General features: G+C 41.7%; 6 protein-coding genes across 8 annotated transcripts; 2 read left to right on the top strand and 4 right to left on the bottom strand.

The window, feature by feature from the left end:
• Window positions 1-3336: 3336 nt before the first annotated feature.
• maco1b (macoilin 1b) lies at window positions 3337-17658 on the bottom strand. Of its 2 annotated transcripts, XM_040136697.1 has the most exons (11): window positions 17244-17658; window positions 15691-15832; window positions 13735-13861; window positions 12326-12449; window positions 11342-11520; window positions 9908-10469; window positions 7978-8136; window positions 7348-7530; window positions 7095-7215; window positions 5875-6049; window positions 3337-5739 (listed from the first exon to the last, which is right to left on the bottom strand). In XM_040136697.1, the coding sequence occupies exons 1-11, from the start codon at window positions 17321-17323 to the stop codon at window positions 5537-5539; spliced, it is 2055 nt and encodes a 684-aa protein (XP_039992631.1). In that variant the 5' UTR covers window positions 17324-17658; the 3' UTR covers window positions 3337-5536. The 2 variants fall into 2 exon arrangements, with proteins under 2 accessions (XP_039992631.1, XP_039992632.1); XM_040136698.1 differs by lacking the exons at window positions 3337-5739; window positions 5875-6049 and adding an exon at window positions 6057-6514.
• A 727-nt stretch (window positions 17659-18385) lies between these two features.
• Window positions 18386-22085, top strand: rhd (Rh blood group, D antigen). The gene is made up of 10 exons (XM_040136699.1): window positions 18386-18873; window positions 19242-19422; window positions 19660-19810; window positions 19961-20108; window positions 20254-20426; window positions 20613-20750; window positions 20832-20959; window positions 21066-21145; window positions 21423-21496; window positions 21654-22085. Exons 1-10 carry the CDS (start codon window positions 18723-18725, stop codon window positions 21678-21680), a joined length of 1251 nt encoding a protein of 416 aa, XP_039992633.1. The 5' UTR covers window positions 18386-18722; the 3' UTR covers window positions 21681-22085.
• An 87-nt stretch (window positions 22086-22172) lies between these two features.
• On the bottom strand, window positions 22173-25329 carry tmem50a (transmembrane protein 50A). The gene is made up of 7 exons (XM_040136700.1): window positions 25201-25329; window positions 24537-24642; window positions 24179-24291; window positions 23459-23526; window positions 23087-23179; window positions 22738-22798; window positions 22173-22650 (listed from the first exon to the last, which is right to left on the bottom strand). Exons 1-7 carry the CDS (start codon window positions 25326-25328, stop codon window positions 22605-22607), a joined length of 615 nt encoding a protein of 204 aa, XP_039992634.1. The 5' UTR covers window position 25329; the 3' UTR covers window positions 22173-22604.
• A 799-nt stretch (window positions 25330-26128) lies between these two features.
• On the bottom strand, window positions 26129-28323 carry mgst3b (microsomal glutathione S-transferase 3b). Its single transcript, XM_040137537.1, has 4 exons — window positions 28082-28323; window positions 27728-27850; window positions 27356-27428; window positions 26129-26651 (listed from the first exon to the last, which is right to left on the bottom strand). Exons 1-4 carry the CDS (start codon window positions 28205-28207, stop codon window positions 26551-26553), a joined length of 423 nt encoding a protein of 140 aa, XP_039993471.1. The 5' UTR covers window positions 28208-28323; the 3' UTR covers window positions 26129-26550.
• A 1249-nt stretch (window positions 28324-29572) lies between these two features.
• rsrp1 (arginine/serine-rich protein 1) lies at window positions 29573-32902 on the top strand. 2 transcript variants are annotated; one of them, XM_040138183.1, is made up of 5 exons: window positions 29573-29812; window positions 30324-30895; window positions 31022-31167; window positions 32518-32595; window positions 32738-32902. In XM_040138183.1, the coding sequence occupies exons 2-5, from the start codon at window positions 30346-30348 to the stop codon at window positions 32894-32896; spliced, it is 933 nt and encodes a 310-aa protein (XP_039994117.1). In that variant the 5' UTR covers window positions 29573-29812; window positions 30324-30345; the 3' UTR covers window positions 32897-32902. The 2 variants fall into 2 exon arrangements, with proteins under 2 accessions (XP_039994117.1, XP_039994116.1); XM_040138182.1 differs by having other exon boundaries at window positions 29575-29812; window positions 31022-31200.
• A 4340-nt stretch (window positions 32903-37242) lies between these two features.
• syf2 (SYF2 pre-mRNA-splicing factor) lies at window positions 37243-43418 on the bottom strand. Its single transcript, XM_040138117.1, has 7 exons — window positions 43347-43418; window positions 42896-42994; window positions 42455-42580; window positions 42052-42169; window positions 40767-40857; window positions 40089-40187; window positions 37243-38819 (listed from the first exon to the last, which is right to left on the bottom strand). The coding sequence occupies exons 1-7, from the start codon at window positions 43362-43364 to the stop codon at window positions 38654-38656; spliced, it is 717 nt and encodes a 238-aa protein (XP_039994051.1). The 5' UTR covers window positions 43365-43418; the 3' UTR covers window positions 37243-38653.
• Window positions 43419-70038: the final 26620 nt, after the last annotated feature.

The raw sequence follows: 70038 nt of genomic DNA on the forward strand, positions 1-70038 counted from the left end.
TGGAAGTCATACTCTATACACTGTCTCGGCCATGTCCATTCAATGCCTATTTCAAATCAGATGCTCTCTGTGACACAGGACATACACATTGTTTTCTGAACAAGCGTATCCATTGCTGTATGTGACTCCAGCCCCATTATTCTGCCCTAGTACCTCTGATGGCCAATATCACTCAAGAGAGCAGCTGCCTTGGGGTGGGGGTGGAGGGGTTCGTTGTAAGGGCTCTTTCTTGGAAAAGAAACAGTGTATCGCACTGTATCAGTGGGTCATTGTTCAGAACTGAAAGCCACAGAGTCCCTGCCGGACATCTGGGGGAGAGGGGTCTCCCGGTGAAATAAAAAGAAATGAAGTTAGGGAGATCCAGACTGTAGAGAACGATGCCTCATTTCACAGTCCTGGAGACGAAACCCCCGCTGGCCAGCCAAGAGCAATTCATATCGTATTGACCTCTTTTGTGCACGATTAAAAACAGATGTTTCATGGCCTAAAGGACATATTCTGACAGCTGAAATTTCTATAGGCTCAAAGTAACCCGCTAGTATTGTCCCACTTTCTGCAGAGTGTTGAGGCTTTTTAGATGACGTAAGAAAAAAAGTATAGATATGTTTAGTAAGATAGATCAACTAATTGTGAAGCACCATCATACCCACAAATAATATTTGTGTATGCTTGGTTCAAATCTCAATACCTTATGAGTACCAACCATCGTATGTGCAGAGCACATAGCATGTTTAGTCCGATTTGGTAATTCTTCGATAACATCCTGGTTTATATCAGAATGTTTTTAGGCAAAGTTCTTTTGTTGCTTGGGTGTTGGTGCTGGACCTTTTGTATTGTGCTGGCTCCATTTTTTAAGCATTTTAAATAGACACCAAGCCCAACTTTCTCCATTGCGTTTCACTGAGCTTACATCATCAAACTGTAGATGAAACCACTCAGGAGAATGGCTTTCAAAAAAATCTTGCAGTACCAGATTTCACAGGAGATGGCAAGCTCAGAGATAAGAGTGCAACAGGCTGATACCTCCCCAAGGACATATTAGGCAACACCCCCACTGTCTTCAACATGGAGCTCAGGTAGCGATACTTAAAGTACTGGCTGTACTCTGCACAAAAAATAGATCCAAGGGAGGATTATCGTCACATCAGTGTAGTGCTGGAAACTAAACAATTCCTCTATACTCAGGCAGGTGCATTCCTTTGAAATCACTGTTTCTTTGTTGGCAGCTACAACCATGCCTCACTGGAAGGCTTGAGACAAAAGAATTCACACTCTGCTAGTAAACCTGCCACTTATTGAAGCACGCAGGACTTAGCTTGACTTTTAAAGGCCGCACCAGGGGAAATAGTTACAGTAGGTGTGTTTGGGAAGGAAAAAAAAAAACGAGGAGTATCTGCGGGTGGGGAGAGAAGGGCGCTCCAACTGCACATAAAGGGGGGGGCACGTGCGCAGGTTGCCCGGAATTCAACAGAGATGATTCTGCACTCTGAAGGGGAGTATAAAAGACAAAATACGTGTGATTTATTTATGCATGACGACAAACACAAGTAAGCAGCCGCATAGTGTCAATCGTGGGAGAATATTTATACGCACGTCTACTCACCTGTGCCGCAAATTCATTATATCTTTAATGATCATCTGAGAAATCTAATTCAGTTTTGGTCCGTTTCACTGTCTTGCTTGTCTTCCAGAGGGACAGGTACAGAGGCAGGGGGACAGAAAGCGTATTTCCACCAAGAAAATTGCTAATGGACTTGCTGTTGATCAAGAGAAACAGGAGAGCTATACTTGGAATTTCTCATGCAAGACTTCTTCTCTTCAAACAGCTGGATTTACTGTAGATTTGTGAGACCTAATGGCATCGTGAGTACAGCTGTCAGATGTCAACTGCTAGAAAAGACCTATTATAGTCTGTTAATTCCTCTTGCTTGACTCTGCCAAATAGCGTGGTGCCAAATTGGAATTGGGAGAGCAATAAAATACTGAGGATTGACAAAAAACAAATTATGCCTAACCTAGGCACCGGTTAATGCAGAGAATATGAGCGAGGAGCTGTACCCACATTTGTCTCGCCGCACAGGTTAATCAAGTGTATTTGGGGGAGCTTGGCATGTGACCGAACGCTGAGCAGAGGGCTTCTTTCATGCATTGAAATTGTGTCCTTGGCTGGAGGTTTCTTTATCTCCCTCCCAAATTTTCCAAGTGCATGAACAGAATTATCACTCAAATCAAAATGTGTGGAAACCCGTGATTTGCTCGCTTTTGCGGATCCATCACTGAAATCTTAGGGCCAAGAGGTCAGCAGAGCAGAGACAACCCCCCCCCCGTGGTGATAAAGTCTGACTTTGAAATGCAGACAAAGAGGGAGTGTAGAAAAATGTATGTAAATGCTCCAGCATTTCCTCTCTGACATTATTGAAATGGTGCCCACTTCTAACTTCATTTACCTACCAGCCCAATGCTGCTAGAGTTACCACGTTTTTGAAGAGCTGTGATTAGAGGCCGGCACGAACAAATTATCATTAAGTTCCTTTTGTCCGTGCTGAATGGGATTTCATGGTCTTGATAAGAGGAAATTGGTGGTTCTTGACAGAGTTAGTAACCACAGTCTTTGTGGACAGAGATAATCTCCTTTGACCTACATTCTGCGGGTGGACACTGCCTCCTTGTGGCAATGAGAAGATAGGACAGCTTGTCAGTCTCCGATATCAGATTTTGGCAAAATGAATGATCTTATGAACTGTTTTTAAGATTTTTTGGGGTTAACATCAGATCATGTGTAATAATATAACCCACATTTAATTTATTGTTTTACTTCAACTATACTAATGTAGCAAAAAGTCTTTTGTTAGAGCTAAGTCACTCAATTAAAAAGGAAATATTGAGAACATTTTCCAGCCAAACAATGATATTAGAACAAACAAAATGAAACTGAATGGACTAAGAGTGTTTGGTCTGCCAAATGTTAATTATGGTTCAGGGACGCTCCAACATTTTAGTATTGCACTTCCGTAAAGTTTAGGGACTCACAATAGATTATAAACAAAAGGTCAAAATTGAAGCAACAGAGGCTGAGATATCCCAACTTTTAGTCTCTAGTATGGGTTAAGCTACAAAAAATACTGGATACTACTACTACTCCCATAATGCCACTTAATAGCATCTTTTATTAGATCCCCTAAAGGCAAAGTTTAGAAAGCGAATAAACTGAACTTGATGTATAAAATTGGTGAAGTGCCCTTTTCACACAAAAAAAAAACCTCGTCGTCATAGCCGACAAGTTGTTTTGAAATATCTAGACATATGGTCCGAGTAACGGCAACAAGCAGAGAAAAGTCAATTTGCAAGAAAAAAAAAAAAGTTTATTCCTTGCAGACCTCACAGAGCGAGAGCGCAGCCAAGGTCAGACCTGGGGAGAAACAGAGCAGTGACTGTGGGCAAAGAAAACAAAAAAAACCAAACAAAAACACTTCTCTATACTTTCAACAATCAGTTGACCAAACAACTGACTAAACGGTAATTTTCACAACCCCCCCCCAGGAGCCAATGTCAGCAATCTGAGCGCAAAAAGCTTCTCCATATAAAGTAGGTGAAATCCACACGCACAACAAGGATCATTTCAGATGATGGCGAAACCACATCAGACTCGAGCAACTTTCTCCCTGCAGGAAAATAACAATAATAACCAGAAACAGGAGTAAGGAAAACTGCTTTAAAACAGCCACTTGCCCAACAGTTGCAAATACTGTAACATTCACAAAAAGAAATTTGACTTTCTAGTCCCTTATTTTTTCTACAGTCTACTACAAGCAGGTGACCACTTTCTCTACCCGCTTAACAGAAACTTCCATTAAGTGATATTTAACTGGATATTTGACAAAAATGTCAGCCAATGCATTTGCAGTACATTCTTGAACATATTACTAGAGAAACAAGCATTCCAGTCTTGGCACACAAACTGAAGTGGAAGATGAATTAAATTAAATTATTTAGCTTCTATATTCAAGTTGGCATTTCCAAAGCTTTGTGTACATTGCACAGCCCATCTTTACAGTTTTCCCTTTCAAACAGCATGTATTTTCCACAGTAAAACTTTTAATTGGAACTCAAAAAAGGAAAGAGGGGGCAATAGCTAAACTGGAGGATTTGGGGTTTAACAGCAGCATGGATGAGCTTCTGTGTACGGACATGTGAAGACCTGTGTACAGTAGACTCTGTGGTGGCTAACATCATGTCAACATACTGACAAAAGGAAAAATGGGAGAACAATGAATAGTCTTGGATTTGGCCTTGTCCGCCGTATCTGTTAAATGTGACTTGTATAATAAGGGACAAAGCTGCCCTTGAGTGCACAAGATGGATCGGCTTCCCCACCAGTATGGAAATCAGTTGGGAGCCTGTAAACCAAATCAGTGGCCAAAGGCAACTTTGTCCCTCATGACTGGGCACGGTCCACTTCTTAACCATTTCAGCTTAGCCAGATGCTTCACAACTAATTTAGAAGGGCTGGGCCATTTCTCATTATTACACTCACTCTATGTCCTCAACCCAAGGCACTGTGATCATGACATCTGATGAAAGACTATGCAGAGTACTGAGAAGCTGTACACTTACATACACAGTCTTCTCTCACAGCACTCCTTCAACTCAAAAACAAAAAAAACCAAAAACTTTCAGAAAACAGAGCGAGGGAAACCAAACAGCTGTTTTCACCGATGCTGAACATATTGAGCCGCTCGGGTTCATTTCGTTTCAAGGTCTATGTTTGTTTCCAACACAAGATCTCCTCCAGCTTGATGAAATCAATGCTTGAATCTTAAAGTCTGAACAAATAGAACCACACAATACACTTTAAAAACTGTTTACCACCAAATCAAAAAAGCAGCCGAGGGCAGGGTCAATTTGGTGTCTGATTGTGAATTAAAAGAATAAATTACGTAACAGGGGTGAGTCTGTGCCAACTTTGCACTACATTCCTCTGGTTGTACAGATGTTCCCATACTACTTGGGGGGAAAAAAGAATCTGTCAAAGAAACTGTTGGATACAAGTCAGGCTGTATCATGAAGGAGAACTGTTTTCCAATTTTAGGAGGGGGAAAAAAAAAAAAAAAATTAAAAAATAAAATAAAGCAGCTATTCCCCAGGACCAAAGAGCAGGTAACTGGTTGCAGTGGAGGTGCGAATGGGAGAGCAACACCCTTGAGATGAAGATACATACCCAATTCTGTGAGGTTTCACTAGACAGTTAAGAGAAAAAAAAACAAAAACAAAAAAAACAAAACAAAACTGGGACTTCCTAGTTGACATGTGATGTCCTTTTTAAGTTTTTTTTTTTTGTCTTTTGTCTTAACTACAACAAACACAGTCACACAATACAACATCCTTCTGACCTGGCGAGGAGAGAACAAAAAAACCCAAGAAAAAAAAACGTTCTCAGCCGCAGACATGCCAAACAAATTGGAAGGTGGTGGGCCTGCAGGTAAAATAAAAATGATGGGAGTATGGATGGAGGGGAGGGAGGGGCGGGACGAAGCGTTCACTTTTTGAGTGGCTGGTAAACGGAGGCATTGGGGTCTAGGCCGGAGGGACTGGTGTCCATGAACTTGGAGGAGTAGTGGGGGGCCACAGGGGTCATGCTGCTGGTGTCGGCTGTGTAGGAGATGCTGGGCATGACGGCCATCACTTCGGCTATCTTCTGCTTCAGGTCTTTGATCTCCTGGTCCTTCTGCAGGATTTGACCTGAAAGCAGACAGTAACAAGTCAGTCCAAAAACAGGTTCTGATATCTTGATTCAAACCCCAAACTTATTTTTATGCGTTCTCACACTCTGTGTATCGTGTGTGAATACATCATTTGTTTGTCAATCAGGCTGACCTTGTGCAATCTCCAGCTGTCTCTTGGCGTCTCCCAGTGCAGAGAAGAGGTCCAGTTTGATCCTAGTCTCTGCACTCAGGCTGTTCTCCAGGTGCTGGGTCTTGTCCTGCATGGCTGACAGCGCTGACATCAGCACCTCTGTGTCTTTTTCATTCTCCTTATATTTATGAAGCTCCTGAAAGACAGAAGAGAAGAGATACAGTCAGGGTGAAGTCAGGAGGTTAGGTTAAGAGGACAAACCAAAAGAACGAGTCACCTAACTACTTGGGTGCATTTTTCGAGATGTGCCCTCAGGAGTGCTGGAATGGTAAGCTGCCTGTAGCTTACACAGATCGCGTACAACTTTATTTCGCGGTTCCACAAAGCTTTTCGTCTACTGATCAGCATCCGCAGTATTTCCAAACAGGGCTTTGTAGATTGCTCCAAGTGCAACTCACTCTCTCTGTGGCCGAGTTGGGTTGTGAACTCTCTGCCATCATTACCACACGGATGTTGTGGAATTATTCGCCCTTTTCGGTTTGACCCACATTTCTCTTTCAATCAATGAAACCGATGTGTGACTCCTGTCCGTCACACAGTGCATTCAGTTCACCATCCGGGGCCCACGCCAGAACTCGCAAGGCAGACGTCTGCGATAGTGCTGCTCAAACAATCAAATATTAATTCTCACAATCAAATGTCTGTTTTCTGTTTTGTTTTTTACAATTCAATTATATAATCAAATTTAGAATATTCATTAACAGTCCTACTTTCTTATATATGAGCACTGTTGTTTTGTGATACTAAAAAGTAAAATAGGTAATTTAAATAAATAAGTGAAATATTCTCTACTATGTGATGAAAAAGTGAAATATTCACCATTTCCACCCTGTGTTCACTTGACTTGTACAGCCAGTCATTAGATAGTTCTGGGAAATTGACTAGGACAGAGCTTCAAAAGCTATTTGCATGTAAAAACTGGCAACATAGGCAGCTCTGCAGGAGAGCCACATCTCAGGGAGTCAAACGTTCATGAATCAATAAGCAGAAGCAGTTTGAAAGTCCACCTAACAGGCATATTGTAACTTGCCTACTGCGCCTTGCAAAAAGCAATACACAAACAATAAACAAACAGACTAATACATTTAAATACAAAATCTTTGGAAAAATTTAGACAATTTTTTGTAATCAGAGCTCAATGGTAACAATTTTTCTAAATACTTTAATAAAAATATCTTCACCTGCACTTTTAATTCAAGCTCTCGGATCTGGTCCTCCTTTAGCTTGATATCCATTGTTAGTTTCTTACACTCCGTTTCTAATTCAGTGATCCGCCGCCGCAGCGTGTCTGTGCACTCCCCTCTGAAAAAAAAAAGGATGAAAAAAATTAGTGAATTATATCAAACCTAATAACAACATTGAAATAAACAAGCAACAAATCAGGAGTAAAATAATTGTTGAAAACTAAACCTGTAACATCAGATGTGCACCTACCTGGACGCTGCTGCTAGTGCTACTGCTCTGGCTGCTGTGGCCTCCTCGAGCTTCTTTCGCTTCTTTTCATCTGCGAGCTGTTTCTCAGCGGTGGCCCGAGCCTCCTGCTCTGCTTTGAGCCTCTTCTCCAGTTGGCCCACTGCCTGTTTGTCCTTTTGCTTTGCCTGCACAGCATTATGGAGCCTACAAGTGCACAGGCACGCATATCACAGAACAGCACATTACCAAATAGGATATATGGGGTGGCAGAATCAATATTTCTTGCCAGTGCTGCATGTATTCGTCATTGTTTAATATTTATAGCATTAGTTTAGCAAGCCAGTCTAAATGGCTTGTATTTGTGATTTTATCTTTTCATCCTTCTAAAAATGTAAGTGCAGATAGAATGACAAGTCTTCACTATTCTGGGAGTTTTTTCCCCAATCAGAAACTAGCTTGTGAATGTAAAGCTGTTTAGCAGCAAGTGCTGTTGTGAGGATTTTTCTGCTGACAGCTGCTGTTTTCCTACAGTGTTTATTTATACTGATGCATGACAATGAACTCCTGAATACCCCAGATAGTAACGATCCTAAACCAAAACAATCACTTGCCTAACCTTGCTCAGCCCCGTCGGACAGTAGCACCACTCACTTGTTCTGCAACAGCTCGTTCTCCTGGCGTAGCTGGCCCAGCTCGGTGCGTATGGAGCGCTCAGCGCTGCCCAGCGTGCCAATTTGGCTGCGCAGGTCCTGCTCCACCTGCCGGCTGGCCTGCAGGTCTGCCTTCAACTTTTTAACGTCCTGCTCCAATCTGTCCAGGGTGGGAGTGTGAACAAAGGAGACCCACTGATGTGCTGCTTACATGACACTGAACATGGTTTCTAGAAAAAGCATAACGCCATTGCTCTAAGGACAGATGAAGTTGCGTTCCTAGTAGTGTTGTACCTTAGACACCTTATACCCCAACATGCTTGTACTTATGGATACGTGATTCTAGATGCTGTGGTGTAATAATAAAGCCACGCATGCTGCACATGCGAAAACAGTTACATCACAGTAGAAAACAGTTATTATTGTTGTCAAAGCCAGTTCATATTCAATCTATACAGACGTATAAATCAAAGACTAGCCTAATTTCTTTAAATGAGTCAAATACAAAGAGTAACAAAGAACACAACACATTAATGCTCCAGAGTTTTGTAAAAATGGTGATGTCCTTCATTCTTACAGGACCTGAAAGTGGGTGAAGGAAGCTTCATAACCATTTTTTTGTTCTATTCTGAGGGAAGAATATTATCAGTCCTGGTCAAACTTCCGGGAGAGTCTGAGATTTAGGATAAAAAAAAAAAAGCGTATGTTTTTAAAAACATACATTTTTTAATCAACTATGTTCGCACACTAAAAATTGCAAACAACAAGAAGAGTGAGATTACATTTTTCAAAACCCTCAGTCCAATTAAGTCACACCAGGAATAGAAGTTCTTAATGACCATCTGTTTGCTTTGTGCAGTTTCTGTTACATCATCAACAGCCTCAACTTGGGTGGTCAGCTGAATAGGGGCAGATTTGGGTATTTTTAAATGGATTTGTTTTGGCTATAAAAAAGTACTGTCAATTTCTGATCCTCTCTTTGTTTGCTCCAGGTACACCAGCTGTCAAAATTGGTGCACTCCATAAAAACACTGGAGCCACTTGTTTTTCTGAGTGAAGCTTAAAATAAACAAACAAACAACAAAATAAACTGCAGCCACCCAATAGATGGTTTTGTTATATAATTTTGAACTTTTGTAGACAAGAAAATTAGACAAGGTTCCCACTCTTTTGTAGAGATCATTTTCTAGGACTTCAGTGAAGATATCGCTGGTACGACAGACAGGGATCACACCATGCACTAATACGCTCCTCTCTGTGGAAGTCTGACTTAAAAGACATGCAGTCTATGGCTATAACTTATCTTCTCTCATTGTGTAATTGTCTAGCAACTCTGACATGGCTTTGCCCTCGTGCATGACTCGTGAGTGCTGAGATGCTCAGCTTCTCGCCAGAGTTGAAGGAAAAACCATAAACTACCATTTGAAAATTTATATGATCCTGAACACAACTTAGCCCTTTCAGTGGGCAATGTAATCTGTTTTGGGGAGCTCTGGTAGATTGCCTAGTTCACTTTCAGCTAAAACGAAAACAGGAGACTGTTGAAATAAATTTGCAGGACCACACAATATTTGCCAGGACATTTTACTTTTTCTCTCATTTTCCATGTGTTTTCCATGACTGGAAAATTGGTCAACTGTTCCATGTTTTCCAGGAAGCGTGGTAACCCTGATAAAAATTGCTATCCCTAGCCTCAACCACACATTTCAGTGAAAGGCATGCTTATGTTTGATACAATATTTGAGGAAACAAAGCTTAAGTTCTTAAAATAGTTCATCACATAACACGTGACCACAATGTTTTGGTCAGTGTAGAGTGTTTTTAGTACAGTACAGCATAGTATTGTACAGTATGGCATAGTATAGTATAGTATGGTCTAAATGAGTATGTGTCTCAATGAATTTGTCTGTGTCTGAGCATGTGCTTCTTACCTAACAAGTGCTTCTGGCTTGCTAAGTTGGTTGTTGGGGATACAGTTGTCTGTGGGATCCCTGTGGGAGCCACCTGATGTCCCCTTCCCCACTGCTAACTTGTGCTTCTTCTCGTTCTTCCCTGAAGATGAGGAGGATGATGGTGCAGAGGAGGGCACGCTGCCATTGGTAGCACTATGACCGCGGGGTGAGGAGTTGAGAGTTGCGGCATTGCTGCTAGCATTTTTGTAGTTTTTAGAAGAGGAGGAGGATGAGGAGGAGCAGGAGGAATTGTTGTCCTCTTTAAGCAACAGGTTCTCTGTACTGCCCAGCTCTGTGGTCAGTCTCTTGTTGTTCATATGGTTCTCCATATACTCCATCTCCTGGAGTTTAGAGTCCACTGATGATGGCAGGATGCTGTTGCTGTTGTGCTGTTTTTTTGCCTCCCCGCCGCCCCTTCCCTCTTTCCCTTTTTCTCTATACTCTAGTTCCGGCAGTGGTGCCGATGTCTTTTTATTGGCTGGGGCGCCATTCTGTGACACTGGAGGCGTGTCCACTTCAGATATTCCTTTGGCTGCTGCTGCTGCATCATGAAAAAAGAAGGAAATAAAGGGGATACAGAGGAAATTATATATTCTAACTGGTTGTCTGGTCACAAATCCTTTGATGGCTACAATTTTGACAAAAACTAGAGCTCCTCTCCAATCACACCCAATGAGCAGAGCCTCTTGGGACCATGTGCATGGGGTGTTTGTTTAAACAGTGAGGCAGGTACACCTGCAACCACAGAATTTGGATAGAGAGGGAAATGCTGCACATCATGCAATTGTAAGTTGGAGTAATGTTGGATTTATGACAACCCATCGAGAACTTGGTAAAAGTTTGGTTGTGAAAAAGTTAGTTCTGTTTTTAGGATCCACCTTTATTGTCACCATCCATTAAATCACATGAGCAGGATCAAAGTCTCTTGTGAACTGGCTCTCCCAGGCCCAACACAATACAGTTTTTACAAAACTAACAAATGAAGTGCACCACTTCAAAACCTTTTATTTTTGGAGCAGTGCCACACCGGACCAAATCACTTCTGTATCACTAACATGGATTACTGCTTTTTTTCTGAACTATCTGGTAGGAACCTGCTAAATCCAATATCCGTCTTGACTGACTGACTAACTGACTGTCTGACTGATGTAAGACCGACTGGCAGATCCTTCAGTATCCCATGAATGTGTCATCACTGACTAACGGCAGCAAGCTAGCTAACCAGACATAAGCAACAAGATATTACTATATGCCTACTTGAAGAAATCTCTATCAGTGTGATTTTTCCAGGTTTAATCAAATATTGGGATTTTATTGTTCAGATCTAGTTGATAGTGTATCTTAGATTTCCTGAACCTGGTGCCTCATGTGTGCTTACAGTATGTATCTACAGTACATGGGTTTGAACCTTACCTTCTTCTGCTTCTCGTTCTTGCCTCTGAAGCATCTGTTGCTCTGGAGGCAGAGCCTGCTGCAGGAGCTGCATGTAAAACTCATTCTCCTTCTGCACCTCCTTCTGCTTCCGGAGGCGCATCTTATAGCTTACGTAGCTTTTGAAACCGAAGCCCAGCGTAACCACTGGGTAGCCAATGCTAAAGAGATGGACATAACAAGTAGGCTCAAAAGTCTACTCTTTGGTTATAGGTCAAAAATCACAAAGTGCTGATTCAGTCACAGAAACACTGCTGCAAAAATTGAGTTATCAATTACTTATAATTCTTCATTATACTATGTAAACAGCTCAACTTCAGTGCACAATATAATTTAACACAGTCAAATCCAGGTCAAAGGTTTTAAGGATCCCTTAGATTAAAACTGTAGACGCTCTTAGCCTTATGCAGTATATGAATGCACACTGCTCCTTTAATCCTCTTTCAGAATTTATCATTAATGTGCAGAGTGTCTACTTATAATGTCTCTTCATAATACGAGACCAATAGACAAATACCAAAAGGCAGTTTTCTGAAAGCTAATGGCTAACATAACATAATGTCAGTGGTGGGGTAAAACTGCTTTTGAACATGGCACAGCCGTTCCTACTTGTATAATCAGGCATATTTAAGTGCATTTATTCTTTAAAATTTTCAGGGAGTCCAGCCTTAAACTGATTTATCATGAAAATGAGCAAAGGGAAGGAAAAAAGTGGCCCACAAAGTAAACTGCTATGTGTCGTGAAAATGATGTGTCGTTATTGACTTTATGTGGTGTGTAGCAGTGAATGAAACTGTGAGAAAAACTATTTACTTCATATAATGCTGTCTTTACTTCACATCATTCCTCTGCACCATGGTGGCATATTCACAGTTGACACTAAAACCAGACATGCCTTTCAATCAAAGCATGCCTGTCAAGGACAGTGTTCCGCTGCCCCGGAGTTAAAACACAAAGGTGGCTCACCAGTGTGCAGCAAAAGGACGACACAAGTCCACGTGGAAGTTCTTCAGGTCTTTGAATCTGATGGCTGCCTCTATGTACACAAACAGTATCCATAGGGACACGGTGGGCAAACAGACACCTCTCTCTGGGAGGGGAAAAAAAAAAACAGGACAAAAAGATGTTAGAACTGGGTATGCATCAAACCCAATTGTGTCCAAAGCAAAGACGATCAAAAACTGCCAACACTGGCACAGAATGCCTGGTCGTTGTTTCCTTTTTCTTTCATGAGATACTGCCTAAATCATAGTTTTATCATAGTTCTGCTGAGTAAAAGATTCTCAGTTCTTTCATTGTTAAAACCTGAATGTTTTCCTCTCAATGACACAAAAACAGTTTGTTGTAAAATATGTTGACTCAGAAAATTTTGTATCCATACTTAAACTCATGTATGGTATGGGTCTTGTCAAATTCAGTGGAATCCCAGACTTGACCTGTTTTTAGACAAACAACGCTGACTTAGGCCTAGTGCACACTACGATGTGGAAACCACTTTGTCCCAAATTATTATTATTTTTTTTTAGAATATGGAGAATGGCATGGTCATTAGACCTGATTAACATAGATCTGCCTTTCTCCCTCTCTCTCTCGCACACGCCTGCATGGCCATAACAGGCTAACAACCTGGTAAACTTCTGCTGCGATCTCCCCATTTCTGCATTATGTACTGGACCACCTGGTCAGGATACAGACAAACACCTATCATCTCATTGGCTGTAATACACTCAGACACCTTTACCGCCAGGCTTTGGAGTGCTAAGAGATATTAATACTCCTGTGACATCCTATGGTTGTGAATGTCAATGGTGAGTTAAGTTAGAGGGCTCAATAAAAAGCAACTTGGGCCCACTCTGTGTTTCTCCCTCCCCCAACTGGCACTCGGATTTCAATCTGACACCTGGCCTCTGGTCAACACAGGGGGATACGGCTAAATCAGAGCGACAACTAATCTGCAGAGCACAGCTCACTTACGCATACCATGCAAAATTCTAAGAAGCAAGCCAGCTATTTGCAAATATGATAACACAATGTGTATGGGTATTGCACAACACTTTTCCCACCTGCTTTTCACAGAAGCACCAAATGGAAGTTCTAAGAATCAGTGTGATCTATGACTTAAAAGGATGATTTATCTAAATTGTCTATTGAGTACATAAACAGAAGCTTCTTCCTTCATTTCTTTTTTTGTTTGCACTGTTAAATAGAACTTCTGTAGACACAAAGGTGATAGCCATGAGGTAGCTTCTGTTCTTGATTTACTAATGAGCCCCTCGCAAATCATTAGTCAACCTAATCACTGGCATTTGCCAATTTCCCATATGCAGTATTTAATCTAACAAATATCAAGACACCTAAACAGAGGAGGGCCGTACCTGTGTGCCAAACATACTGCACCCACACATAGGTACTGGCAGCAAAGAATAGCCATTGCACTGGGATGAAGAGGAGGCAAATGATGTCCGAGGTAAACGCCACACACACAAAGAATACTGAGAAGGCCTGTTGGGAAGAGGACAGGGTAGTTACAATAAATGGGCAAAATATGCAGTAAAGAGTGGTTATATGTAGGTTATTTTTCTTTATTAGTATTTCATGCTCAACTTTGACAAATGAGAAGTTCAGCGCATGAAGTAGCAAAACTTAAACTATTCCATTAAAAAAGAAAAAAGGAAAATGGAAATGGTTCCCGTCCTGACATCCAGCCATAAGCTGTTGGACGCCTATTCATGGAAGGCTGGTTGCCATATCTTAATCATTTTTAATGGTAGTGACCTAGTCTTGGGGGGATTAAACTCCATATTTCATTGATGAAAAATTCTACCATGAATAGTTATACAAATATCACATTTTTGGTTCTCTCTTTCTAAATCTCTGTGAGACAAAAACACACCAGAAAACAAACACCTACACAATGAATTTCAATAAGATCACGCTGTCTGGCATCAATAATGGACCCAAGGCCAAATGAAACTATGGTTATTTGCACAAAAATTATAGATAAGAGGCAGACTAATGACCCGCAAGCCTGATCAGATCTGTAGTTTGTATGTCATGTCAGATGAGAGGTCTCATCCAAAGAAGCAGCAAAAAAGGTAAAGGTGAAAACAGCTTTTTGTTTTTGAGAGTGTAGTAGAACAAAACTGAACAGATAGCAAACTGACTAAATGCTCTAAATTCTTTAGGATGGCATTACATTTATAATCTGAAATAGGATGTTCATCGCAGGCAGCACACTCTGCCTGTTTCATTTGTAGCTGCTCTCTCCTGTTTATCAACCCTGCTTTGTCTCCTAGGTTTTCATGAAGTTTCTACTTCTTTTGTTTGGGTTTTGCTGTCTCAGAACCAATGTTCTGCGGGTTACTCTATGATTCTGAAGTTATAGTGGGGATATATCATCTGACTCTTTACTCCACACTATCACTTTTGTTAATGAACCTGTTGTTAATGAAGTAAACCAGGGATTATGTTTATATGCACACAAGAGAAATCAGATTATTGGGAAAACTCAGGTAAGGCATGAAATGACTTTATGAGTCAAAGCTGACACATCTTCAGCTTATTATTGATCAATAATGCTGCAGCAATAAGTTGTTTATTTCTTGGATGGAGGAATTAGACTGATGGAGTGACAAGACAGGTTCTGTAGTGTGAGAGACACTTTGGTCTCACTGTGTGCTTGTGTGTCGGTAACTTCTAAATTAGCATATACATACATTACCTACTAGTCATATTTCTCTAACAGAAATCTATCTTGGCATATGTTGGTGTTAACTCTTTTTTAGTCATATGACATTTAGGAAATCAAGTTACCGCAGAATGGCAACAGCAACCTGTGGTGCTGATTACTTTCAAGCCTCAACATCTCAATGGGAAAGTCAGAACAGGAGGGTAATTTAAGTCCATAATCATAGCACATCTCTGTTCTTGCTCATGAAGTACAAACTTGATGTGCCTGTACAGTCAACGTGTAAAAGTTGAGTGTTGAACAGAGAAAAACAGAAGTCTGAAAAGATGGACATGTCTAAACCTGGAATTACGCTTCTCCAGGCTGAACAAATGTGCATGGGGGTCATTCATATACGTGCCATTTCTTTTGTACATTTACGATTGTTTGCACCTCAGTTTCAAACCTGCCTCCCAACAGGAGATGAATCCACCAGTCATCTTGCTTGACACGCAAATACGTGAGATTTGAAAGATGTGTGCGCCATCTACTCTGTGACCTACAACTAGCCATAACGGCCTTCTTTCCATATGTTTTTAAAGTCAACATGTTTCTTCTGAGAAGCATAATGCCAGCCTAAGAAAATTAGGCCATAGCTACTCACCAGCCCCTGGTATCTAAAGGAGTCGTACACACTCCGGATGAAGAGCCAGAATGGCCAGAGGTACTCGAACCTGAACTCTAGTACAAAGTCTGCAAGTAGCACCAGTGCCCACACCACCAGGAACTTCAGGTACAGGAAGGTACTAAAATGAGAAGAAAAATTGGATGACACAAGATGTTTTGAAAGGCAATTACACTGACACCTTCATGAGTGTTTTTTTTTCCCCATATTGGCAATGTGATTTGTGTCAACAAGAATTTTACAAATCTTTACCCTCAAGAGTCAATAATATGGCAAGTCATCATTAAGTCAAAACATCAAAAAGAGATTCAGCTTGATTCGTGAGTGTGGTGGTGGTGGTGGGGGGCTGTAAGATGTATGTCGGGAGTAAGATGGATGTCTGGACTAAGATGTATGTCTGGAGCTGCTGTTTGACAGATTAGATGGCTGTGTGCACTGCACTTAGTCTAAGCAGCTTATGATATAAAACGCAACTGGGTATATATATATAGTACAAGTATATAAAAACTTAAGATACTTGTGAAGGCATTCTGGACTGGAAGAGGTCTACGTCTGCACTTACGTACATGTATGTTCTTATGTGATGCTTCTTTGAACATTTTGACATAACAACAGTGCCAAACTACAGTTTATTAATTTCTTAAGGTGTTTAATAAGATAAATACATTTGATCTCAGGTGACATTTTGTTGTTAGAACGGTGAGACCTAGACAGTGACAGTGGGGGTGTTCTTTAATCTCCAAAGCATGACTTGTGTGATTGGGGGGGTGGCATCTGTTCAATAATTTAAGGACTGCCCCAGAGCTCTAGTTCCAGATGCCACGTGTGTAACTAGTGGCTTGCAACATCTGGTTTCTCAGCTATATAGGATGTCACATAGAGATGGGAACTGTCAGGTGTTGCTGGAAGGACAAACAAACAGCTTTAAGTTGTCCAAACTGAATAGTGCAACACAAGCTCTCTAGAAGTCAGACTAACTTATCAGCTCATGTTTACGGTTAATGTTGACATAGGTTAGGATATTACTGGGTAAGTAAAGTTCATGTGGCGAAGTTGGCAATGAGCAGACTGCTGCTGTGCTACCTAACAGAAGTTACATTAGCTAAGGGAGAAGCGGCTAATATTGACGCGGCTAGCAGATGACAACTGACATTGAGAAACGACAGATAGTCGGGGCTGTTTTAATCATTATTCAAAAAACCCCTACAACTCATTTCAGACAGTTAATGTGGAAAGAGACCTAGTGACATGGTTCAAAACAGGCTGTGTTGCGGCCTAGCGCTACAGCTTAGCTTCACAGCTAGCGTTACCTTCCCACTATTGTACAACGAAAACATACCGCTAGCATACACTGCGCTATCACTAGCAACTAGCTAGGTTCATAAGCGTCCTAGCGGTGGCAGTTCATTAACACATCAATGGCAACGTCAGTAATTTTCACGTTCTTCAGCTATCAAGCCGCAGGCATCTCCATTAAGTGGCCCCCATTACTGCGTGAGGAGGACCCCTTCGTTAGGCTCAATACAAGTTACCTGCCGTATATACCCTCGGTGATTCGGTTCCGTTTCAACGGCCGTCGGAGTTTGCTGCAGTCCGCATTGCGCCGCTTCATCCTCCTCCCCTTGGCTTTGGCCTTCGAGTCACCACTGTAATCTTATCCAGTTTTCTTGTGTATACGGACAAAAATAATAAATGAAGTGCCTGTGGTATATGTCGCTGTTATTATTTTTCCCCACTGGAAACAAAGAAATAAATAAAGGACTCTATTCGGGAACCTCCTCTTTTTCTGTTAGCGCAGGCTCAATAAGCCCAAACCTCGCTGTATTTTACGTACGGCCAGATGTCAGACGGCTGGTATATCCAATCAATCTATCCGCCGAGGCCTCTCTCTTTGAAGGATACAGAAATGAGCCACTTACGTAGCACCGCGGCCGCTCGCTCCCCTCCCCTCCCCTCCGCCAGAGACAACAGCACACAGCCAGGAGGCGAGGGCCGCTGTGTGTGGAGCGTCTCGCCGTTAGACCAATCAGATTTTTTGTGGACAAATCAAGCGCCGCGGATTGACCAATCAGCTGAGCACGGAGGTGGGCTTCATCTCAGAGCTTTCCTGCTTTAGGATTATTACGAGCAGAAAATATGCAGTCTTTGGGACGAAATGCCGTTAGTGCGAGACACTAGAAAACATCCCATCCAGAACACGGGCGTTATTTATATCAGGGCCTGTGTCTGTGGTTCGTTGACAGACTTGCCCCATGGCCCTGTATGCCATCTGGGTTTTGTTACCAGGCTAAAATGTTTGCCTTGAATATGAGCGCGTTTGACTAAAAAGTCGGGGTTGCAGTTATCGTTGTTTCTAATACGACTCACTTTACCCGTGGCTCCCTGTGTATTACATTGTGTGTAGGGCCATAAAAAAGTGGCATGATTAAAAAAAAAAAAAACACGGGTAGAAGAGAGAGACAGATATTTTAAAGAGATATTGCCAAAACTAAAGTGATAGCTTTCTTTAAAAAATTACAAAAATAACGTATAATTACTGTGCGGTCTGGAAATGTATTTCTATTGCTTAAATGTTTATCAGCTCTTCATTTTAACAGAATGGCCTGTTGCTTTAATATGGTAGTTTTTGTCTAATATTGGTGCTTTTTGTTTAGCCCCTCCTTTGGGAAACAAATCATGAGGGAGCATATGAAAATGTTGGCAAGCTACAGGTACCTCACTTAAGTACGCAATTCCAACTTCATGCCATACATTGTTATATATTTTAACGGGCCAAATTCTCCTTTGCGAAATTGTATTAAAGAGTGGGCTGGTGCTGTCAGTTGAAAGAAATGGCGTGTTTCATTGGCCATTAAAAAGAAACAAACAGCAAGTCAAGAGGGACCTTTTCCTCCTGCTTGCCCCGCGGGCTGGTGAGAACGAAATGCTGCGCCTGGGTTTGCGCCCACTCTCAAGGCGCCAGGGCTACACATGCGTCTGCTGGAGGAGAAGTGCGCAGAGAACATTCTCCAATGGCTCCTCGGTCCGCGGCGAGTCTGCGCTCCCGCCTGGCACCCTTGCTGCTCTTCCTGCAGCTGGGGTTCATTGTCATGTATGCCCTTTTCACTGAGATCCAAAGCAAAGTAAGCGTAGATGGAGAAACCTTCGCCAACGTTTACCCCGGTGAGTAGTTTATTTGGAAGGGGGGCTGAGTGTGAGACACTGGGGTTGAAAGCTAAACGTTTCATGTTACACTGGAATAACTCATTAAAGAAAAGTACATTTTAAGCCACCTCATATAAGCTCTATAAAACCCTTAATAAAAACTAAATAACTTAAATTCAGTAGCATGGGGAGGGGCTGCTCCCATAACTGTTGGCCATTGATAAGCTCCTACAGTTGCTGTTTATGTGGGAGCTGAAGAACTGGGTTTTGTCCTGAAAACTGAGCTGTCAACTAAAATACACCAGAAATGATTGTATTGTCCGGCGCGATATTGTGATTCAGATATGTCACCGTTTTTAAAGTCAACTACTTCTCTTCTCCTGCAGAGTTCCAGGATGTGAATGTGATAGTGACCCTAGGTTTCGGCTTCTTGGGGACTTTTCTAGTGCGGTATGGTTTCAGTGCCTCTGTGTTCAGCCTGCTTGTGGCAGTCATGGCCACCCAATGGGCAATGTTACTCAATGGTATTGAGTCGTACAGAGGAAAGATCAGGCTCGATGTGCATAGGTAGGATATCACATTTCAATGTCGATGACACATACAGCATTTGCTTTAATTAATTATCTCTTCTGGTTGTGTTCACGCACGTATCTCTTTTGGCCTGTAGCAAAATAAATTGTCACTTAGTTGAACAGAGATGTATTTAACGGAATCAATTAAATGCTCAACATAGGAGAGCCAAAATGTTGTAAGATGTTTTACAGTTGAAGTTGTTAAGTCGCTGCTGGTAATGTTTTACTATAGCTTGGTAGATGCTGAAATGTGCACAGCCTCAGTCCTCATTTCAATGGGTGCCGTGCTGGGGAAGACCAACCCTGTTCAGCTCATCCTCATCTCCCTGCTGGGGGTGTCAGGGTTTGTCTTGAATAAATGGGTCCTCCAGACTCTGCTGAAGGTAAGCAACATTTAATCCCGTGTTTCACCCTTTAATCAGGTCTTCAGGCTGGGCATATTCACATCATACAGTATACAGTGTATGCAATGTACATAGGGTTGTCCTGATTTTGTTTGGTAGTTTGCCGATGATAATATGTCCTGACTGTAGGTCCAGGTGTTGAAAAGCATCATGATGCTTCACATCTTTGGGGCATTCTTTGGACTCATGCTGGCCTGGATCCTGTATCGGAAAGGTTCAGAACAGCAATTTGAAAAAGAGAAATTTGACCACAAAACAGGATTATTCTCCATGTTGGGTGAGTAATATCCTGTGTTTTTGTGATGTCGCTGCTGTATAGGGTTTATGGGATGGTACTTCGATTGGGTTGGCTATCCTTCAACTGGAGATTTAGGTTCAAAACCCAAACAGGCGAAATAGAAATCCTGTTCTCATTTCTCCAGGGACTGTGTTTCTCTGGATGTTCTGGCCCAGTTTTAACTCTGTCCTTGTGGACGATGGTACTCCTGGGAGGAAGCTAGGGGTCGTGTGCAGCACCTACCTGGCCCTGGCTGTCAGTGCTGTAACAGCAGCTGCTGTGTCCGTGCTCTCCAGTCCCAAGGGAAAACTCAACCTGGTATGATCTGACACTTAATATCTTAACACACCATTATGATACTTCATGTATCAGTCTAAGCTGAACTGAAAGGGGCTTTTGCCTATCATGGGACCATGAGATCCACTCAAATATCAAATCAATCAGTTAATATGCTTGATACTAGCGCGGTCCTGTTTAGGGCTTATGTCTTCACTTCTCTCTCAGATCCATATGCAGTCGTGCATCCTTGCCGGTGGTGTTGCTGTTGGGGTCTCCATGTCAGTGATTCATCAGCCATGGGAAGCCATGACAATTGGATTCACTGCTGCTGTTGCATCAAGCATTGGACACCGATACCTCAAGGTTTTGATCACCACATGGTCATTTTACTCATTGATTAAATAATGTTTACCGCAGAATTCCTGACAACTTATTGTTTTCCAGATCCACATGCTACTTGCATTTCAATGCCATGACACCTGTGCTGTTCTCAGTACATACGGCCTCCCTGGTCTACTGGGATGGCTAGCACATCTCCTCCTGCAGATTAAAAACTTGGATGATCACACAACGTAAGAACGCAAAAGTCATATGATAGGCATTGCAGCACACACACACACACACACACACACACACACACATACGAACAATGTGAAACTTTGCGTCCTTCATTTGCAGGGCAATCCGGTTTGCTGTGTTTCACATTTGTTCTCTCCTCATCACCATCACTTTAAGCATGTCCATGGGAATCATTACAGGTAGGTGTCGATATTGAACGGCCTCGCACAATCATAAAAGAGGACAGGGACCATTTTATATTATCTTATATCAAAAGCATGCAATAAAGTGTTTGTAAAATTTGTTTGCGTAACTATCAGTTTTCAGTGTCTTAGCGCAATTCACCTTTAGTTGCCTCTTTTTACAGCGTCCAACAATACACAGGTTGACAACCACAGGTGTATATCAATACTCTTTTATATGTTTGCAATTTGTAAGCTTGTTTCCCTAATGACTTTTATGTATCATTGTTTAAAGGACTTCTAATCAAATGGAACTTCTGGAGACCACCCCAAAACAAGAAATATTTTGATGATCAGGCTTACTGGGAGGTATGCAATTAATATTACATTCCTCTTTCTACACTAAAAAAAATGGTTACAGTGATACTGAACAGTATTGCACTTGGCACTGTTTTGTGTTGTATTACACTTTACAAAAGGCAAATTCATAAGAACGCACTTAGCAAAATATTTTCATATTTTGCAGTTTCCCAATCTTGCAAAGGGCAAGTAAGAAGGCGGAGAGAGAAGTTGAGCAAGTCTGGAATCCTGGAAATACTATTTTCGGCATTATTTCATGTCAATGTATATAATGTCATGCGATATTTCTTATTTTTTAATACAAAGTAGTTGTTAGACGTTGTTTGCAAGTGTGTGTGTGCAAGCCTGGGACAAAAATTAAGGTTTAACGAGACAAGCATGAATGGAAGACTCATTTTCTGTTCAGTATGTTTATGTTTAATGCTGCCATAGTTGTCAGATAATGACCTCATGTTTTGGAGGTTACACAAGCAAAATGGAAAAGTGTGGCAGTCAAATACAAATCTCCAGTACACAAACAACATCCTACAGTTGTGAAACCTTTGTTGACTTCAGGTCAGCAGTGTGAGCTAATGAACCTTTTAACAATAAATCTGGATGATGGCGAAGTTTCAGAGCTGACTGAGTGTTATTTCAAGAGAAATACAAACAACCCCATATTGGTTATAGTCAGTATATGCGGTGCTCTCAATATATTTTGAACCATAATCATTTATGTAATTTCCACCCAACAAAACAGTTCAAATTAAATGTCACAGAAGTGAGGATAACCAAAGGAAACATGAACAGTTCAGGGAAGTTAATCTCCCAAAATACATATTTTGGTATACACAAGTTGTAAACCATTCTTACTACATGGATACGCAGTCTGAGTGCAAACATACACATTCAAAGATGTGTCACATTTGAAAATATTCAAACTTCCAAGGAATCTATTAAAATTTGTGCTTAGTTATGAATTAGCCATTTACAGCAAATGATATAAATTAAACCTGTTAATTTTAATGCTAAAAAAGCTTTTATATATATATATAAAGTGAATAACCACTAAAGCATACTGTCTCATACAATATAGAAAGCAAAGAGTATAACAGTGGACATAAAGACACACGGTCCATTACTGCCACAGATCCTCTGTGCGTCCAAACTTGAAGACCAAACCCCTGCATCAGAAGACAGGAAGGCAGTATGAGAAAGAGAAGGGTGAGCATGGGTTGAAAGTAAGATGCTGCTGAGGACTATTGACTTACCCAAAGAAAATGAAAGCATTTTGGAAGAAAACGGCAATACCGGGGTACACGACAGGCTTCTCTGCAAAAGACACAACAGATTTACAGAGGTCATAAAATGAAGAAGCATGTATTATTTTTGCACAATACCACACCTCAACTGTATAACATTTTCTTCACTTTTTACTGCGTAGTATGTATATTAAGTTCCTGCGGCATACTGCCTTCTATTTCATCTCTCTCTCTCTTTTCAAAACACACTTCTGAATTGTTTAATACTGTAAAATAACTCTAAATGTCAACCCCCAAAACTGATTGCTTAGTAGTCAGTGCACGTTGCGATGTTGCTAAGTAGACCAACAGGACTTACGAGGCACTACGAATCCTCCGAACAGAATCCACATGGAGGCAATGAGAGAACCAAAAGCCAGCATGAAGCCAATGAAGAGCCAAACTCGTGCGCCTGCAGACGGAGATAAGAAAGGGTGGATTACTGGGTGACTCAACATAGCGCTCCTTTATGGGTTTCGGTTTTACTGCATGTGTATTGTAACAGTATTACAAAGAAACAGTCTGAAATTAGGGCATAAGTACTAGAGAAAACAAATGTGGCAGTATCAAAATATTAAGCTGACGAGAGAAGAGACCATCATAACGAATGGGAAATGGAGAAATTAAATGTGTATGGGGAAATATATTCATTATATAGAGTGGTTCATCGTGTCTTTTCTGTCATACACACCTGTCTGTCCCATGCAGCCTTCACTGTAGCTGTCTCCTCTCACTTGGCCATTTGAAACAGCATTTATCCTAAATGGGTCAAATGAGAGAAAAAACAAGTACAAACATATTAGAAGCTACTTAAGATTGTAAAAAATATTGGCATAAGAAGTTGTCAACCCCGAAACTGAAGAATCTAATGAGAGGGGGAAAAGCAATATGACAAAAATAATTCTCATCCAAGGGCCCACTTACTAGATGTTTCTGGAGCTTTCAGCCACATCCAGTGCCCTTCCTCGGTGGATGTAGTTGCTTAATTGTCAAGGAGATGGTTTAGTTGCTATCATGTGACCTAAGTCTGAAATTTCAGTCACGTGATAACAGCTGCATGTGGAAAATAGACCAAAAACATTTGCAGCATTGAGTGGAGAAGGGCTAAAGTCACCAACCGGGAGTCAGTGGACTGCCAGGGAAAGATCAAGGAGGTCACTCACAAACAACACCAGAGACCATCTTTGAACTGGGACAGTGTTTCTTGTGACCGAAACACCATACTAAGGTCATGTAATGACAACTAAAACATCTCAGCGACAACCGAGCAACTCCATCTGCTGAGGGAGGCCTCGAGATGGGGCTCCCAGCTCCGGGAACACAAAGTGTGTGGACCTTGCTATGAGAATTTTGCCCAACTTCAGAAGCTAATATTTCCTGCAGTAGAAACAGTCCGGCAAGCCTGTCTTACATGAGAAAGGCCACTGTAGCGATGACTCCACAAGTGTGATAGGCATGATGAAACTGTCCCTCATCAGGATATTTCACTGCTGCATCGATGATGATCCACCAACCAGTGAAGAACTGCAAGAAGATCCGTAGTTAGCCTGAGGGGTTCACTGATCACTGGCAGACACCTGAAGCTTTACTGAGAATGTGTAACAAATATTCCTGCCGACCATTTCCAAACAGGAATCCACAATTCTGCATAGACTAATCATGAAACTAGAGGCAAATACAGATCGCTAACACGAGTCTCAAAGTAGCCTGCATTCCACTTCTGAAGCTACAGTCTGCATGGACCTAATTGAGGAAATCAATGAAAATACCAGCACTCCAGCAGCTATAGATGCGATGGTGTTTCTTCTCTCTCCCCAGTCCACATTGCACTCGCAGTCTCCGCACCGGATTCCGTCCAGAAAACCTGACATGTCTCTGGGAAAGGGCGTTAGTTCCAACAGTGTGTAAAAGCGAAAGCAACATCAAAAACTTTACAGAAGTACTTTGTCAGCTCGACAACACGAGCGGTCGTGATATATAATAGCCAACATATAATAGCTAATGTCGATTTCCCCCCCAAAGACATAACTGAAGTCTGAAAATCAATGTATACAATTGTGCGCAATGGCTGTACGGGGAGGAAGATGCTCAGCAGCCCCACTCCTACACCGAGCACCCACAAATCTGTAACTCCACATTTATACACTAAATCAGTAGCTCTCTAACGCGCTGTTCGACAACAAGGCTGTCGACGTGTCCAACTTAAAAGCTGCGGAAACCGACAAAGTATTCACAGGGCAGATAAAAACACGGCTGTGTCGAGTCTTTTGTTCATCGCTTTGGCACTAGCAAACATTTCCTTGAAGGCTTCTTCTTGCTACGAGGTCGCTGAAAATAACATCCCAACTCCAACGACAACGGCTGTACCAAGCAAAAACACACGCTCGAACGCCGTTACTCGACGGTAATGTCATTTTCAAAGGGGAATCTTACCTTTTATTTTCGGTTTTTGATGTGAAGCCCTTAGATAAAGCCGACTTCGCTTCCGAGAGAGCTCGGTCATGCACATGCGCAGTTCCTCCACACCCTTTTGATGAGGGAACCTCTGAGACGTAGTTCATATTGGTGCCTTCAGGTGGTGTCGGACGAAACGGGAATATGTTATCACATCACAAGCACATGAGCCACCCAAGAGGTAGTAAACCTGGTATGTAGGGATATTAATACTTTAATCGAACGAGGTATAAAAAACATATGGCGTACAAACAAGTGCACGGAAGTGCGTGGTTCCACCTGTGAAACAGTTCATGCTAAAATTGATGAAATATAAAGTACGGAATATGTGTGCTACATTTGACGCAACACTCGCCAAACTATACAGAAGCAACTTTGAGGTTATTTTCTCCATTATTTCTGAAGAAAAATGCTTAAATTGCCGCACACAATGGTGTACATTTGCAAGTACGAGCTTGGCACTATAACATGGAAGAAGTACCGTGGATGAGCATTTTGTAGAGACCATATACGTTGACATTTACTTATGAAGCCAATGCAGACTGCAAAAAAAGGTGCGTTTTCCAGTAAACTAACACGTATCTAAGCAAACATCCATAAATACTTAAATGTAATTCAAATATTATTTAAATAAAGAAAAGAGACGTAAATGTGAGAGAAGGAATATTATACAAAAGATTCATGTGTATTTTTCTCCCGTTGTATGGAGGCCTATTTGCATTTGACTTTGCTCAATGTGTGGTCCAGTGGTGTGGGTGCAGAGCAGCTAAATATGTGTTTAAAAACATAATGTTTATTCAAACAAAGGGAGAGCATTTTACACTAGTTATCTTGGAGGAATCAACTTTCTAGACTCAAGTCAACGGTGCATTTCCTTAGATCTTATATTGTTTGTTAAAATGACATGTAGATCTTCTCAGGGTCATTTGCCGTATCCTCCATCTAACGGGAGGTTTGTGCTTGGTTGGGACATCACGTGTGTGTCACATGGGGCCTTTATGGCCGCTGCTAACCCCTTTATTATTCACGCACTGCAAAGCTTTCAACTGCGGGGAACAGGGCTACAGAGAACATATTTGAGGCCGAAGCATCAGCATCTACTTTATTGTCAGTGATTACATGGAGTAAACATTCACAACAAATACTGGAATAAAAAGTTATCAAGTATAAAGTTAGTGGTCCATAAAAATGTTTGGCATCGTAATTTGAAATAAACATTTAAAGAATCTTACAGCTACTTTATTGCTGATACATTTAAAAATGTCCTGCAAGCCAGTGTAAATGAGCAAACTCTTGAGTCAGATGAGCAACTAAAATATGAGAATCGTTTTAAAAGACACCAAGCAATTGCAAAGCTACAGACAGGGACAGAATGATGACTCCAAAGTATCCAATGTAGCCATAGACACCATTCATCCTCTTGGATGGATCTGGAATAAAACGTAAAACAGGTCAATGCAAACATTCACCAAAGCAGAATTATATGAAACATAAAAATACTATTTAATATGGACAATGAATAACAAATTTGTTCGTAAGGGAATTTTTTGGCCTGATTTTGCAAGTCTGAACAACTAATATCTTGCAGATAACACATTAAATGACGATGCATTACTTAACCACTTAAGCAATTACCGCAATTTAGACCGCACTGATGTATGTCTTTCATTACCTTTAGCTCGAATGCTGTCTTCTGAAAGTGATTAAAGAAAACTAGGCAAGAAGCAATAGAAATGCCCAGACAATCACTTAACTGTAACCTCTGTGACACCTGAACTGCAGCCTTTACACTTCAAATGCTACAATGTTATAAACATTATTTTGTGGGAATTACAAATGAGTTGTTGAGTTGTTGTTATCATTACAAAACATAGCAACGAAAGCAAATGATTATACTTTGTGTTTTAATCCTTAAGGGCACCAAAACTCATAACTTTGACCCCTGTACTATTATATTATAGTCAACACTTATAGATAAATAATATTGGTGAACTATTTTTTAAATGTCTTATGTCAACCTAAAAATGTGTGCAAAATCTATTTGACACATAAAAAAGAGTAGGTGAATTGAGCTTAATAGCCTTTGCCCACTATTACATCCTTCCACATTACATCAGCACAAGATCAGTCTTACCTCCTGTGTAGTACCCCCAGGCATAGGACAGCCTGCTGGTCACCCAAATAGCCCCCAGCACAGATGCTGACAACTGAGATTACAAACAGAGAATCAGAAACAGTGGGAGGATACGAGGGTGATTTACTCAAGAAAATGTGCTTAATCACTCTGACGGTGTCTTTTGGGCTTGACTCTGTTATCTGGGGAATGTATGCCAAAGATCATGAGGATTGCTTGCCCCTCCCACACATCTCACATAAAAGTACCCTCTATGCCCAAGCAGTGCAGCAAAAAAACAAAAAAAACAAAACATGTATAGGTTTTATACTTTAAACACACACACATAATCGTTACTAGGTATGATTACGATTGAGTAAAAGTGATACATACCGGGTAGACAAGCGCTGCAATGGTCTGGAAAACGAGCCACTGAGGGTACACCTCTAGGGTGTTCTGATGTGCTCTCTGGATACAGTTGAACACTTGCTCCTTGTCACTGTACATAGTGGGATACTGCAAAGATCAAATACGCAACAAATTAGCAAGAGACACCAACGGAAAATGCTTCCAAAACAGAACTGCTAATACTCTGTTGTAGCATATGTATATTCAGCGACAATAAATACATTTTAAAGGAAGGAGAAGAAGAAGAGAATCAGAACAGAAAACAAATACAAACTCGCAGCACAGATTTCGATACATTCCAACGTCAGGACAGTCATCTTTACGTCAAACTTCGGCTACCTTAACATCGTACTTCTTCCTCGCAGCCCCGACCTTGACTGCTAGATACCCCAACATAAGCCAACTGTAGAGGTAAATAAATATGACATATCCAAAGCTGGGCGGCAGCACGGTAAGAATATCCATCTCTGCACGCTATTTAACCTGTTTTTGCTCAGGGTCCAGGTTACCAGAACACGGTGGTTCACGCAAACGGACCGATAGGCGACTCTAAAGTCAAGTGAGAGGTAGGAAGCCACTAAGAAGACAGGGCAGAGGTTACATAAAACATCGCGAGATTTCTTGTCTGCCGAGGTAATTTTTAAAGGACAGTACCACCAAATATTTACCCCAATATATAAGTTGCATTATTAAGTTTGTAAACTATTGACATTTAATAGTAATAATAATGGTGGTGATGATGATGATAATAATAATAATAATATATAATAATACCTTAAATCATTAAAATACAGACACATTTTATTGTTTTATCATACAGGTTATATGGACAAAAAATACTATTAAATCATAAATTTGATTCATCATTAATTTTATTTCATTTCTCTACAGATCTGTCTATGCAGCTCAGTTCAAAGCTCGTTTGTTTGGTCATAATATGTGAGTGAATTGATCTTGCTTATTTATGGCATTGTAAAACTGCACTTTTGAAACGCAGTCTATATAGTACATAAAGAATATAAACAAGCCCTGCTGAAGGCGGAGCTCGTGAATACCTCCCAGGCTTTTGAGTCTGGTGGAATTTTACGGTCTCAAAACTGCCCCTCCCACAACTTTTTCACGTCACAGTGTCCAATCTCAGCGGCGGGGAGCGAGCGTTTGAAGGGGAGAGGGTATGCGGGTATGAATGTGTAGCCTCATACCCTTCATCATGTACAGAAAACACACATTGCAATGGGTATTGATGTACCCACCGTTTCCCATATCTTAAACACACCCCGAAACAATAAGCACTTGTACGTGCTCTGTTGGCCTGCATACACTCAAACTTTACACAATGTGTGCTCAAAGTCCCGTATTTTTATCTTCACTGCACGTCAGGGTGGAACTTGAATCTATAATGTATGTATTAACAACAGCTGTGAACACAAAGCAGGCACTGAAGGGTGTTTCTTTCAAATGCTGCATTCTACGCTATTTTCACTTTCTGTCAAAGTGGATCGAAGGACAGCTGCTTCTCTGCTGGTCTGCGAGTCGGCCCAAATGATTCGATTCATTTGAACAACTTATTCGAGTCTGAGGGAGCCGACACTGAATCGGTTTCTTCTAAGCCCCAATCCAGATTTTACATACTGTTAGATAGTAAAGGCACGAGTGACAATGTCACTTTTGGAGACTACATACCGTGGTCATTAAAAACAACAACTTTCGCCCAGAACGAATGGGCTTCTTACATTCGTACCAAACTGAGATGGCGAGACAGTGAAACCGTTCAAAAGAGTCCGATCGTTCGGAACATCACATGACTGGAATTTTCCACAGGCTACATAAAGCCCTCGTGCTCCGCCTGTCCCGCTTTCGTTTGCGTGACGACGACAGAAAGATCACCTTCAAGATAGACTACGCTTGCGCTTTCGAAAATATTTGGCTAGAAACCAACGAATTTGATCGCTGTTGAGTTTTTTTTTCGTAAATCTTCATCTTGTTGTACGTTATTGAAAGCAAGTTTCTCGACATATCTTGCTTATATCGACGTTATCAGAACAAAGGTTCCAAGCTACGGACGACCCGGTAAGCAAAACAACGGCCGCTAACGTTAGTTTAACTTTGTTTTGCCAGTCTAGAATTATGTTCAGACTGTTTTAATCAAATGTCGTGAATATGAATGTATCCCTCGAGTAATTGTAACATTAACTTCAAATTAGTTTTTTTAACCATAAGTTAAGGAGTTTGATTAATATTCTATCAACAGACGTTAGCTCGAGCTAGTCAACCTATTTAGCTTGCGTCATTCTGGGGAATTTCCAGTGCTCTCCAGTCAGCCATTGCAGGCGCACAGCGTTAGTTTGCTCGCTAGGGGGCAGCACTGAGATGCCAGCTGTTATGCAACCTCAGCCACGGGCTTACACATAGACTGTGGCTGGTATTATCAGGGCACTTATCTAAAAGCAAAATGACACACGTTAATTGCTGCTGCTACTACAAGGGGCAAATGTATCACCCCGTTCAGGGATTGCTGTGTGTTTTTAAAAGGGAATTTTGTTAAATACTTATGCAAATAATTATTTTTTTCTCCCATCAGCCTGTGGCAGAAAAACGACACAATGGCCAAGGGAGAGGACTCTCACTCTGAAATGGCCCAGGCTCATCAGAGCGATGTCATCAATGTAATCTTTGACCTGAACAGCCCTGCTTCATCTCACTCTCGAAGCAGCTGTGGCAGCAACCGCTCCTCTGGCTTTGGCTACTACAGGGGCCGCAGCAGCCACAGGGGACGTTCAAGTTCGTCATCATCCTCTTCATCCAGCAGCGGGTCCTCCTCTCGGTCCAGGTCCCGCTCTCATCCCCGCTGCCACAGACGTTCCTCCCGCTGTCGCTGTGACAGCCATCACAGATATGGTCGTGGACGCCGCCTCCGCTCCCCCCCGCGCCACTACAAGGCCCACTCTCACTCCTACAGCCGGTCACCCTCGCCAGACAGGCACTCACGTCGCAGACGCTATAGGTCCCGTTCCAGGTCTTCCAGCCGTTGGAGTAGGTACAGGAGAGCTGTGCGCCAGTTTAGATGCAAGTTTTCCCGATCTCCAGCCAGAACCCACAGGAACCGTTCAAGGTCCATATCTTCAGGACGTTCTGTCAGTTTGAGTTTGGATGGTAAGTTGATTGGATAAAATGGTAAAATTGTATTTGTATTTATTGCCCAGAGAGGCAGAATTTAGAGCTGACAAAATGGTAAATTTCCAATTGATTAAATCCTCTGTCAAAACCTGTGTTCACCAGATAAAAAAGAACTCCTCAAAACTGCAAAGGCCAATGCTCTCAAGATTCTTGGAGTGGAGAAGCTGGAACTTCCTGAGAGTGTGAAACCAATCCTGTCAGAGCAGTTGGTGGAGTCCGAACGGTCGTCACCAGAACCAGAGATTAGGGTGAGAAAAGACCCTGAAAAGACTCTGTCACAGGTGGGTGTCTGGAAGTGAATGTCAGCTCATACTGAACACATCATACACTAAAGATAAGTTTTTACCACATTTTCTAATTAGAGACCTAAAAGTGTTTTGTTTTTTTCCCCCATCTTGGAGTAGATGTAAATACAAAGCAGGGGGGGTACTGAGAATTTTTGGGGCTGCCACTGGTTTTTGATACGTGTGCATAACCATGCACTGACCATAAATTATTTTTTTACTTAGTGGGTAATGGGGTCATAAGACTTTGGATGTACAAGAAAAATTATTTTATTTATTATTTTTTAAAAATGAAAGTTGCGTGTTGCTTTCAGACCATTTTATAAAAAATGCAACAAACATGCAGTGTAATGTGTACAGATGTCTATTAGCTTGAGGTCTATGTTGTGTTGAATTTCCTGTGTTTTGTGTTTACCTTTGGACCCCTGAGGGAACACACATACTCTCTGTATTTATTCCTGTCTTCATAGATAACATGACAGTGGTCTCCTTCATTCATCGGCACCTGGGATTAAAAGGCTGTCATGTGACTTGGGTGACGACAATATGTGTTTGCGTGAAAGGTTAAAAGATAACTCTTGTAATACTGTAATGTCTTATCAACTAGGGGTTTGAAATTAAACCAACACATACATAGATTAGCTCGTGTGTAGACATGATGCACATGGTCTATTCAAATGCTAATTACACACATAGATGATTGGATAATGTACAAGCAGTTCAGATACTGTATTACACTGACTGTACCTCATATAGCGAGGCAGTAGAATTTTGACATTACAAATGTATTTATCCTTGCAGTTGAAATGGGTCATTGTTATTTAGCAGAATCCTCCAATTGCTGATGGAGCGCAGGCGCGTGGACTGCGTTATAGTGACTATTCCTGTCGAGAACTAAAAACTTCCGAAGAACTCCTCTCCGTATGCCAAAGATAAGTTGGTACACGAGGCGTGTGCTGAGGGGCTGGGAATCCTACGTCACCATCATTCTGCCACTCTAGTCAGAGAAGACATCCTTTTTACTTTGATATTTTGTTTTGCAATTTTTGTTTTGTTTTATTCTGTTTCAAGGTTTGTCCTTGAAGAATTCATTTAATGGTTGAGCCTAGTCTTTGACAGCGGTGGGGGGTGCATGAGAGCTGCAGTTTGTTGAAGCTAATATTTAAATAATTATCTACGCCATGGAAGTGCTTTACAATATTAGTAGTAAAAGCCTATAATCCATCTATAAACTTCACAAACTGTTAAAGCTCACTCTACCATTGGTTTTATACTCACATCTAACTACAGCTCTGTCGTGTCTTTTTGAAACAGAGCAATGAGGCGGAGTTTGATGACATGTCCAACCCAAAGATGTCTCCTAAAAGGAGAATAATCTCCTTCAGCATCAATGTAAGTGGTTTAAAATGCATTTTCTTCCTGTTTTTCATAAACTCTTATTGTAAATGGCGGGACCAAACACTGCATCACATTCCCCTGAACATATAATGATGCGTTCTAATGGCTTTCTTCCTCTTGTAACCTTCTTCTTTAGAATTCTGTGGCCAAACCAACAGCAGCAGCTCCATCCTGTGCCAAGGTAACTCCCAGAGTGGACAGCTATGAAAGCAGGAAGCCCTACGGCCACTGGGTTCAAGTCAAATCAGGCCGATCCTCCAACACACGCAAACACACACTCACCAAGTCACACTAGTGTGGCAGAGTACTATACTAATACTGTAAATACTTTGTACATATGTTCATTTTATGGTCGACGTTTTCTTTCCTATGTTTAGAGAGTTAAGTGGGAAGAAGCGAAGAATTCGTTTCAGGTGGGATTATTTTTTTTCCCCTCATTGTATATTGTGCTGTTTATAGAATGAATAAAGATGTTTATTTAATTAAAAAAAATGGTTTCTGTCAATTTTTGTAACCAGTCACAAATCACAGGTCTGCATTAAGTGATTCCACGTTTAGCCTATGAAAACTTAAGTGTCAAGGGAAAGGTTTTATTGTGAAGTGGCTCATCAGAGGAGGGATTAAGAATTTCCAAAGCGACTGAAATTATATTTAAATTTTCTGACCACTAATGCCAAGGTTGATTATTCAAACAGAACGCTCCTTTCTACATAGCCGGTTGATTCAATTATAAGTAGTAGTGATGCATTCAGATATACCAGTAGTGTATATGGGGTACAATGATAACTAAGGGTTTATTAATACACGTGCAACTGAATCTCTAGTTGGGTACATAAGCATTTTGACTTTGACAAAATTTGGCCTGTTCCCATGTTATTTCATGACAAATTAATCAGATAAAAATTCTGGAGATGATTTCCAAGCGATGCATTTGGTAGCTGTTCACGGGAACTCTTAATATGCGGTCCAAAGAGATGTCGATGCAAATGAAGGGGGGCATCATTAGGCTGAGGAAACAAAACAAACCTGACAGACAGCAGAAACTTTAGGAGTGGACAAATCAACAATTTGGTGTAATCTTAAAAATAAGGCATGAACTGGTGAGCTCAACAACACCAAAAGGTCTGGAAGACCACGGGGGACAACTGAAGTTGATAAACACAGAATTCTTTCCTTGGTGAAGAAAAACCCTCCACATTATCTAGCCAAGTCCAGAACACTCTTGAGGTAAGTGTGTCATTGTCAAAAACTACAATCAAGAGAAACTTTCACGAAGGTAAATACAGAGGGTTTTCCACAAGGTGCAAACCACTGGTAACACTCAAGAACAGGAAGGCCAGACTAGACTTTGCTAGAAAACATCTAAATAAGCCTGCCCAGTTCTGGACAAGATTCTTAGGAAATATGAAACCGAGAATAACTCGTACCAGAATGATGGGAGAAGGAAAGGAAAGGCTCATGATCCAAAGCCACCACATCATCTGTCCAACATGGTGGAGGCAGTGTTATGGCATGGGCATGTATGGCTGCCAATGGAACTGGGTCACTGGTGTTTATTGAAGATGTCACTGCTGATAAGTGGCAGGGTGAACGCCGAAGTGTATAAGGCTTTACTATCTGGTCATATTCAGATTACGATTCAGTCACATGCTGCAAAACTGATATGGAGCTTATGAAAGCAACCCAAGAGCTTCTCAAGGCAAAGAAATGGAATATTCAGTCACCTGACCTCAACCCAACTGAGCATGCTTTTCACTTACTGAAGGCAAAACTGAGGGCAGAAAGACCCACAAGCGAGCAGCAACTAATGGCGGCTGCAGTAAAGACCTGGCAAAGCATCTCAAGGGAAGAAACTCAGCAACTGGTGATGTCCATGGGTTCCAGGCTTCAGGCAGTCAAAGTCTGCAAAGAATTTTCATCCAAGTATCAAAAATAATCCTTGTATTTAAATTATGTTGGTCTGTCCGATTACTTTTGAGCCTCTGAGAATGATTGAATATGTATAAAAAAGGCCGTAATTCCCTAAAAGGTTTAATGCAATATTTTTGTTAAACCCCTTGAATTACAACTGAAAGTCCGCACTTTAGTCACATCTGGATGGCTTTGTTTCATGATCCACTGCGCTGCTCTACAGAGACGAAATTCCACAAGTCTCACTGTCCAACTAATTATGTACCTCGCTGCATGCAAATAACCAAAGGTAACTCTGTACTTGTAAGGACTACTGGGAAAATAATTTATAGTGGGATTTGCCAGTGTTACGCCAAATTCTAAAAAAAGAAGAAAAAAAAACACCGTAGCCTGGAAATGAGCAAGTAGCTACAATGGTGCGAGTGAGTACATGTAGGAACAGGTCGGCGGAGATTTGGCAGCTGGGAGAGACAGCCTAAGAAGATGAAGGGGTTTTTTCTGTTTCCCTGTCCTGGTTTCGAAGGGTTCGCGCCTCGGTCCAACCGCGGTGCACGTGCAAGGATCCACCCTCCAGGATCTGCTGTACCGCGACCAAGACCACGGACAAATCCGTCGACATGGAACGTGGATGCGACTTAGCTGCCATGCCTGCAAATGACCACGTGGCGTCAGTGTTATCCCGCTTCTTTTCGTGTCCTTGCATTTGCTTGGATGCTCGGTGCCGGGTGTTTTTTTTCCACTGTGAGATCTTTTGGAAGACTCGAGGCTCCAGATCCCTCGATCTCCAACGTGGTTCGGTATTTTGATTATGAATGAAGTGACAGAAAAATGGCAGCCGAGCCGGTCAGATTACCAGGCCAGCTGATGCAGTGGTTCCAAAGGTACATATAAAAAGTCGGACCCCTCTATCCAAACAATGCTGCATTACAGTACAGGGGTGTAAAAAGTAATGGCGCCTCCGACCATTCCACATGGGTGATGGCTGGAGTCCATGTAGCTGCATCAGTTTCAGGCTCTTGGAACTGTGCATATTGGTTCACTGTCAAACTGACACGTGACACTTCAAGAGAACAGAGCCATTGTTAGTGTTGTGCGCAACCCCCCGCCCTTTCCCCACTATGACAAGTCCAAATGTCTCTAGTGAACAAGACCTGTAACAATGTAAGGACAGTGAACCAGCCATCTATCACCATCAGCTGTCTGCTAAGGCAGGATTTGAACATGGTCCTTTCTTGGGTAACTTGATATAATCTGCTTTTGTGGCTGCTGTGCTACTTACCCTACAGCTTGTTTAGTATTATCCTGACATGTTCTGGGCATATATATATAAAAAAACCCAGTGAATTATTCCAGGAAGGTAACGTATCTGTTGGGTAAGATAGCTATCTATTGAATGAGTAGCACTTTTTAGTCCTTCCAAGACTTTTTCAGGCTGATATTCAGATCCAAGTCAAAATCTGTTGTAACGAATAGGTAAAATCACACTGTCGGGAATGTGTCTTACTGACCGACTGCGTGTCTCCTGGTGTAAACTAACCGGGTAATTCTGTTGAATCACTTTGGTAGGAGACCAAGCATGCAAATACGTACCACAGTGAGTCCTAGTGGAACTGGAGCAGGAGATACCAGAACCGAAATAAGCAATGTTTACTTAATATACTTCAACCGCATTGATATTCACACACAAAGAGTTGCCTGTTGTAGTTTTAACAGGTAAAGCATAGAAGACAGGTATCTCTTGTTATTCTTATATGACCCATGGCTTAATTGTGATTATGTACGTTTTGTTTTTTCTTTTGATTTTTTTTTTTCAAAGCAAGAGCTGGAGACTCTTAGTCACTTGCAGGCTTTTGTGTCCATGGAAAAAGTCACGTGTTGACGCTGTTATTTATTCAGTCATTTTCTTCTGTTTACTAGACTTAAATCAAAAGCCGTTTTGCTTTTACATGCAACACTTTAACTGGCAGTTGGCCTTGAAAAAAATCAAAGGTGTGGGATCGTCTGTGACGCACGACATTGAATTTATGCACTGCCGTTCCTTAAAAAAATTCCCAGCCAATATCCTCAGGGGAATCAGATAAGACTACAAGAATATCAAAATCATAAACATAAACACTTACCCACTCCCCAACAGCTGTAGAGCCGAGTCACATATCAAAGGCATCATTTGAGGACCTCCCCTGCCTTCCTCAGCCAAACCTAAAAAAAAGTGTCATGGCACTTCTGCACACTAGCCTTTGGGGGAATCCCATAAATTTACCCTGTGAGGTTCACCATGAGAAGTGGCATATCGAGGCGAAATATATCATAACTAATATATATTTGATTCAGTTCAATGTCAGTATGACTTTCCCTACACAAACCAATCACTGTTTGCCCTGCAGAGGGTGCAATGCCACTGCATGTAAACTGACAGGACTTCAGAGAAGGGAGACTTGCATTCGAACCTGTTTTCATTTCTCTTATCTCCTCTCCAGTCACAAGGCTTTGCCACTCATGTCACAGCTTGGGGCGAGTTTGCTAAACTAAGATCTGGATGATAATGAATAGATTGAATTGCTCAGTTGTTGGTCCCCATCTTGAAGTGCACCTACAACATTCTTTTGTGTAGCATCTTCTGCTAAACATGCCCCAAGGTTTGATGGTAGTTAATGTTAGTTAATTCTCACACTCAAAATGTCAGACCACACAGTAAAACCCATGGAAAAACAATCAATTGTGCGAGGTAACTGGATAATTAGAAGTGGTTTATTTAAAAAATAAGCATAAGAATACTCATGAGTTTTGTTTTCACTCCTAATACTATACAAAGAAACACCACACATTACATATCTTACAGATAACTAAATTATCTTTCATGACCTAAAATGTTTGAGAAACTGCCTTTTTAATACACATTCCATTTTAGCATTTTATAAACATGTACTCGTGGTATGTAGCGCGTACAGAGGAAAAAAAAAAAAAGTTGCATCCAAGAGTCCTAACTGAAGAAAAAACTGAAGCAGTCAACATGTCCACTGAGGTGATTGGACCCACTAGACGGCTGTGCCTCTCTCCAAGTTTTGTTTGATCTCTGCTGTGTATTTGCCGTAGAAACGCTCCGCCTTCTTGTTGAACTTGGCATTCCTCTCGTTAATGTAGTCAATGTCTGCGTCGTCATTGTAAGCCCTGCGTCGGCTGTACTTGGCCCGCTTCTCGATCCTGAAAATCGCAAATAAAAGCAGCTCAGGGAGGATTTCATAAACCAGCATGGCCACTATCCACGGCTTAGCCATTAACAATAATTGGCTACAGGCAATAATTTGGCAGTGTGCTTTTAAATTTGGCAAGGAGAGTTGCAATGGAAAACCTAACGCAGACATACATACTGAGAGGAAAATACTGTCAATGTGGGAGCTCCCAGCCTTGATTCACTGTGTCTTCAAAGCATTGTTGTGCGTCATACCCTGGCAACTGAATCCTTGTCTAATGCCCTACAGTCGCATCTCTAACACAAGCCTTAGACTGTCTCAAATATAGAACAGCTCAGGGAAAGACCAGGGCAATCAAACGTGAAAGGGACTTCTGTAGCACAGACGTAAACTTAAAGAAATAGCGGGATAGCAGAACTGTTTGAGGTAGCAGTCAGTTACATGTGAGGGACACCAGGGGTACCGTTTCTCACACCCACTTACCAAAATACTTCGTATGGTTACTTGTGGTAACCATGGGAAAATTTGTTTGACATATATAAGGTTATATACACAGTCTGCCATGGTCTGAGCAGCAGTTGTCACCCAGTTCAGATGATTCTGAAGTGCTTCCTATCAGCTGCTTGCACCAGGATTTCCACTCTGGGGGTTATCTCTTCAGCTGGGATAGGCCCTGGTTCACACAACACCCCACTCCCCACCCCCCAAACCGAAACTGGCACAGACTCACTTTTTCCACACATCATTATTACAACTCAGATAGTCTCATATTTCAGGATCTAGCTCCACACTATGTTTGTGGTGCACCAGTGCCAAAACAGATCTGACTCAACCCGCTGTCATACTGAGATACATGGGAGAAGAGGAAAAAAAAAAAAAGTTGCATCCAAGAGTCCTAACTGAAGAAAAAACTGAAGCAGTCAACATGTCCACTGAGGTGATTGGACCCACTAGACGGCTGTGCCTCTCTCCAAGTTTTGTTTGATCTCTGCTGTGTATTTGCCGTAGAAACGCTCCGCCTTCTTGTTGAACTTGGCATTCCTCTCGTTAATGTAGTCAATGTCTGCGTCGTCATTGTAAGCCCTGCGTCGGCTGTACTTGGCCCGCTTCTCGATCCTGAAAATCGCAAATAAAAGCAGCTCAGGGAGGATTTCATAAACCAGCATGGCCACTATCCACGGCTTAGCCATTAACAATAATTGGCTACAGGCAATAATTTGGCAGTGTGCTTTTAAATTTGGCAAGGAGAGTTGCAATGGAAAACCTAACGCAGACATACATACTGAGAGGAAAATACTGTCAATGTGGGAGCTCCCAGCCTTGATTCACTGTGTCTTCAAAGCATTGTTGTGCGTCATACCCTGGCAACTGAATCCTTGTCTAATGCCCTACAGTCGCATCTCTAACACAAGCCTTAGACTGTCTCAAATATAGAACAGCTCAGGGAAAGACCAGGGCAATCAAACGTGAAAGGGACTTCTGTAGCACAGACGTAAACTTAAAGAAATAGCGGATAGCAGAACTGTTTGAGGTAGCAGTCAGTTACATGTGAGGGACACCAGGGGTACCGTTTCTCACACCCACTTACCAAAATACTTCGTATGGTTACTTGTGGTAACCATGGGAAAATTTGTTTGACATATATAAGGTTATATACACAGTCTGCCATGGTCTGAGCAGCAGTTGTCACCCAGTTCAGATGATTCTGAAGTGCTTCCTATCAGCTGCTTGCACCAGGATTTCCACTCTGGGGGTTATCTCTTCAGCTGGGATAGGCCCTGGTTCACACAACACCCCACTCCCCACCCCCCAAACCGAAACTGGCACAGACTCACTTTTTCCACACATCATTATTACAACTCAGATAGTCTCATATTTCAGGATCTAGCTCCACACTATGTTTGTGGTGCACCAGTGCCAAAACAGATCTGACTCAACCCGCTGTCATACTGAGATACATGGGAGAAGAGGAAAAAAAAAAAAGGTTTGTTTGAATTGCTTGAGCCAATCATAATAAGTAATGTTGGCCTAAAAAGTGCTGAGCTCACCCATGCTTTTCCTAAATAAAGTCATGGAAGGAGAAAATTCTATCGAGGAGGATTTTACATACGTCTAATGACCTGCATTATGTACATTATTGCAATAATGCATTATTCTGTCAAAGTATCCCCATCATTAGCATTTAGCTTGTTAGTCTGGCAGAGTGCCTCTTGTTAGGGAGCAGAATTTAAAAAACAGTTAGTACTGTATGAAGTATTATCTTAGCGGTCCGCCCAGTGAGTTAGGCTAATACTTAGTGGGGAGACAGACTGAGATTAAATTAATAGACGGTCAGGAGAGGATACTGTATCTCTCTTCTTCTGTCTGCTTCTGAGTGTGACTTACTGTTTCTCAACATCTTCCACCATGCGGTCAATTCCCTCCTTCGTGGGGACGTGCGTGCCGTGAATCAGGCTATTGGACGTGGGGTAAAAGTCCTCACCGCTGTGGAGCACCGACCAAGGAATTAGATGTACATTACCACAGATAATCACCATTGACATACTTTAACTGACTTTTCTATCCCATCATTGTGATAGTGGTCATCCCAATGAGAGAGGATGCTGTGGCTTAAGGGCACAATGTGTTGGTGCATCACTCACAGTTCTGCATGTGGCAGCCTCTAAGGGTGAAAAACCTGCCGGCACTGAACTTATTGCGCTACCCTTACGCAAACACTTTTCACATTTTAAAAATTATTATGGGTGCGCGCAGATATGGCAAAACTAACCCCAGGGTAGATGAGGGGTTACATTAGTTAACATATAGAAAATGCTTTGTGCACATGTGATGGGTGAATGCTAAGCTGTTTACACCAAGCAAATTTCACAGTTACGGTCTTAATATCAGTGATGGTCTCATGAATCACTTTTATGGACCCGTTAGTGGGAATGTACAAATATCTTTTAATGCCCGGGGACATTTCTTCCTATGCTGAGCTGTCTTTCTATCTGGATAAAGTATTCACAGTCACAAATACAGTACTGTGACAGCAAAGAAGAAAGGGACGGAGGCTTTACTCACCATTCCTCGCGCTGTCTCTCATAGCTTTCCAAGTCTGGTCTGATCTGCTTGGTGAGCCTTTGATACTGTCGGAGTTGGGCCTCAGCATAACCTGCAGTCCATTGTGTGAGATATGAGGAAAAAGAATTGACTGGGTTATAATTACCGGAACAAACAGCAAGCAGGCACAAGGCTCAGCAGTACAACCTGCGGCTAGTTAAAGAGGAACGAAGAGCAAATTCTCCTCCTCCCTTCCTCTCTTGAAACCCCTTTGGTGATAATTTTCTCCCCAGAGGTTTTAATGCAGATGAGGTTTTGATGCAACAGATGGCAGCCATATTTAGGAAACACAGCAAGTTTTTTTTCCAGTAGATTAAATTGGGAGTAATTTAAGAAGAATAATACCCCAAGGGGTTCTTACATGCAACTGGTATTGTTCTATACACTGCTGCTATTTAGGACTTAGACGGGGCCATCTTTAGTAGCAACATTTCCCTGTGTGATAAAGCAGTCAACAACTTCTCAAACAATCACATGCTACAGAACAGTAAAACAAAACAGAATACTAGAATCACGGTGCAACACTTTCCTTTACCTTTTCCAAACAGTCAATTGTATTAACTTACTATTTACTAAATGAGCTGACTATGGTTCTATGGTGTCACATGGGGGTTACCCATGTCTGAAATAAAGCAGTTGGATCTAATCACCATTAGCCTCAATCTTACTTCCTGATGTGACTCTAAATTCTTGCAAAGGGATTCCAAAGTAAATACAGCCATTAAGCGACGACCACTGCAGTATGTTAAACAATGACTGCCAATCATAAAAGTTGTGATCGATTAAGAAATGTTTAATCCGTTTAGATTTCTTTTAAAAATTAAAGCTAAATAAGACTGCAGTCTTTAGTCTGTACATTGAGCTTAGCCTGATTCACATATGTAACTATTTGTTAAGTGAACCTGAAGCTGGTGACAGCATGCGTTGGGGAATCTAAAGACGGCAGCTTTGTGGTTCCTCCTATTGACACAAGTTGGTTGGACAGTCTATGTGCACACTGATCTCTGAGACTAAAGTGCAGGAGGCTGTGTCGCTGTGCTCCAAGCTCCTTTGTATCTTATACTGATTAGAGCAACTTGAAAAATTTAATGATTTCATTGACAACAAATACGTTGAATTAAGTAGTTCTGGTTAAGCACCATCTCTTCCGCCCTCTCATTCATCAAACCACCTTAAACCCACTGAAACCAAAGAGTACATTGCAAACAAATCTATGTCTGTGTTCACTGGACATCCTGCCACCAACCTGCAAATCCTGTGTCTGGGTTCTTCTTCTTTTTCTTCCTCTCCCACCGCTCTGCATCATCAGCAGTGATCTCCAGTAGTTTCACTCTGTCATAGTCCTCCCCTCTGGCAGCACATTCCTGACAGACAAATAGATTGGTTTTTTAAAAATAAACTCAAAGCAGGACTAAATGTATATGAACTGAAAAGGCATCAAGGACTGAAAATGATTAAATGAACTTCTTAATAAAAGGACATGCGCGACATTTCCAATTGTCCTCAACCTTGCTAGTTGCTCACACTTTTATTCCAGCTGATCATCATAAAAATCTTGACAGCCTGGTCAACAACACTTGTCATCGTGCTGAATATACAGAGCACTATCACGTTTATGAATACCATAATAAATCCTCAGACTAAAAAACCTTTTTCTTTTGATCTTCAGCGAGCTCCCACTCCAGTCGAGCCTTCTTAGCCTCCCAGTTAGCAGGGAGTTTCAGTCTCTTGTCCTCCTCCACAACCTCCTGGTGATTGAGCTTACGTGCTTCATTCTGCAGTGGAAAAATAATACATGATGACCGGTTGTGTGAGCAGCAGTGTGCAGGCGGGCCTGTCAGAGATACAAACTCAAGCCCCTGGAGTGTGCACCTGTACATGATTATTTTGGGAGTCAAAATTATCTGACAGTTATTTCCTGATCTGGAAGCTAAAATATAAGTGCTCCATGTTTTAGATGCCTTGTTCCCAGCTGTGTGTCCGTCCACAGCTAAATCGAAACACAAAAACATTTCGTCTCTTCTGTCTTGACAAGATTTTGTCTCTACAACGTGAATGTGCTTTAACCAGGTAAAGGTTTAACAACTCACCCGTTTGAAATGTAACTCTCGAAATTTTCGTAGTCTCGCTTCTCTCTTCTGGGACGCAGGAGTTTCAGTCGGTTCCTCTTCAGTGGGTGTCGCAGATTCCTGAAAAAATAACGAAAGCTACCGTCATCTACGGAAAATATGATATAAAACGAAACCCTCTAATCGCCAAGCGTAGCCTATTTCAGACATAACAGCCGAAAACACCAGACACAAGTGACCTTAGACAGCGATGGGAAGGAAACAGATGTGGCGAGCTTACGTTAGCTAATTAGCGCTCGCTAACATCGGTTAGCTTAGCACAACAACAGAGATTGTAAACGAGTGTGGAAGAGAAACACAATGTCAGCGGACGATAAGCAACATCGCTCTCAAAGCCATTATATTACTCGGCCACAATCTGCCACAACATTAAAACGATTGTATAATGTGAAACAAAAAAGGAACTGCTAACCTCTCTACCGGACGCCATTGTTGTGCTACACGAAGGAAGAAGACGGGAAGTGTGACGTTCATACCGGATATTGTAAAGACAGCAAACGTAAACGGTTACATTTTATTATTCTGTCAGAAGATCTTTAAATAAATGAGCATTTAGTGGGAAACTTGCATTTCTTCCTTTAAACATGACTGAAAAGATTTATTTCAAGCAACTGTTTGCTAAGTGACTTGCAGTGACACAATTAGAAGACACTTTTTTGTCCAATAAAATCCCTCTGTAGTGTTTCCTTTAATCTTGAATATTTTCCCTTTCTTTTAATTTCAAAAATACATCACTTTTCATTATTTGCAAGTGTGAAAAGTAATTTCATTACAATTTGAATGATCTGGGCTGTATTTCTTTAACATGAAATAAATAATAAAGAAATAAACCCATGCATTCTGCTGTTGTAATATCTGCTTTGTTTACAACCCCCAAATTAACATATCTCTATTTAATCTCCAAATGATTTACTTTTATGCATCCATTATTCCATCAATCCCAACTTCTGACCAGTATTTTCCCCTTTGTATGACCTTGTGTATAGTTCAGGGCTGTCATCTTAAGGTTTTACTCTAAGTAAGAAAGTACAGGAGCAAACAGATCTAGGGCCTTGTAAGAGATAGGGAAAACACTACATCAAAAGGGTGCTGTGGTTATTGCTAATGATGAAGGCCATATAAGGATATGAGGCAATTTTTTAAAATCAGATAAACACCTATGGTGCAAAGACATTCTATGATGTCCCCCCCCCCCCCAAAAGAAAGAAAGAAAGAAAGAAACAAACAAAAAGTATTTAAAGGTTGGTGAAACACTTCATCCTCTACCAGCCTCCATTGTCATAAATATAAATGAACATTACTGAACATCCTGTAATGTTAAGGATGTTTTTGTGTATACAATCTCTCCAAGAGCTGAAGGTTTTTTCTTGTTGAGATGCTGTTTGTTATTTTGCACCTCCTCCTGCACCCACTCTTGTTCCTTGTCACAAACTGGCTCAAAGTCAAAAGACAGAATCCCACAAGAATAAAGGCTAAACAAATAAATTTATCGTAAACTTAAGATAAAAAGAATTATGTTTATTAGGCACATCAGTAATGGATGCAGAGTGATGAAGAGCGTAGTGTGTGGTGGGTGCTGACAAAACACAAAACCTTAACCAAAGTGGCTGGTAGATGCCTGGGAGGAAGAGAAAGCGAGAGGTCAGGGATGAAGCCACTTAAATAGGCTAGGGTCCAAAATTACTCAGGGGCACGTTCAGCCCCATCAGCACGTAGCAAAACGTTTATATAAACGGAAACAGTGATGCATTGAATACCCTGTTGTGCTAGTTCCAACAGTTACAGTTACTGTACAGAGGCGAGCCCCAATATCAGCACAAATTCACAAATAGAAAAAACTACTTCCATCCCATAGCTGAGGGCAAATGTGACTGAAGGATAAGCAAACGCAAACTGATTTAACCTAAAACCATGTTCAAGACAAGTTCCTTGCATTTGCTATGCCTTCAAAAAAATTTGTAAAAATGTATCATGGTCCCCTCTTGGAACCTGGGAAGCAGGAATGAATTACTGGTAAAAATCAAGAATCTGGATGAGCAGTAGGCAAACAAGAATTAATAGATCTAAACATCCTCCATGTGCGTTACATGCCATTTTTAACAACAAGATGAGCTAGAAATACAAATTCCCCAAGCAGCAGGCAGAGAGGGTGGGACATCATAATCTTATTTCAAAGGAGACTTTCAAGGAGCCGACGCTGAAGAGGAACAGGTGTTTTGACAATCTTGTCTTGAGTCATTTTTTTTTTCTGACCAGTCGGATGAAACTCATCGGCAGTTTGCAGAGCATCAGCTCCTTACGGGATGTAGAAGAAGTTTCACACACAATCCACAGTCCAAGACACAACCAGACACAACACAAAGTGGAGAACATGCAGCATAATCTTGTAACAGAGGCAAAGCACCACAAACGCTCTCCATCAAACATTGGCAGGGAATGTCCACATCACGCTAATTCTACCAGCTATTTGTACCAGCAGGCCAACCTCCAGAGCACCATTTAACATCAAAGGACGCAAGCAATCTGCAGATTGCCTGGTACCCGAAAATGGATGTGGACTTTAAAAATAAAGCTTGTGTTTCCCCCAGACATTGTGGCAGCAACACTACGGCCAGACATGGTCATGTGGTCAATAACAGCCAAACTGGCATATGATTTGGAATTGACAGTACCATGGGAAGATGGTGTTGATAAAACTTATGAATGGAAAAAGACCAAGTACTCCGAACTGGCAACTGAAGCTGCTTAGAACGGCTTGAAGATCAAGATATTCCCCGTAGAAGTGGGATGCAGGGAATTCGTTGCTACATCTACGGGCTGAGCCGCTGATGAGCTCAAGGACGTACCTACTGTCCCATCACATCGAGAGTGCCAACCTACCACAGGGACTGAAGCATCAAGTCCTACCAGCTCTACTTTTACAGTAGTGCCTTTGTGTGTAATTTTAAACCAGGCCATCTTGCTTCCTTTTGAAGTTTCAATTCATTGAAAAAATACTGTTGGACTAATGGAAACTGGCATGACGCACACAGACAGTAATTATGAATATGACTGGAGGTTATACAGTGAGAGGCATGAAAGGTCAAGCATAAAGTCATCAGTGTGCCACACAGAGAGTCTGTTTAGACTCCCCTAAACTCATTTGTTATGGTTGTTTTCGCTGTAGAGAAATGGAATCTCATATGTGTTACCAATGCATCTTATTTTTAACCACAAAAAACACAAGTATCAAACAGGGCTTTGGAACATAACCTGGAACCTCCAAATATGATTCTATGACCTGATCAGAAGATGAAAGTAAACACTTTCAAGAGGCTTTTGAGCAAGTTTGACTTGCAAAAATGGATGTCCTCACTGTTTGATTGCATTACACTAATAGAGCTCTTTTGGAGGATGTAATTAAGTGGAGTTTATAGTCTTAGATTAAAGCATCCTCTAGATCACAGGCAATGTTAATGGAGTGATGCATTTTCACTGGAAACCAGATGGGAGCAAATCACAACAGAACATAACATCATTGGCTTCAGTAATGGGCAAGGCTCTACTATTATGCAAAAGAGAAAACATCTTCATAATAAATGACTCTCAAATGAGTAAGAGAGAGAAACAGTAAAGTAACTGGGAAAAAAAAGAAAAGAAAATGAAGCAAAATAGCATTTCCTCTGCATTTTAAATTTAAAGTGGCAGTGTGCAGAACAGTTGCAAAACAACAGGAATACAGGCTTTGAGAGTGGGGTACATAACTTTTAAATTTGCACGATTCAGTACAAATAAAGCTTATGGGTGTTTTCGTTCTCTTCAATAGCTATTACTGTTATGTCTTTATTAATGTTCACATGTGTCTTACAGTTCACAAGTATTCTCATACTATATGTTAACCAGACTGCCCTCTGAGTGCATTCACTCACTGCCATGGAAGCTCTAACATGTTTTGCTTGGGATTGAAGAGAAATTCTGGCTGGCAAGAACTTATGTAGTGATAGTGATGTAGTAACTTTATATTTAGGATTCATACCATTTATTAACCTCAGATACAGTATAGTAGCCCCCCCCCCCCTTAGCAACAGTTAATGGAGATTCAAGTAATCACACAATGTTTGGGGACCTGCTGGAAAAATAAATCTTTCCATTCATTCCTGTGCTGGTGCTTGTCATGCGCCTGACAACTGCTTCATAATTTTCGGTAGAGATTGGTATGATCTAAATTTGAAATTCAAATTGGCTTTGTGACAGGTAATGTGAGCTCAGTAATGCTGTCATTGCTGTTTAACGGATACAGAACTTTAGCGCAGCACGATGTGTATCTCACATATGTTGGGGCCACCCAAAAATGCTGAGCAGCCACTCCTCAATATTAACTTTTTCAGTCAGGCAAATCAGGCCTGAAATAGTGTAACATTATATCCACAAATAAATTGCACTTTAGGGGCACATTTATAAATACAGAGTAGACCTCATGGTACTTCATAGCTGTCTCCCATTAATCAAACCGGACATATTAGTTCAGTTTGTTACATGCCATGAAGGAGATACTATATGTTTTTTGTACATGCAGAAATACATTTGAACAGGGCTGTTATCTTGCCCTTAATAAGAGTTCCTCTAGATAGCACGGGGGGGGGGGGCTCTTGCTGTGCAGCCAGCTGCTTCACATCTGGAACTTAATATAAACATCATGGCCAATAAAATCATTCCATTTCCTTAATTACTATTCCTGTCATTTCCGCACTAAATGAAAAGTTATTAATTCAGGGCCAATACAAACATGGTTCTCCAATACAAGGAGCTGCTCCTGAAGCGTCGCCACCCTGACTACAGGCCCCTGTCACTGGACTGGAACCACAAGCTCCTGCCTCGCTCTGCCAGCGTGTGTTTTGCGTGAATTTGGATATGTGAGTGTGTATGTATGCGTAAGGAACAGAGGCCAAGGCGCTGCAGACATGAATGGAACACAAGATGGCGTCTTGTTTTCCATGTCATCCAAATGTTCCCACTGGTGCCAGTATAATCATGACAGGCACAACCCGTCCTGTTTCACCCCCCACCCCCACCCCCACTCCTCTTGTTCTTTTGTTTTTTCTCAGCGTATTCAACGCATGCCCTGCCGCCCTTTTCTCCACCCCCTTTATACTACTCTTCCCTTCCATCCATTCTCTCCCTCAAGTTTCTCTGACATGCCTGCCATACTATGTAGTCCATGTTGGATAGCAGCCTTGTTAACATAATATATAGGGTGATGATAGGACTTTGGAGATGTTCAGAGAGGACTTGTCCATAACGTTGCCAACATAACTACAAATACTCACTGCAGCTATACATGTTCTAAGGGAGAAATTGGAATCTCTCACAGGGTCATATGTCATCGAGCAAATTTTCAGTTGAAACATTCCTCACAGCACATCATTATCAGCAATCCTTAGCGTCAAAATGCTTCCCTTATATATCAAAGCTGCTGCTGCCATTAGACATATCCAAAGGGCATGCATGAACTGAGTGAAAACGCCCCATACGAAATGCGTCTTTGTGTCAGCACAAATACCAGTGTATGTGTGTCCTTATTGAGCCTGACTAACCAATTACCATCTTCCCCTGTGGGCAAAATAATGCTGATATCATGTAGATCAAGATGTCTGTGATTTGACACGGTACTAGTTGTTCTGATTCCAGCTGAAGCCATTCACAGACCAAGAGAGGAAGAGGATTTGGTGAGCGACACATATACTTACACAAAAGACGCATGTATGCACTCAAATACCACCAGTTTTGTAGTCAATGCTTTTGCTCCACCACACACAATTAAAGTCCCAATTAAAGGCCATTATGGGTTTTCCACTAGCAGCAACCGCAGGGAGAGCAGCTCCACGGCCCGTGCATTGCGGGCACACAGATGTCTCCTGTGTTGTCATCCAAAGGAACTCAGACTGATCCACTAACTTTATGATCATAATTACTGATCAAAATTAAAGTGCAACAACAATATAAACTCAGAGGATGGCAATAAAAAAGTTTGAGCGATTCCGGTAAGTGGAGCCAAGTGGGACTATCAGAGCGAAGTGTTTGTGAGATGTTCATCCTGAGTAGAAAAGTATACTGAGGTGATGAACAGCAGTGACTGAAACCGTCTTCTCTTGTAGCCTACTCAACTCCCATTTACCACAAGAGGGAGGCATTTCCCTGATATTTAACCAGAAATGACAGTTCTATTAAATCTGATTGAGAATATTAAATAAAAAGGCCACATTTTCATGCTTAGCCTTACTTATGCAATTGTGTCTCTGTTTCCCACAGCCACAATCACCAATAGATTTGAATGAGTTCTCACCACAGATGAAAGCACTGGGCTCCATATCTGCCGTGAAGCCTCCATTCACCACCATACCCACACACAAGTTCAACATGAGTGTCTTCCCTTGAGCAGGGCCCAAAATTGTCATGGGTTTCCGCTTCTGAGTTCCCATCCTCTTACCCAGTGACCTTAATGAGAGAGTATCGTTCTCACTTGGCCAAACAATACGCTGTTGTAGAGGCCTGCGATAAGAGGTAGCAAGTGAACAGCCTCTGGACATGCAGCTGTGAAGGCGAACAGTCTTCCCTATCTATCCCCGGCCTGACACACGAAATCAGTTGACAGATCAAATAACTTCCCACAGAGACACACACCCATGTCAAAACGCATGTGGCTACACACAGTCACACACACACACAAAAAGTTAATCCCATTCCAACCCAATATTGTGCTCTGAGAACTAACAATCTGTTTAGTACGAAAACTGCAGTGGCTCCTTTCATCTCGAGTTCAAGGCACTGATGATCTAATTCCAAATCTGATGATGAACAAATCAGTGCCAAGTATCTAAAACAAGTGTCAACAAAAACACCACTGTGAACTGCTGAGTGATAAATGAGAGCTTTCTTCATGGTCAGTATGGTTTATCCTCTGAACTATTTAGGGCTTAAAAAGATCTTTTATATTCATGAACAAACTTTTTTTGTGCGGCAGAAAATGTGAATTCAGTCATTTTCAAGGTGGAGAATATTTTCCCCTGGGAATGTCAAAAGTAGAATTTGTGATGTGGGAAAATGTAATAAGATGCAGATAAGTCTAAGGTTGTAGAATTTTCTCATTAATTCATTTTTATTCAGTTAATTCATGATCATGGAAACAGCAGGTTGGGGGAAAAAACTCACTAAAATCTCCAGACCACCTTCTAAATGGCACATTTTCATACATACACATACAACACTGGTTCACAGTTTTGGTACCTAAAAGCTGGTTCAGGAAACAAACCAGGTGTTTTAAAAACAGCTATTATTTCAAAAGGCAGTCTTTCAAACCACAAGAAGAAATCAGAGCAGGTCAATAAAACCACATCAGCAAGAGATGAATTTAAACCAAAATCATTCATTCTATTGGAATCGCTACCATCAGTGAAGTAGCACATAGAGGCCAAGTCAATTTTCACAGTGCGTTCATGAAGGGCTCGAGGGTGATGACCATTACACACAACACAATGACACGAAGATATTATAATTATACACCACTTAAAGTTGTAAAATGAAATAATGGGAAAAAGTGTAAGAATAATTCAGGTATTTAAACCCTCTACCAATATGCCCTCAGCTGTGTTTATTAGGAGACAGGTGTCTCCTACTACTGGGTATATCCAAAAAGGAATTTTGACAAGTATTTGCATTTATTTGTGCATTAAAGGTGCTATATATGAGTATTTTGTGCGTGTAAAACATTAAAAAAAATAACTAAAATTATCAACAAAATGTGAAGAAATAACAGTTTTGACGTTATGTTAAAGACGTCTATGTATTGTGTTGCAGAGATATCTACCGAAGTTTGCATGCTAACCAGCTAGCCCCGGCCCATCCCACTCGTACTACCACTTTGCCTCACCTCAAGAGGTGATCCTACTGAAGGTACTGAACGGTAAATGCAACGCTGGCTGAAGATCTTGGCAAGCAACCACTATCACAACCACCATCACCACAACAACCACCACCTGCTCTCAGCAAGAAACCATGTTTAGCGGCAAAGAAAAGAGGTGACAGAAATAGAAGCAAAACAAGAGTTAACATAGAGTTAATGATGCATTCCACTGCTGGAGACAGCTCCTGGCAAACTTCAAGGAATGAATTTTGATGCCAATCTCGCAATGTTTTTTCTGGACTTTGGTCATCACTGACTTCTAAATTAATGTTGATGACCAACTGTAAACTGTCATAGCAGTGCTGACCTTTGACCTCCAATATTGAGGAACCTATCATATATGGCCGTTTCACACAATTTACAAGCTTCCAGTACAAACTAATCTGTCAGAACACAAATCAGTTTCACTGTGCTACTCTCTGTTATGGCCGAGCACTAAGACATGCAGAAGTCAAAAGGCAGATGGTCATCACAACAGGTAGAGGGAGCCAGTATAGAACAGGGAATACAACATTGAGGTTATAGAGACATCTTGGTAAATACTGTCTGACAGTTGCCCTATAAAAACATTGTGAAGGCTTGTTGATAGGGAGTAGTTGGATAGGCAGGTTTGTAAGCTGTGGTTGGAAACTAAAATAGTGTTGACTGGTGGGCAGGTGAGGAATGGCAGGTCTGAGGCGGCAGGAGAGGCTACTACTGCATGCACACAAAAGTGATAAAATAGACCTAGAGGCAGAAGAGGAAAGAGAGGAGGAAAGAGTCATGGCATGCAATCAAACCATGACAACCAAGTACAATTAATGACAAAAGCAATTGCCGGTTTAAGAACAACCGAAAAAAGGCCTTTTTAAAGTGTAAAAATTTCCAGTGTGGTATTGGCACTATTTAGTCTGTCAAGTTATAATGGGTCCTTGGGTGACTTGCAGTCATTAAAACCAGACGCACAAGTGGGAGTGCAGAACAGGACAGGACAGGGAAAACAATGACGGATATTCCACAGTCAATGAACTGTCTCAGTCAGACAATCCGCAGTGATGTAGGGTTATGTGTGTGAATGAATGAGGTGTTTCCCCTAATGTGGGCTATAATCTTACCCTCTTGGGAGGAGCAGACAGAGTGCTGTGGAAAATATTTCGCTCAAATCCAGACTGGAGGTCCATTTTTACATCTTGTACATGGAGGGGAAAGGAGAATTGCTATTGACCAGGAAAAAACAAAAAAAACAGGAATGTAGAAAAAGAGTAAAAAGGAATATTTGCCGAAATGGAGGAACGAAAAGGAAAAAAAAGGAGAACATTAGGCGGTACAAGCTTGAGCCATGTGTAAACAGAGTATATAGAAACCAGATAGGGGCCAATCCTAAAGGTAATATACAGAGAGAATGCGTTTAGCAGAGTCCATTAAAGCCAAAAGCCTCTGAGGGAACGTTTCTAGCCAGACGGGGACTCTGATGGACGTAGCCAAGACACTCTAACTCCAGGTTAGCTTCTCACTCTGAGTAATGGACCACGGTGTTTTCAGACTCCCATGGCCCCTACAGAGCCCCTCTGAGCCCCTATGATGAAGTTAGAGAGGCAGCAGGAGCGCTACAGCAGGGAGAATGAGCCATGCCTGTCTCCTGTTGCTGTTGAATGTAATTTCAGATCATATTGCAGCGGAAGCAGAACTGACAGAGGAGGAATCTATCGAATTCAGCTCAGACATCACAATAATATTGAGTCTTGTTTATAAACACACATTCAGGATGCTGCGGGAGCATCATTCATTTGAAAGCCCCAGTGCTGAGCATAGAGCTTCAGTGTCCTGAAAGCAAATCCTGAAAGAGGCGTGATATTATGCCATTTGGTAAGGCTGCTGCGAATTTGTGTTGGGCTAACAAAAACATAACCTAGCTAAAATTTAGGCATTTAGATAGACATTTCTTTCACAGCATCTCAATACAGTTTAGTAGTCAGTTAACTGCTTACCTGACTGCTAAAATCTCTCTTGCATACTTCAGGAAAGTAAATGGTAAATGTACTGCAGTTATATTGCACTTTTCTAGTCTTACTGACCACTTAAAGTGCTTTACAATACATGCCGCAGTCACCCATTCATACAGCGCTTTTCTATACATACACACCCCAATGATACATCGGGTGCAATTTGGGGTTCAGTGTCTTGTCCAAGGACACTTTGACATGTGGATTGGAGGAGCTAGGGATCAAACTGCCAACCTTCCAGTTAGTGGACAACCTGCTCTACCTCCTGAGCCACAGCCTCAAGGCTTTTTGTTTGTCCTTTAACTTGGTATATGTGAACAAAACTAAGAGTCCACAACCATGCTAGTGGTGCTTTAAGATCAGTGCTCCTGCTAACATGCTTGTGATGATAATCCTAACATGCTTATATTCGGTAAATTAAAGTATCTGCAGAGTCTTTAGGATTTATCTTCTGGTAACCATGAATGTCTGTAGAAATTTTTGTGCCAATCTGTCCTGTAGATGTTGAGATGTCACCAAAGTAGGATTCATCCTCTGGGTGTCATGGATATCTGTACCAATTTTCATGGCAATCCCCTTATCAATTGTTGAGATATTTCAGTCTGGACCAAAGTGGTGTACTGACCGACCAACCGACATTGCCATCCATGAAGCCATGCTGTTAGTAAGGCTAAAAACAAGATCAATTAACCTTCACCTGACAAACAAGACAAATCTTCCCTTTCCTTTCTTGTCATTCATTGCACCCCCATGTCTTTTCCTCTGTGGTTAACCGATTCTTGGCTCATTCCTCCAGCGTGACGCCATCGCTATTATAATGCCATCATCCCTGCCTGCCAAGCCATAGAGAATGATGTCACTTCCACCCTTGGTCATGGTGGTTTGCATTTGGCCACTGGTGCATGTGACAATTTGTGCCCTACCAGGAAGCCCTGAAGCTTCCAACTTGGCAAACAGCCATGACATCCACACCCTCTCACTGTTTCACAGCAAGGCACCCATTGATGCAGCTGAATGTTTTAATTCATCAGAGAGCTTTTGACTATGCCCTTATTTCTGCTTATGTTCTTTTTAATACTTCCATGTGAAATATCCATCCCCCTCTCTCATTTCCCCGTCATGCTGCGCATCATCTCCAATCCTGTCATTTAGCCCATGGCTTTGTAGTTGTGTTGCAAGGCGGAAAGGAGCTGGGCAGGGTGAGGCACAGACCTAGCAGTGGCTGATGTACAGTTTCTGGTGAGAAAACACAGCACAGGCGATGAGAGAATGTGAAAATGTACGCATGGCACGATGCCCGCTGGGCCCGGCCCATTCTGCACTGTGTTTAGAGGCAGGCTTTCTTCTCATGTCAGGTGGTTGGGGGATGAAAGAGGGCACTGGGGGGGCTGGTGGGTGGACACAGGCCTGGGATCAAACACCAGAGAGGCACTGGAGGGTGATGGTGGTTGTGGGGGTTGATGGTTGTGTGATGAGTGTGAAGAGTGGTCAATTGACTGGATGGTTTTAATTCATTTGTGATTAATTATCCCACAAATTGTCCATGCATTTTCTTTGGCTTTTTTCCCTCCCCTCTGTTAGTGTTTATGAGGCTTCCCCATCTCTGGTTTTGGAATATTTCTGAGGCCAGTAATGCCCCATTCATTAAAATGTTAGATACTGCGTTTCATTTCCTTATCTGATACCACGCATTCAACTAAAAATACATCTTGCACTGTTTATTGTATAAACAAAAGGCTCCAAAAAAGTGCTACTGCATGTGTACTAGCAAGCATATTCAATGAACAATACCACTTTTTCACCATGACCATGTCTGTAATTCGCTACTTGACAGTGTCACTGTCCAAACACTGATTCTGCATCCTGTATTTGAGGTTGGGAATTTCACATACATACTTGCAATGTGACTCAGAGCAGGGGCAGATGTCTTTGTTGTCCCCATAGTGTGCCTTCCAGCACATTGCATGTGGGTTCTCAGTGGGGAACCCCAGCCCAGAGTGTGGTGGTGAGGATGGAACAAACCAACCACCACTCGCAGGCTCCGGCCGGATGGGGAAGGAGAAAGACGATACTCATCATTTGGAGGTTTGGGACTGATTGCTGCCCCTTGTGAGGGACTTAACTGTCCCCGCTGGGAATGCGGTCCCTTTTACACACATGCGTAAAGACAGAGAGGGAGAAAGAGGTGTAAAAATACAAAGATAAGTAAGAAATACAATCATGAAGAGTGGAGCTGACAGTGCAAAACAAGTCAAGTCTCTAAAAAAAGCATGAGTAAAATATGTATGAATTCAGTCTATAAAAATAGATATACATTATATTGTGGTAATAGGTTACGAGAATGACTGGGTACTCATTATAGTGAGGGAGGAATTTAGCTTTTTAAATATTCTACTAATCAAAATAACTTTTTCAGCTAAGTCTGTTCAAAGATATCTACATTTTTTTAATTATAGTTGAGGTCAAAGTGAAGCAGTAGCACAACAAATATTAAAGCAGCTATAATCTAATTTATATACTAACAATGGGTCACATGACTATATGCTGTGAAAGTGGTTGCTCTTTGTGCTGAACCCATAGAAAATGATCACCCAACTCTTCAGTTTTGCTCAAATATTTGGAACTTTTTAGTGTCTTTCAGCTCTGTTTTGGTTTTCCAGCCTGCAGGTTTACTGTTTTGGTCCTCACTGCTGTCATGTTTTTGTTCACAGCAGGCAGCTGTTAGCTTGCTAAAAACCCAGATATTTGAGTTAGTGAAGACCAAAAACAGAGATAAAGAAGAATAAACATTGGACTTACCTTCACCAGGTGGCCAGAAACACGCCTCCAAATGAATCCTAATGTTCCTCTGTAACTGATGGATGTGTAAAAAGGCAACTGTTTGTTAACAATGTATCGACTTAAAAGGTAATACATCATTGTTGTGTTCACAGCTGGTTTCCCTTACCCCAAGTGACTAAAAATTAGTTATTCCAGGTATAATATGTGCACATTCAAATAACACTCATTGATGTCAATGAGTGGAAATTACATTCCTGCATGACAAAAATGTCAGTATCTGTAAGTGACTGTCAGGCAATTCTAACTATACCATATAAAATTCAACCGTGTTTGAAAGCCGACCATATTTCATAGAGAAATGCATGGGTTGGAATATACATAATCAATGTTGTTGTCAGTTGTTCCTGTTCTGAAGCAGTGGGATCTTGCCAGTATTCGTGGTTACTATAAAAACTAATGATTTCAACTTCCTTGTATCTTATTTCATTCATTTACTTTAATCACAGTCTATGGGAGTCGCCAATGCTTCCCCAAGCGTGGCGTCTGTTAAAGAGAACAGAAATTTAGAGCGGTCTTTTTCAGCGGGCACCGGGACAGACATCCATACTACTGTATTTAATGACTGCGCTGGAGTTCAAGCGATTAGAGCTCATCTTAGACAAGCTGCATGCCCTTTTGATCTTTGAATCCTGCAAATGAAGTCAAGGGGAGAGACAGAGACGAATCACCTGCGGTTTTGGAAATCATTTAGAATGGACCGGCTTTCCAAACTGATAGGGGGTGAAAAAGGCTTGATCTTTCTTAGATCTACTGTTTCAGTTTCCCTATCTCGCTCTCCTTCTGCAAGTGTGTGTGGGGTAAAAGAGAGAGAGAGAGTGGCTTGGGTTTCCCCAAAGATTCATAGACATGAATTCTTTCAAATAGAAAGAAAAAAAAAAAAGGGCTGCACTAAAACAATGTAAGCATGTGGCCAGCCGCATGTGCATGATTGTGATCACTGAACTGCCTGGCACTGTGGCAGTCTCGGGCCAGTGAAGAATTATGGCCTTTGCCTGCTCCATTAATTAACAGCCATTCAGGACAGGAAACCAGAGCCAGCACTACAGTTTGCTTTCATGTCTCATCCCATTTGCCTGCAGAAACCTAATTTTTCATTATTTACAGTATCACTTCCAGACTGATGATCATCAATATTGCGTAAATGAAAGGGGGCAAAATCTTTTAGGAAATGTTTTGAAGTGCGTAATAGTCTGCTGTTGAAATATTGGCCTGTGGTTCGTGTTGTCAGTGAAACCCTCAGTGGGCTGTCACAGCGTGACATTAAAAAGGCGGCCATGTGCAGTCACACATCCAGGCGTAACAATAATGAACCTCGGGGACTTTGAGAGCAGGAGGAAAGTGGACACAAGTGTTTCATGATCTGGCAGTGCCGCGGACAAAGCAAATAATCACCAGACACAGAGGAGCAGGTAGTTTCACTTAACCTCTGCTCAGGGCTGAGCGCCAACTTAACTGGAAGCACATGGCTGTAGAGCACATTATACAGAGGAAGAGAGACAGAGAGAGACTGATTATTAAGTATTAACTGACCGCCCAATTAAATATCCATCACGGTGCAGGTGTAAGAGAGCGACCACCCTAATGACCCCTATCACACAGTAGCTGGCCCTTTGCTGGTATATACAAGCCTACTGTAGACAGTTACTCAAGTTACCCCGGTCACACAGCAAGTGGTAGCAGACAGAAGACCTTGAGGAAGTCACAACTCTGGTTGGTGCCTCGGTGTACCTGCATGGTCAAATGGAAGAGAGAGCATACATCTCATGGACTGTGGTCTGCTGTTTACTGGATGTCTGCGGCCTGTGGCTTTGTCTCCCTCCCATTAGTGTGTTTGGTGTTGTTTGCATGCGGACTGGCCCTACAGTAAATGCTCCTTATCGGTCGGCCATTCTTGAGGGCACGCCAGCCGCAGAAACCCCTGAGATGGTGTAAGATGGATGAGGTGTGTACATGAGGGCAAGTGGGAGAAAGTGTACATACAGGCATGCCTGTGAGCATACATATATATATGGGTATGCACGTTAGATGACATTAAATTATGATATTATGTATATTTGAGTGTGATGTTGAGGGTCAGGCCAAGAAGCAGTGACCATCCATCTCCCAGGCCTGGAGCTGCCTGTCGCACTGCCTAGGTTAACTTCTCCTCTGGCCGAGCGCTGCTATCAGGTTCCCCCATGTGGTTCCACTTAGACCGCCAGGGGCTCCAGCTACAGACTGCAGACAGCCTCTCAGGCCACAGGGCAGAAGTGGTGCAGGGAAAGGCCCCACTGAACTGGCTCAATAACCCACATTGTGGCACACACCTCATCGCTAGCAACTAGTGCCTCATGGCCTCTTTTGTGCCTGCCTGCCCCAAGTGAATTTGTTACTGTCCACTGATCATTACTGGGCTTCTTTGCTCAATCGGGATGATAGGGTTAGAGGTGACACTACGATGCTTATTTTACTTTATTCAGACACAGCAGCAAAATAAAATTCAGATGAGAAATTTTACTAGAGTTATGATTTATGGGACCAACGGACAGTTTGGTGGTGAAATTACAGCTTTCTTATTACAGGTCCTACTGTATATGTTCCCAGCTCTCTCTGCCTCAGCACAGAGTAAAAGCCCGTCTTTCTGTCTCTCATCCCTCCTTGTCCCCCCTCCACCACTTACAGTCTATCACAGTATATTTTTATTGATGAAGCCTGACAGCGCCCCAATTCCAATATAGCTTAGGACATTTGATATGCACACCCCACCCTTAAAAACAAAAAAAGAAAAGAAAAATGTAACTCAGCCTCCCTCTCTTAGTCCAGAGACTCCACTCCATAACAGCAGGCCCTAATTTCTCTTTCCAGTCATGGAATATGATAATTTTCTTATTTGCAAGAAATATCAATTGCTCAAGGCGGACACATAATCATTGGGGAGGAAAGGAGAAGCTACCTGTGTAATGTGCTTAACAGGCTAACCCATTTAGCCGCAGGCGCTGTTTGAAAATGAGAAAGTGCTGATGGTCAAAATCAATTTTCCCTGTGTCCAAATTACTCCCTGCCCGGCTTAGAATTTCACCTAAATGGCCAAACCTTAAAACACTGATACTAATTCTATCATATTAGAGGCTGGTCATATAGTTGAAGTTATTGCTAATGCTATTTTGCTGTATTTATTGATGTAGCTAGATGACTCGAAGGCCAGGGAGCAGAGAGTTCTGTTACTGCCTTTGTGTTTGTGTGTGTAGATGCATATCAGTACAGTTCAGTGCATGCACTGTACATGTAGCCATCGGGCTTTACCAGCGTTTTATGATGTTTGAAGCTCATGGGTTCACAAATGTCGTACATCAGGAGAGAGATTATACAACACTGAAAGCTTCTGAAAGAGCAAGGCATTTAGCTGTCCCTAAACAACAGATTACCATCTTTATTTTCTGAGTTTCTTTGTTTCTTAGCAACTGCTTAGAAAATAGTTTATGTGTATGTGGTAATATCTTCAGAAATTTCTCGGCATTACGTTCTAATTACAGTGAACGTGAACAAAAAGTACAGCAAGCACATTCAGTTTTTACATAAAGAAAACATAGCAGTTACGCTATCATTAACTAGCTTAACTACTATCATTTCTAAAACAATTCATTACGAAATTATTTTGGAAAAGTGTGTACAGTATTAGGCCACTTGCAGGTCCAAGTCTAAGTTTCTCATTTGTGTAATCTGCCCAAAAATCGAAAATTTTATGGGCAGAGCCAGGCTGGCTTTTCCCCCCTGCTTCCAGTCTTTGCGCTAAGATAATCGTCTCCTAGCTCTAGCTTTGTATTTAGGTCACATATACGTCAATCTTCTCATCTACTGTATCCCTTAGCAAGTAAGTGAATATGCACACTTTCCAAAATGTCAACCGATTGCTTCAGCGTTTTATTGCACAGGAAAGACACTGAACCAGTCCCTTAATCAACATTTAACAGTGAGGGTGGCAAAGCTTCTCCCATTGTGGCTCCGCTACTCTGGCACAGCCTTTCTGTAGACATTGTACAGCAGTTTGATCTGTGTTTAAAACACCTTCTGATAGACTTCTGCTTTTTGTGTCTGAAAACTGTCTGTCATTTGCTTTGTTTACATTAATGACATGTGATACTTGCAGTAGACATGTGCTACAGCATTTAAATAAACTTTACTCCCATAAATGGATCACTCAGTGGATCTCTGCCTCAGTTTTTCCAATTATAAACCCAGAATCCTGACACTACTTTCCAAGAAAATATTTTTAGACATTAACAGCTTCTTATGAACTCAATCAAACTGACCTCTTTCATTTTTATGCAACTACTATATAATTACTGGAGTTTTACTAAGAAAGTTAAATAAACTGGGATGTCTTTACCGACAGTGCCTGGTAAATTACTAGTTACATATAAACTCCTTCTTTGAAATTATTAGGAAATGGAACCTGGAAACTGAAGGGTTTCCTACTTTTGTCATGCAAAGTGCGAGGTTGTGTGTGAGCGAGAGAGAGAGAGAGAGTATTCATGTTCTTAATGTCAATTTATACATCTTAATCTGGACACACAACACTGTAGATTTACATATAGACTTGAGGTCACCACAATCAGGAAACTCTTTTGAGCCCTTCTAGTCATCTCTGTAAGAGTAAAGGCTATGACATCAATGTCAAAGATGGCGTTTGAGGGACTGTTGACACTATTTAAAAGAGCTTTAAGACCCGTGCTGTGACTTGCAATTTGCTTACGATAAGATTTGCCTTGGACTTGTCTGAAAGGAGCTCGTACTTTGCTTGGGACTCGCTGGGAACAGACCTGATTTGTCTTCCCTCTAGACTTAAAAACAGCTTTGGTCAGGACTATAGATCTGTGGATTTGGGGTTAGGTTGGCTTGTGGCCATGGCCCGTCCACCTGGGCTAGCCACATCGTAAACAACAGCTGTGTGTCAGGTCTGCTGCTGTATCAACATCACCACACTGGCCACTGGCTGGAGCCGCACATAGGAATTATATCCATGAGACTTCCTGTTGGAGCACAGCCCTTTAAACACCAAGGCCACTGTCCAGGAAGTCAGGTACCCCATCTGACACCAAGACATTAAAGGGTAACTGCAGAGGAAAGAACTACTGAGAAACGGGTCTCAATGGGAAATTGACTTGTTCTAGATTTTTAAGATGGTTTCACTTTCAGCTCCATAATAATTAAAGGGCTTCAACATGCCCCTGCTCCCTCACACCTTCTCCTTCTGAGCAAATTCCCAGGGCTTGAGATTATATACAGTATCTGTTGCAGCTCTGATTTATCTGTTTGGCCCTGTCTGCTGCACAGAGCGCAGGTCAGCCTAATAACCTTTGTCAGCTCTTTAGGCGTGAAGAAGGTATATTGTAACCATCTGGGCAGAAACGGGCTGACTTTCCCGATATTGACTCAAACACATAGAGGGGAGAAGGAGGGGAGGCGCAGAATAAAGTGACACTAATGGAACATTGATGACAAAACAAGGCGCGCACAGGGACCACTTTCTAACGTTTTTAATTCTTAATGCTGTCGCCTCAGGTTTCAACGTGTCTTGGGCCGAGGCAGCTGCTCAATCCCGGACGTATCTGGCATGAGGATTAGGATTTCTCAGCGAGGAAATGGTCACGTGATTTACTGTTGCTGGAGAGGCGCTACAGGTGCCAGCGCGTGAGGGAGGGAGGGATAAGATGACCGAAAATTCGTCTCTTTGGAACCACACTACGCTCTTCTCCCTGCTCTGGAATCAGCTCTATCGTGACTGGGCTGAGAGATCGGAGTGTCACCCTATACTTTGAAAACACACTTTGACGGCAATTAAATATTAATATGGGGAATCATAGCCTGAGAGCTGTATCCGCATTACATGGAGCATGCAAATCGCTCCGATCATTGAGCCAACTGAAATAGCATCTGGAGAGCTGTATAAATAAGACTATGGTTATCTTTAATATCATTAATATGGACTAAACCAACTGCGGAGGGAAAAAATAATATAAAACTGGGAAGCAATTATTGTAAATATAATTTTGTTTTAATTTGCATGTGAATATGTGCTGTATAGTTGATTTGATCTTGTGTGAGAGTGTTGCTCGCCACCATTAACAATTAACCATAAAAAGCTGGTAATGGTGTGACAAATGATGCTCTTTGTTTTCTTCATTAGACTCAAATGTCAAATTAAAAGCCTTTCAGATATGTGGACTGCGGAAGAGGAAGGGTGTGGAAATCAGAAAAATTCTCTTTTCTCTCTCTTCATCTCTATTCCACACAAACACAAAGTCATCTGCCTTTTCTCTTGGTTTCTCTCTCCCCTCCATAATCAGGCCTGGTTTCCTCCCAATAGGAAAACATCCCTCTTTCCTCCTGGCCTGCGTCTGTCAGCGATTCTGTGTGGGCCTGGACTCGACTCAGGCTGTGGCCAAAAATATCCCCCCATGGCTCCTCTGAATGGGACCGGCCACATAGACCACAGGCAGACAGCCCTAAAAATACAGAGCAGCTCAGCTACAGCTCCCCTCGTTCATTCATTAGCACTGAACAGACTCAGGAGCTAGCAGGGGGAAAGCAGAGAGACGGCCGTGCGCTCGAGGTGATGCAATGTCTAAACATCTCTAACAGTAGGTATGGAAAAACAATGGCTGGCTACTATGAGATAAGTTCAGATCTTATCCACAACCAAGAAAAAGCTCAGGCCCTATTGCCAAAAGGGCACAACTTCAGATTAAGTTCCAGTTACATGCCTTCAGATTTAAGCCTGGAGACAAAAACTTCTTCTGGCGGCGATTGAATATCTAGTGTCAGTGGTGGCGTGGGAGAAATTCATCGAAAGTAATAAAGCTGTCTCACTAAAATGATTAATTGCCCCTAAATAGGCTCTCACAGATAACCATCTTCTCGTCACATAGTGCCACCCATTATCTCCTTGATCTGATGATAGCGAATGAGACAGAAGGTGAGAAATAGTGTGTTTAATTGCAGCAGTATTGTTTAATGAAGACAGGTTATTTGTCTGCATTCCTCTCCTGCTGTTAAGTTGGTACACTTCCCCGCTGTGAGCGTTGCATACTCAAGTGTTGGGCGGCTGCTCGATGTGTGGGCACTGTTAATTACACATTCTGTTCCTTTAACTCGCCAGCAGACGGGACAGGCCTGGGCCAAATCACATGATGTGTGTGTGTGTGTTTGAGTGTGTACAGTATGAGTGGAAGAGTCTATTTGTGCGACTACATTTGCAAAAATATGAATAATTTTTCATGGAGGCTGAGTTTATATAGATGTGTTCTGTGTTTGTGTGTGGAGCAGAGAAAGCCTGCTGCATATTTCTGTTTTTTAAGTATGTCTAAGAGTGTGTGTGTGTGCGTCTGAGTGTGCGTGCACATGTGTAAACAGCTGGCAAGCCTGCCTGTGGTGCTGTGTACACAGAAGTGAAGGTATTCTGGCTGAGGTTACGAGGTGGGCGGGGGTGGTGGGGTGGGCGTATGCTGGGGCTGAATGAGGCATTTAGTGCTAACAGTTAAAAATACCCTGTGCAGGACTACTGGTGCTGCTGCAACTAACGCAGATCCACTGGAGCTGATCTACGACGCTTGGGCCCCACACACACTCCTCACATCAACCACCTATTTCAGGCATGATCTAGGTTGCGGCCTAGCATGCTAAACCTGATGTGAGATAATGGTTAACCAGAAGTACGAGTGTAGACCTGGGAGTCCTCCCACACATGAAGGCATGTGGGTTCCTTATTGGCACAAATCAAGTCGTTTGATATTCTAAAGTAAACAAGGGCTCATCGTGCAGTGTGATACTTCAATGACATTGTGTCTTTATACACTCACAAATATTAGAGGGAGCTGATAGATTTATGGGTGCATAGGCAAAGTGTTGATAATCCCTGAGCTCCATAAAATAGGTCACATGTCACATCCTGCAACTTGTCCTGGCACAGATTTCCTATTTTTTATAATTTTCCGACACATTTGCACTTTTTCCTAATTCTTATATGATAATGATAATGAGATGGGCGTGTCCACTGCCAGGGCAGGAGCTGGTCCAGGGTGTGTGTCTTGAAAAGGCTTCATATGACTTTTTATTCCCCATACATGCAGTTACTTGGAGTTAGAGTAATATACTTTAAGTTCCCATTGGCTCAGGCTCAGCTGCTTATACATTGGGACTGAAACAACAACTTAATTTCACTGATTCAATCTGGCCATTAAATCATTTTAGTCAGAGGCAAATGGAGAGCTGTTTGCTGTTTATCAGGCTGAAAGGCTTCCTCTCGCTCATTTAATGATAGCATTACAGTAATATAGGTGTTTACGATAGGTGTGGGGCTTATTTTGAGTTAATAAAACATTCTCTCTCCTATGTAATGAAGGATGCTGTTTGACATAAGTGCTTTTTGTTTGTTCTGTTTGGTCTCAAGTGTGAGGAAAGGACCATTAACTTGAGACAAACATTTTTACCAGTGGTTTGTGAAAGCCTACTCTGAAATGAACCAGAGGAGAGCTACTGATGCATAGTTTCTTGTCCGTCTTTGCTCAACTCCAAGCAGTACAGCAGTGGGTGTAATGAAATTTTTTGAGAGCTGAGGTGACATAAACATGAAAATAAAAGAAGCTCTCTGTAAATTTCCCGTTGTATCAACATAAGATAATGCGAATTTAGATGAAAAACGTGAGATGATGTTAGGTGATTCACATACAGGAATTCATCTACATGAAACACATCAGCAACTTTTCAGGGTACTTGAGATATGGCAAAGTGTGATCAACACTTGCTAGCAAACATGAAGATACTGGAATACAGTAGGTGGACCTCTTGTAGGAAAAAGGCACCACTATCTTTTTATTGGGGGCAGGTTGGTGGAGGGGATGCGTTGACAAAATAATAAACAGAATGTGTGTTTTTGTGTTAAATTTGATAATGTTCCCCTCGGGTTTCCAGGAGCCCATGGATTGGGCTGAGTGCAGAACGCACGACAGAGCTTCAAAAAGCAGCTATTTTAAAAGTCTCAGTTAACAGGACCCTCCAAACAGCCAAACCGCTTCAAACATCAGCCAAACAAGATCCACATGGTTCAATGGCATGCCCAAAGTGGCCATAACCCAAGCACGGGCCCATAAACAACTCCTAATTGGTTTAATTATCATATAATTTTAAAAATATGTTTTAATATAGGGTCTATCCTTTTATTTACCCTGAGTGAAGTGGAAATAAGACTTGGGCCCAGTAACAAATTCAATATGTTCATTATGTAAACACCTTAAAGAGCTGGGAGAAGGAGCAAAAGAGTGATCTAGTCAAAATGTACAGATTAAATAAAAGTGGATTTTTCACTTATGTGCTGCTCATATGCAAAAAGCTAGGTCCACTTTTTTTTCTTTGTTGCTGTTTTTCCAAGACAGCTGACAGATGATGTACACAGGAAACTGGCCCAAGTGTTTCACAACTGCTTCCTTCCTGCATTGAGGTACGAGTGGTAGAGAGGTAAGAGAGGAGATAAGGTCAAAGTCGACAAAGAGGCTTTTCAGCAGAATTTGTCAGCTCCTCTCTTCAAATTGCAAGCCGCGGAGGAGAGTAAATAAACCATGTGCAGACTGCTCACCCCCTAATCAATACTCTCTCTCCGGACCCTCACTGCTGAGTGTTGACACGCAAGGGACTATACGTGGCTCAAACAGTGGTCCTAGAAACGTGTGAGAACACACTGTATCACAACACACAGGAATGTTGAGCATGTTTACTTTAAATGCTCCCTTACTGGCAGTCTCATTCGCCGCAAATTTTTGCTCAGACAATAGCAATGAAAACATGCAAATGAGATGGCAAAACCCAAGCCTGGCTATGTCTGTTCATGTATAATAAGGTGGGAGCTGTGGTTACAATCAGAACACCTACTACAGAAATACTACATTGTATTAACTTAAGTATGTGGCATGTTTTGTAATGAAGAGCTGGAGGGTAAATTTCACCGTGGGTGGGACAGGTTTTTCAAATGAACTGAGAATCTGTGTCATTGTTTTGTGTGCTATCAATTTTAGATGTCCATGAATTACTGTGCATTATTTTCAAAAATCATTAGTGGCTTTCAGTTGTGCTTTACTTGACAGTTGCGTTTTATATAATGCTTGTGTTTGACAGCATTTACATACAGTAATCTTACATTTCTACCAGATTATATCAACAATATGTAGAGCAAATGATTCCCTCTTTGGTTTGGCTACAAAAGTTTCAAAAGTTACTGGAGGTTTTATGCACAATGGATGCCAGAGATGGAGTAATCATAATTAATTAAAGGAGCCCTGTGGAGTTTCTGACCACTAGTGGTGCCATGGAGCAATGTCTCTCAGTGCAAGCCCCCATTTTGTTAGTATTTATGCACACGAGCATGTTGGTGATTGCAAAACACATTCTTGCTGTTTTATTGCTATTCCACTGATCGACCATTGGCAGCGGTAGTGTGCCAAGAAATGCAGCAATGTGTCAACAAAATGCATGTAATTTGCTATGCAACTTTGTAACAGCCACTTTGGCCACATGTGGCATTTACAGGATAGTGCTAATTGCTTAAAAAAAAAGAAAAAAAGTGTGACAATCAAGCCCCCAGAACTAGTACTGGGCTGTGAAGCGAATTTATGGAAAAAGGTGCAGCTGAAAAACATTTTTTTTTAAGTGTCACAATGTCCCCATGACTTTTTATTTTCAGAATTCGATCCATTTGGCCTAATAAAATTTGGAGAGTTTAGAAGAGCTGTATGATTAAATTACGGTATTCCATTTATGTGCAGGGTGCCAACAGGAAGTCTGCTGTCTCCGCCAGAAGTAGTCTTGGACCCGTATGCTCTCAACCGGCTCGACTGGAGAAGGACTCTGGTGCGCATGCTTTATGGGCCAAAAATGCAGAGTTGTGAGGAAGCTTGCTGAGACTTTCCTGGCATATGCGCCCTGTTATCAACTTACATAAGAATAAATGGGGCATCATCTTTGAACATCCAGTTCTCATTAATACAGCCATGGTGACAATAGCACAAGCAGGGAAAAGTCATAAATTCATTGAACTAACTCAGTAATGTCAGTTACATAGAAATATATAAATCTGAAGTTTGCTAACATTACCCAACACTTGCCACCATAAGCTATCAGTCATACCGGACAGTCAGACTAAATAAGGCTGTAGCAGACCCGCACATGTATTGAATTCAGCGAGGGTATGTTTTATTGCTTATGATTTCAATTTTTCATTTGTTGGACAGAATATGTTATTCCTTTTTTGAAATGTTACATTGTTTAAATGAAGAATATGTCATTCAAGTTATGGACAGTATATAGGAAGTGCGCATGTACTGTATATATTGTGCATGAAAGACACCACTCCGAAAGAGGATATTTCGGTGTAGGTGTTGCATCACTGTGTTACAGTATAGGCCTTTAACAAGGATAGTACAGAGACGCCATTGCACCCCTTTTGAGTCCAAATGTTATCATGCCAGGTTTGTGGCCTCATAACAATTTTAGGCAGCGCCAGAATGAGGGATAAATTGCCTTGAGTCATCGGATTCCTATTAAGGAAAATGTTTGCGGAATGATTGGCAGTGATACCAGAACCACTTTTAAATGGTCAGAGAAGATGAAGGAGGAAAAAGCAATTGACGCATCAGTTCTGTTCCAAGACTAAATCTGACTGTCAACAATGTTAGCCTGTGATCGGCCCCTCTAGAATGACACCCACAGCACGCCATTCTTTTAGGAGGGGAAATAGAGTAATAGCAGGAACCTGATAGTGTTTAGATGGTCAACTCAGCCATTCAGCAGATCCAGAAATTTTCTGCTTAACTGCTGAGGAAGACAGCGCTGTTCTCACTGTGTGTGTTAACGCACATGACTTGAGAATTAAGGTAGATTGTTTCATTAAACCAGATATTACAGTGTGATGTTCTCTTTATGTGGGATAACTCTTAACTAATAGTCACACCATGACAGGAACACAAATGCACACACACACTGCAGCAGCTTTATTTTGGAAGCCCTGCACATCCTCTCTTGCTTTGTCTTGGGATAGCTCTGAAACCTGTGTTTCATTTGCAGTTTTGACCTCGGGATCACATCATAATTTTCAAAAACGAGTTCACTCCTCATTAGAAGTGAGAAAAGTGATGGAGCGTCAGAAGGGCAAAGAGGGAGAAGTTGAGAAATAAAGATAAATGGGACATGAAGTATAGAGAGAGAGAAACGGCGAGAATGAAAAAGTGTTTCAGTTGATGTGAGCCAAATGACAGGCGTTGGGACACGAATGTGAAAACTTAATGGGCCTGGCCTCTGAAGTGGGCCTCCCCAGTAAAATGAAAAGCCTGTGGAGCTGGCTCCTGTGATGGATGAAGCGTCGTGCTTGCCGGGGCCTGACAGATTCTGGGAAAGCGCTTGAGCCGTCTCCGGTCCTGATAAAGAAATAAGAGGAGAGCCAGCGATGCTCGTCTCGCTCCTGAGGTGACAGAGGAGCTTTAAAATGTGGTGGACTTTCCCAGCCAGACAGCCATTATCTACAGAGCTTAGTGACAGTAATGGGATTTGCTTTGTACTCTTCTTTTATGACAATTATAGGATCAATACTTTTGTGTGTGGAAATATCAACAACTTTAACTAGAAACATATTTATGCCCAGCCTTGATGGCAAAGGTAATGTCCTTCTAAGCCTCTGACCCACTGACTACCAAGCAGACTATCGATACAGACACCTGGAACTGAGCCCGTATGTCCCTGTTCATGAGATGTCTACAGTCTGATTTCTAATTGGTACCATCTCCTCTCAGAGTAACATCACTGGAGTCATAAGGGAGGTGATGGGGACCAGATGGTGAAGAGATGGTGATGAGCCACTCCTCAGCCTCTCATCTCTTCACCTCTCATCCATGTGTTTTTCTTTTTGTGCTTTGCTTATCTTATCTGTCAGATTGTTGGGGTTCATCCTCCTCTGCTGTCGCCAAAATGTTTTGGGTTTTTTCGCCATCAAAATTGCCTTTGGTTTCCAACACAATTGCCGTAGACTAAATCAATGTGCCTTAACTTCCCCTCACACACCCTTCATATTTGCTATGATTGATCCTACAGGATCCATTGCCCTTTCATACTGTAGATAGATTGATTTGGCCACAAAAGATTATTCTCTGATTTTAGTAAAGTGGCTTGTGGTGGCTGCCTTCTTCTGCAGACCTTCGACCTCTAATTCACACCACTCCTGCCCTCCCTTTCCTCCCCCTATATCATTTCCCAAAAGTCATCCAGCACAGGCGCTTGCTGTCCTGGCGAAGGTCGAACATTTTCAGCCCTCAAAATCACAAATACAGTGGAGTCAAAAAGTCTTAGACCACGTTCACATTCACTTGAATGAGAAAGGGGACCCCACTGTACACATACAGATGAAGAAAAACATTGATTCTAGAGGCTGGTGTTCATTTCAGATTCCTGTTAGGATCCATAAACCTCATTGATTTCACCATCTCCTCTGATTAGGCAATTGAGGAGAACATAACTAAGTTCCGATGGGCTTGATCAGGAAGACTTGTCCCAAAGGACCACTGATAAAACGAGAAGAAAAGGTGTAAGAGAGACAAGGACACAAAATTTATTGAGGCCAGCATTGACGAATCGCTTTGCCAAACTCTCCTTAATATTTGTTGCTATAGTACAGTCTGTCAAGCTTTTTGTTCTTGCACATATGTAGTTTACAATTATAACACTGGCAGATTTACCATCAAAATTCTTCGTAATTTTTGAAAAAATGTGTCCTTTATTTCACACAGTAGACAAAATCAGGCTTCTCATTTCTAGTTTGTGCCCGTCAGTTTTACTGGCTGAAATCAGAGATGTTATGAGATTTTATCAGCCTAGGCTAACTGGCTGATCGAGCATGTTAGCTCCATGAGCTAAAAATGAAAGGCTGTTTGAAAAGTGAATCTCCCATGGACTTTTGAATGTTTTCAGCTGACTTGCTGTAAAATGAGAATCTTGTAAAAAGGGTGATAATATTGGGCTGAGGCTAAAGCTACGTCTTCCAGTCAAAAAGTCAGCATCCTCACCAGATAAAGAAATATCACTGTTCTTCTATCACCGTATAGAGGTAGTTAGTTCAAGTATTATAAATATGTTAAGGAAAAAAAAGACAGATTACATAACACTGTTTGGCTGCATAGCTTACTTGTTTTCATTTTTAATGTTACTAGAGAAAAAAAGGCGTTTAGGATGAGGGCTGACCGATGTTTTTTAGGCTTGTAATGCCATATCTAGGGTAACATAGGCTGGAGTTGCTGGAGTGTAAACTTACCCAAATCCAATAAAAAGCA

Source organism: Xiphias gladius, chromosome 10 (genome assembly GCF_016859285.1).
Source record: "Xiphias gladius isolate SHS-SW01 ecotype Sanya breed wild chromosome 10, ASM1685928v1, whole genome shotgun sequence".
NCBI lineage: Eukaryota > Metazoa > Chordata > Actinopteri > Istiophoriformes > Xiphiidae > Xiphias > Xiphias gladius.

Coding starts and splice junctions, on each gene's coding strand:
- maco1b (XM_040136697.1), bottom strand. CDS start 17,323: ATGAAGCGGCGCAATGCGGACTGCAGCAAACTCCGACGGCCGTTGAAA. Junction 15,833..17,243: donor ACCGAGGGTATATACGGCAG/GTAACTTGTATT, acceptor TTCTCATTTTAG/TACCTTCCTGTACCTGAAGT. Junction 7,216..7,347: donor GCACTAGCAGCAGCGTCCAG/GTAGGTGCACAT, acceptor TTTTTTTTTCAG/AGGGGAGTGCACAGACACGC.
- rhd (XM_040136699.1), top strand. CDS start 18,723: ATGGCTCCTCGGTCCGCGGCGAGTCTGCGCTCCCGCCTGGCACCCTTG. Junction 18,874..19,241: donor CTTCGCCAACGTTTACCCCG/GTGAGTAGTTTA, acceptor CTTCTCCTGCAG/AGTTCCAGGATGTGAATGTG. Junction 20,960..21,065: donor AACTTGGATGATCACACAAC/GTAAGAACGCAA, acceptor CTTCATTTGCAG/GGCAATCCGGTTTGCTGTGT.
- tmem50a (XM_040136700.1), bottom strand. CDS start 25,328: ATGAACTACGTCTCAGAGGTTCCCTCATCAAAAGGGTGTGGAGGAACT. Junction 24,643..25,200: donor TCAAAAACCGAAAATAAAAG/GTAAGATTCCCC, acceptor GCCCTTTCCCAG/AGACATGTCAGGTTTTCTGG. Junction 23,527..24,178: donor GCTACAGTGGCCTTTCTCAT/GTAAGACAGGCT, acceptor TGACCCATTTAG/GATAAATGCTGTTTCAAATG.
- mgst3b (XM_040137537.1), bottom strand. CDS start 28,207: ATGGATATTCTTACCGTGCTGCCGCCCAGCTTTGGATATGTCATATTT. Junction 27,429..27,727: donor TTGCAGCGCTTGTCTACCCG/GTATGTATCACT, acceptor TTGTAATCTCAG/TTGTCAGCATCTGTGCTGGG. Junction 26,652..27,355: donor CTGGGGGTACTACACAGGAG/GTAAGACTGATC, acceptor GTTTTATTCCAG/ATCCATCCAAGAGGATGAAT.
- rsrp1 (XM_040138182.1), top strand. CDS start 30,346: ATGGCCAAGGGAGAGGACTCTCACTCTGAAATGGCCCAGGCTCATCAG. Junction 30,896..31,021: donor TGTCAGTTTGAGTTTGGATG/GTAAGTTGATTG, acceptor TGTGTTCACCAG/ATAAAAAAGAACTCCTCAAA. Junction 32,596..32,737: donor TAATCTCCTTCAGCATCAAT/GTAAGTGGTTTA, acceptor CTTCTTCTTTAG/AATTCTGTGGCCAAACCAAC.
- syf2 (XM_040138117.1), bottom strand. Junction 42,170..42,454: donor CTGAAGATCAAAAGAAAAAG/GTTTTTTAGTCT, acceptor TTTGTCTGTCAG/GAATGTGCTGCCAGAGGGGA. Junction 38,820..40,088: donor GTGGAAGATGTTGAGAAACA/GTAAGTCACACT, acceptor TGCGATTTTCAG/GATCGAGAAGCGGGCCAAGT.